This window comes from Cryptomeria japonica, chromosome 3 (genome assembly GCF_030272615.1).
Source record: "Cryptomeria japonica chromosome 3, Sugi_1.0, whole genome shotgun sequence".
Lineage (NCBI taxonomy): Eukaryota > Viridiplantae > Streptophyta > Pinopsida > Cupressales > Cupressaceae > Cryptomeria > Cryptomeria japonica.
This window is the reverse complement of record NC_081407.1, coordinates 573,876,296-573,948,384: the sequence shown is the minus strand read 5'-3', so window position 1 is coordinate 573,948,384 and position 72,089 is coordinate 573,876,296. Positions and strand designations below refer to the sequence as shown.

Sequence of the window (72,089 nt, the reverse complement as noted above, 5' to 3'; positions counted from 1 at the left end):
TCGTGCTAAGGTGTCGGGATAGGGACCCCATAGCCAATCAAGGGGTGCCACATGGCAGAGGTGTGTAGGTTCCATCCAATGCAGATATGAAGTGAAAAGTTGGTGAGATGTATCTAAGGAGATTTACAGAGAACATAATGGTACGCCGTTGTGTGTTTTCTTAGGTGGAACTCATCAATGCTCCAACACAAGATAATACACCGGCATTATGAAGTGGCCAGTGGTTGTAACCAATTTTGGGTAATAGGAATTTACCCTTTCAGCCATGCCCAGTGAATTAATGAAGCACGCATCCCAGAAAGAATGTTAGGTTTCTCCCTCAATTGCAACGACACAGTAATGTAACTTTTGGAGTAAATGACAGTTAGATTAAGAGTTTTCTTTAGGTAGTCTGAAGCTTGTTGCATCCTAAATTTCTACAAAAGGATACCAAGGCTACCTAGAAAAGGGGGACACAAATTTTGTACCTAAACTCTGGCAAAATCAATGTAGGCCTTTTTCTTACCAATTTTTCAGTCAGATATGAAGTACTTGTAACATTTTGACAGAGGAATGAAATATACAGTCAAGAGAATTTAGATTTAGATTTGTATTGTCTCTATGTCATTGTACTGGTGTTCATTCCATTTAAGTAATCAAGGATCTCTTATTTGAATGATCTGCTAGGCATCTAATGAAGTTGTTTTTAGTCTTTTTCTCAAGGAGGAAAATATAAATATACTTTAAACAAAGTCATTGATATCAGTACTTTTGGTGTGGATTTGATGATGAAGTCTGGTATAGATTAGGACTCTGTATATGTCAGGCATATTCAAAGTTGATAGATCAGGAATTTGTGATTTGTGTACTAGTTCCTCTTGTCAGGTCGCAGTCTGTTGTAGATGACTCTATTTCCCAGATAAGGCACTGGTTTACTTGTTGGATTTTTGGGTGCATTTTGTGATCCTTTTCAAAAGACAAAATCAACTTTCCATTTATGTTTTAGTTATACCAGTCAGAAAGGAAAGTTTACAAGAATGTACACTGGTTTTTTGCAAATCTTTTGCTATTTTTGTAAGAAAATAGTCTTAAAAGGGTTCACCTGCCCAAGCTTTTAAAGGCTTAAAGTGTAGGAGGTTTCCTCATTTGGAACCTCATATTGTTGTCTTTATTTCAAACCTTTTATTGTTCTCTTCCATTGCAGCACAAAGACAATAGCTTTCATTTTTAAAGAGAAGAAACAAAGGTTTTCAAAATGGAGAAAAACAAAAGTGGTGACTCTATTGGGGAGATTCAAATAAGATAAGTCTTATACTACAGATCTATGTCTTTATTGCATAAAAGTGTTGAGATTAGGTTAGCTTGGTTTCAGTCTAAAAATTATTGAGCTTATCTTTCTGAATAAAATCCTTGATCTATCTCATAGCATCTTAGAATACTATTATGTTCTTTTCTAAAGATCAACAATTTCATTCTTAAGTGTCTTGTAAGTGATTCACTATGTTAAACTATATATTTTATTCCCAAGATATTGGGTGGTGACTCTGAAGTAAAAAAAAACCAGTGTTCTTTAAAAAAAAATAAAAAAAATCACAGTCACTTCACAAGGTTAGCAAAATGAATAGGAGAAGGAATACTAGGTCTTATATGAAGAAAAACCCTCAAGAGAAGTTGCATGAAGGATTACCGGAACTAGTCAAGAAGGGTTGGAGAGGAACTATTATTCCTAAGCAGTCAAATCAGCCATGGAAATAGAAGAGTAATCACATAGGTAAGTCTTCTGAGCGTCCTGTATACGCAAGGTCCAATGCCTCTTCTCATGACTCTGACCATGACATTATGGGTTTTCATGCTGGCTTATTTGGCACTAATGATGATATCCAAACCTTTCACCAAAGATTCTCTAATACCAACATTTCTGGAAGAGATAGGCATACTACAAGTAATGGAGCCAGTTCCATTCCCAAAACTATGGAAGGAAATATCAGCCTGGTTGATATGGACCAGTTAAATGTGTTTGATTCAGAGGAAACTTTGCCAGACCAAGATGAAGTGTCTCAGGAGATTGAGGTTCTAAATCATAGAGTACATCAATTGATTGCCATAAGAAAAAAGAAAGAAAAGGAAAAGGAGAATGAAACCAAAGCCAAACTCATTGAAAGAGATAGGTTATTAAGACAAATTGTAGAGCTTGAGTTGTTTGCTCAAGTAGAACCTGTGAGCAAAGAGAAAGGTCTTGTTATTAGGGAAATCCTTGATCCAAATTTTTTCTCTGCACCTAAAGTTGTAGCACAACCTATTAGGGAGGTTCACAGTGATCCCTAACCTACCAGACCCGTTATTGACAAAGGGAAGCAAAAAGGAGTGGAGAATAGATCTGCGGGCCTAGTGTCAGGAAGTGCAGAAGGACTCTAGGGAATGATGTTGCATGAGATTGAGGTAGAAAGGGTAAGGAAATAAAATGAAGACCTAAAAAGGGAGTTAGAAAAGGATGAAATAGAAGCACTTAATGCTGAGTTCAGAAGAAAGATATGTTGCTTAAAAGGTCCTCCTATAACTTTCCCACCTGTAGATCATAGTAATCCTACGTCCCAACATACTTCTACCTCTCCGTTGAATACTCAACCAATGATGCAAACAAATGCTACCCTAAATAATTCTACTATCCACTCAAGTATAATTCCAACAAACCAAACCAGTCACTGATTATCCCATAATCAAAGTCATCAAAATCCTAGAGTTGGTGGTTCAGGCCCAAGGGTGAATGCTCGAAATAACTTTACTGGAAATCAGTTTCAAAGGAGACCGATAAATGTTGATCTGTATAGGCAGTTGTATTTTGACAGAATTCCAGGATATCCAAACCACGTCCCTATTGAAATGAGGGATAAAACCAAAAGTTTGTTGGGAACAATGCTATCGGTGCTGAAGAACATCTGAAATATTTTGGTGACATGATTAATGACTATGAAATTGCACATGAGGATGTCATCATGAAGCTGTTTGTGCAATCTTTGATTGAGGTGCTAGAGATTGGTACAAAGGGATAGATGTGGACAACATTAGCTCTTGGGAGGAATTCAATAATTGCTTTACAAAGCAATATGGAGATAAGACAAATGTGAGCTTCATGCTCAACGAATTTAACAATATCAGGAAGTTTGATAATGAGGCTGTTACAAATTTTAATACACGGTTTCAAAAGGCAATGCATAGGCTCCTCCAATGTATGAGGTTAGACGAGAATGTATGTCTAACCACTTATTGCAATGCTTTTGATCCTAAGATGGCTTACTTTCTCAGAGATAAGATCCCACATAGCTTAAGGGATGCTTTTAGAATTGCAATCAATGTAGAGAGTAATAGAAAAGCATCGGGTAAAGTGGGAAGAAGGACTGATGGAACATAAACCACAACAAAATAAATCCTCTAAAGAAGAGGATAAGATAGAGAAATTAATGACCATTGTTAAGGATCTTACTGCTAAATTAAGTAAACCTAAGAGGCCTAAGTACAACTGGCAAGACAGACCTACTAGATTGCATGATATGCCATATAACACTGCATGGAAAGATGACAAACCTGTGCAAAATAAATCAAAAGCCACACAAAATCAGAATACCCCTGATCCTTTAAAGGGAGGAAACAAAGATAATGTGGAAAATACTCCTTGGTGTATGGCATGTGATGGGCCACATTCCCCCTATCAGTGTGTTGTGGCTCAAGCTCTAAATGAATCCATGAGAAGTGAGGATGAACCTACAGTTAATATGTTTGAGTATACTGTGGAAACTGACTAAGTCTTCAAAGGATGAAGCAAGTGAATATGATGTCTCAAAAGGCAATGCAAATTTCCAAGAGCAATTGACAATTCATTGGCAGCCCACTTTGAATGTAGTCACAATAGAAGATCAAGAGATTCATCTTAGAAGGCCTAGTGAGGAGGAAGTCAAGAATCTCACTAAGGCTGCAATAGCTAAAGCTAAGCATAATTATAATCTGAGAAGCAACAAAGATGATGGAAGTCAAGGTATGCTTGGTTCTCTTTTTTTTAAAGAAACTTCTTCTAAGAGTTCCACTGAGAACAAAACTTCTATCAAAGATAGTCAGGCTAAATGTGACCAGTCAAGTAGTTCAGTGAAATCTGATATTGCTGATACAACTGGAAATAAGGCAGAGACCACTGGTGACAAGAGAACAAGTCACCAGAAGGTAGAAAAGGTTAAAACTCATGTTGAGTCTAATGTTAACACTTCTTTTGATATGACTCAAGCTTTGACACATATGAAAGTTTCAATACCTTTGATAGAGCTGCTGAAAATAAAAGAACATAGAGAGGCTGCTTTTTCTTTGATTTCAAATATAGCAGATGTAGATGCTTCTTCTAAAAGGGGAAATGCAAAGGATGATAAGGATCAAGAACAAGGAGTCCTAGAAGTTTATGTGGGCACCACTATTAATCAAGATCCACCTCAGATAGATCCCTTTTATGTCATGTTGTTAGTAAATAACAGATTGATAAAAAATTGCATGATAGATTCTGGTGCGGTTGCTAATGTAATGCCTTATGGGGTTATGAAAGAACTAGGTTTGTTAGTACACACTTCATATGGGAGGTGTTATGCTATGGATAATAGAGAAGTACCTGTTGTGGGTACTATGAAAGATGTAGAAGTAAAAATAGTAGCATTCCTTGAAGCTACTTATAAAATGGATGTAATAGTTACAGACACCAAGCCCCATTATGGCATGCTTCTATCTAGATAGTGGGCTGCTGCTGTTGGAGGAAATTTTCAGCTAGATTTATCATATGCAACTATCCCAGTGAATGGGAATACTGTAAAATTATACAGAGAACCACGTGCCCCAGTGGTTATTGAAAAAATAGACCCAAACATGCTTAATTGCATGATTGATGTGGATCTTGATAACTTCAGGGTTGAACCCATTCAACCTCAGTTTTAGAATACCGATCCTATTGTTGATGAGCTGGAATCCCAACAAGAAGGCCTGTGGAAGATGTACTTTGATGGGGCTTGCTCCAAGGAAGGGTCTGGAGCGGGAGTGCTATTTGTCTCCCCATTAGGTATTACCTTCAAGCATTCTTTTCTGTTAGCATTCCAATGTACAAACAACACATCTAAGTATGAAGCTTTGTTATTAGGCTTACAAATTTCTAAAAGACATGGGATCAAGATGTTAAGGGTTTATGGAGACTCTGAACTTGTAGTGTCTCAGATAAGGATAAGATATGCATCTAAAAATGACAAGTTAAAAAGGTACAAGCATGCTGTTTGGGATGTAATTGAACACTTTGATGCATTTTCCATTGATTGGATTGAAAGGTCTAAGAACATTATGGCAGATTTTTTAGCTAATGTTGCATTAAAGAATGATGATGTAACATTGACTGGAGTTTCAATAATTGAGACAAAAGCCAGACCAACCATCCCAGATAATGTGTACAATTGGCAAGTTTTTGAGGATGATGAAGACATCCTTAGATTTGTACAATGCATAGATGACTAGGAAGGTCAAAAGATTGATTGTAATGTGTTGGTGGAAGTAGTAGATGGGCTGGAAACAAGTTTTGGAAGTGACATAGTGCAGCTAGAGACAAATGAAATACCCAGGGGACTAGTTGAACTAGAGGGTATGCTCAGTTACAATGATGGTCACTTACACCAAGCATCATCTACAAAGTTGGAGGCGTTGGATGAGGTGAACTTAGGGACATAAACATCCCCTAAGTTGGTGTATATTGGGAAGAACTTGTCTCCCCGTATTAGGACCAACCTCATTAACTTATTAAAAGGGTATAAACATGTTTTTGCTTGGTCCTATGAGGACCTATAGGCATATAGACAAGACTTATTTCAACATGAAATTCCTCTGCATGCTGATGCTAAGCCTTTTCGACATAAGCGAAGACCTATTAACCCCGTCTTGGAGACCAAAAATGCAACAAGAATTAACCAAGTTAAGGGAAGGGGGGATTATAAAACCTATAAGACATTCTTCATGGGTATTCAATTTGGTCCCAGTCAGAAAGAAGAATGGGGACATAAGGCTTTGTGTGGATTTTAGAAATTTGAATGTTGCCTCTTTAAAAGACAATTATTCTTCCCCATATATGGAAGCCATGTTACAAAGGGTAACTGGTTGTGATTTATTGTTAATGATGGATGGGTTCTCAGGTTATAATCAGGTACTAGTTAAAGAGTCTGAGCAATTTTAGACTACTTTTACTACCCCTTGGGTGACTTATGTGTACGTGAGAATGCCATTTAGTCTGAAGAATGTTGGAGCTACTTTTTCAGAGAGAAATGGATGTAGCTTTTAAGGAGTTTATTAATATCATAATGGTGGTTTACCAGGATGATTTGACATTTTTCTCAAAGAAGGCAGTTGATCACTGTGGTCACTTGGAAAAGGTTTTTTGCAAGGCTTTGGAGTTTAGTGTATCCTTGAACCCCAAAAATATCATTTTGCAGTGACTGAAGGAAAATTATTAGGGCATATTGTCTCTAAGGAAGGGGTTAGAATAGACCCTGAAAGGATTGAATCTATAAATAATGTACCTCGACCAAATAATGTTAAAGGGATTCAGTCTTTCTTGGGCAAGGCAAATTTTGTTAGGAGATTTATAGCTAACTTTGCTAAAATCGTTAAGCCTATCATTAAATTACTTAAAAAAGATGCAAAGTTTTCTTGGGATGAAGAAGCTGCATAGGATTTTGACAAAATTAAGAAGGCTATTCAGGAAGCACCAGTGCTAAAATCCCCTGATTACAGTAAGCCTTTCTCATTATTTTCTTTCGCCTCTTATCACACAGTATCCACAGTTCTACTACAAAATGATGATGAAGGATATGAACATCCAATTGCTTTCTATAGCAATTCTTTACAGGATGTTGAGTTAAAGTATGAAATCATGGAGAAGTAGGCATATGCTCTAGTCAAAGTAGTAAAAGCATTTATGTCTTATATGGTAAATGCTCAAATTGTAGCCTATGTACCACATGCAGCTGTGAAAGGCATTATGTCCTAGTCTGAAGTAACTGGAAAGAGATGCAGATGGATAACTAGAATACAAGAGTTTGACTTAGAGATCAAGATCACCAAACTGGTAAGAGGATTAGGCCTTGTAAAATTGATGGCTGAATCAAATCTGGTTACTGTTCATGTTAATAATATTGAAACTGAGGAAGTCTTGATCACTAGTATCGAGAGGTAACCGTTGTATTCAGATGTGGTATACTTCTTGAAGAATGCCTCATGTCCAAAAGGTATGACACACAACCAGATGAGAACATTAAAATTAAAATCACATAAATATGTTCTTATTCAGTGAGACCTATATTGGAGGAACATTGATGGAATGCTACTGGTTTGCTTGGACGAATTCCAAGCTGAGAGGGTTCTAAAAGAGATGCATAGTGGGGTGTGTGGAGACCACTATTCAGCTAAGACTACTGCTAGTAGGATAATCAGAGAAGGGTATTATTGGCCAACTTTGTTCAAGGATGCTCATAAATATGTTCAAAAATGTGATCCTTGTCAAAGGTTTTCTTCTAAACTAAAGTATGTTGGTGCTTTGCCTTTGAATTTTGTTACAGTGGAAGCTCCTTTTGTTCAATGGGGCATTGATTTTATTGGAGAGATAATAGAAAAATAAAGCAAGGGTCATAGATGGATCCTGGTGGCTACAAACTATTTCACCAAGTGGATTGAAGCCATACCTACCAAACAGGCCACTAGTAAGGTAGTCATTAATTTTTTGATGGATAATATAGTAACAAAGTTTGGTGTGCCAGCTAAAATAGTCATGGACAACGCTATATGCTTCAGGTCCGAGGAGTTTTCAGAGTTATGTGCTAATTATGGGATTATTATGTCATACTCTTCACCATACCACCCACAGAGAAATGGCTAGGCAGAATCGAGTAATAAAAGTCTCCTCAACATCATCAAGAAGATCCTAGAGGAAAATAAAAGGTCCTGGGATCAAAAGCTCAGGTTAGCTTTATGGGTTGACAGGGTGACTGTAGAAAAGGCCATTGGTACATCCCCTTTTGAGCTAGTTTATGGAGTGAAAGCCAAATTACCTGTGAATAATGTGCTTCTAGTTTACCAATTTTTGCAGATTGAAGAACTATAAATGTTTGAACCCATGGAAGAAAGAATGATTTAGTTGGTAGAGCTAGAGGAAATGAGGACTGCAGCCAATAAAAGAAATATGAAACTTCAATTACAGTCAAAGTACCTTATTGATAAAAGGACTAGTGCAAGAAAGTTCCAGAGTGGTGACATGGTGTTGCAGTGGAATATAAAAGACCAAGGCAAAGGCAAACATAGGAAATTTGAATCACTATGGATAGGCCCTTTAATTGTTTGTGATATCAATGGAAAGTATTCATACTTCTTGCAAAGAATGAATGGCGAAGTACAAGAATTTCCAGTGCATGGACAATTCCTGAAATATTACTTCTCTTGATCTATTTTAGTCCATGCATAGTAGCTGTAGGTTGTATATATTTCAGTTTTCCTTTCATTAGGATTTTTGTTAGTCTGCGTTCCAGACTTTTTTGCTAAATTCTTGTGTTGATCTTGCAACCAACCATCCCCAGTCAGAGCCACTGTTGGGACTCATAAAATTTTGATGAATTTGGGAGGTCGATTTCAATATTTTTGCATTTGCACTTCCTCCTGGCCTATTTATGGCAGTTTTTTGAATTTTTGCCTTATCGGCAAAACCTACCCTGATCAGCAGGACTTACCCTGATGGGGTCGCTGGAATGTGGAACAGACCGGAGTAGGTTATCGGGTATTGAATTGAGTAGTTTTAAGCTACCCCAATGACCTGATGAGAAAGCATGGGCGCAAAGCGGTTGTATCGGGTATCGGGTGGCAAGGTTTTCCCCTACGCCGATGACCCGATAGAAAAGTGGACGGACTGGAGTAGAGCCATCGGGTATTGGGTGGAGCAGTTTAATGTTACGCTGATTACCTGATGGAAGTGTGGAGCGCAGAAAGTCATCATCAGGCATCGAAAGTCAGGTTTTGATGTCTTCCTGATGACCCGATGGAAAGTAAAGGAAGATGGCATCGGCCATCGGGCTAGCATGTTTGGAGGGATCCCGATGACCCGATGGAAAGGCCCAAGCATGAAGAGCCTTTTATCCAACATTGGCCATGGGGAGGAGCATTTTTGTATTTAAAGGCAAAAACCCACACATATTAAGTGTCAAAGATTACGGGATTTTGGCAAGTAGCAGCTTAGCGTTGGTGGGCCCTCCCCTCCCCGCGTGCGTGTGTATCTCAGAGTGGCTAAATTTTGTAGTAAAAGGGAAAATTAATAGACAAGCAGGTTGCAGACGATCAGATGGCCATTGCTATATCGCGAGATGAAGATGCTCGATGGTTATCCCCCATGACTTGGCGACAAACCACTGGCGGTGAACTATGGCCGGTAGTTAATACAAGTAGTTACGACAGACGGTTATGAGGAGGTTCATTCCGACAGTTAGTAGAGGTCGTGCTAAGGTGTCGAGATAGGGACCCCGGAGCCAATCAAGGGGTGCCACATGGTAGAGGTGTGCAAGTTCCATCCGATGCAAATATGAAGTGAAAAGTTGGTGAGACATATCCAAGGAGATTTGCAGAGAACATAATGGTGTGTCGCTGCGTGTTTTCTTAGGTGGAACTCATCAATGCTTTGGCACAAGATAATACACTGGCATTATGAAGTGGCTGGTGGTTGTAACCAATTTTGGTTAATAGGAATTTACCCTTTCGACCATGTGAATTAATGAAGCACGCATCCCAAAAATAATGTTAGGTTTCTCCCTCAACTGCAACGACACAGTAATGTAACTTTTGGAGTAAATGATAGTTAGGATAAGGGTTTTCTTTAGGTAGTCTAGAGCTTGTTGCATCTTGAATTTCTACAAAAGGATACCAAGGCTACCTAGAAAAGGGGGACACAAATTTTGTAGCTAAACTCTGGCAAAATCAATACAGGCCTTTTTCTTACCAATTTTTCAATCAGATATGAAGTACTTGTAACCTTTTGACAGAGGAATGAAATATACAGTCCAGAGAATTTAAATTCAGATTTGTACTATCTTTGTGTCATTGTACTAGTGTTTATTCCATTTAAGTAATCAAGGATCGCTTATTTCAATAATTTGCTAGGCATCTAATGAAGTTGTTTTTAGTCTTTTTCTCAAGGAGGAAAATATAAATATACTTTAAACGAAGTCATTGATATCAGTACTTTTGGTGTGGATTTGATGATGAAGTTTGGTGAAGATTAGGACTTTGTATATGCCAGGCATATTCAGAGTTGATAGATCAATAATTTGTGTACTAGTTCCTCTTGTCAGGTCACAGTCTATTGTAGATGACTCTATTGCCCAGATAAGGCACTGGTTTACCTGTTGGGTTTTTGGGTGCATTTTGTGATCCTTTTCAAAAGAAAAAATAAAATTTCCATTTATGTTTTAGTTATACCAGTCAGAAAGGAAAGTTTACAGGAATGTACATTGGTTTTCTGTAAATCTTTTGCTATTTTTGTAAGAAAATAGTCTTAAAAGGGTTCAACTGTCCAAGATTTTAAAGGCTTAAAGTGTAGGAGGTTTACTCATTTGGAACCTCATATTGTTGTCTTTATTTTAAACCTTTTTTTGTTCTCTTCCATTGCAGCACAAAGGCAGTAGCTTTCATTTTTAAAGAGAAGAAACATAGGTTTTAAAAATGGAGAACAACAAGACAATCACACAAATGCAACCCACAACACCAGATGTTTGTGGAAACCCCAATATGGGAAAAACCTCGGTGAGAAATACTACTGGAGACTACTGCTCCAATCCAACCTCACAAGTGAAACACTGAATTACAAATATTTAGGGCACCAACCCAAGGAGCACCAACTCCTTCTGATTTAGGGCACCAGCCCAAGGAGCACCAACCCCTGCACCAAGCTCCAACTTGGCGATGTATATTGAAATACAATTTAGATACAATTATAGCTTCTTGTTGCGAATGAGTTCTTCAACTATTGATCAAATAGGTTACTTCCGGTTGACAATCTTCTCTTCTTTACTAAATCTCACACTACCAGTTATGAAATCACTCTCTGATTCTTGGCCTCTTTTCTGTCTCTCTCTCTCTCACAAACTCATCACTCACTGTGTCACACTTGGTATCTTTCTTGATCAATCACACTTCACCAATTTTCTCAACTGTTATACCTACTATAGTTATATTAGTACTCTATCACTCTCGGTTAAACCCTCTCACCCGTTTTCTTGCTAACTCACTCTGCAACTTTCTTAGAATAAATTTTAAGGGAGATGATTCTTCTCCTCTAGCATACATCCTTTCTATTTCGAGCTCATCTATTTATATTCATGGATTCCCACCAAGAGCACATTCAAACACCGTCATGTTAGGTTTTTCCTTCTCCAACTCGATCTGAATCCGAATCCAATTTGATTTGATCTACTTTTCCAGGGATAAGATCTTCATGACAATGATCAATACCTGCAAATCTTCGCATTCCAATGTGCATTTTCTATGTCTAGATGTCTCCACCATGATTTTCTTCTTTTCTTTGTCATTCGCCATTAATGGCTTTGCTGTTTCCTTCACCAAACAAGTACGAAGATCAAATCTTCTTGCAAGATCTGTTCAGTCGGATTGCCAGCTTGCCTTCCTTGAGCCGCAATCCCCTAGCATCCTCTATGACTTGTGGGTTCCTCATAAAAGCCAACCTGCTTACAGATTTGTTACGTCGATGCACACTCCACTGACCTATGAAATATCTCCACCTAGAATCCAGTTGTCATTCTTGTCAACATCCACCTTTTCTTGGATTCCTATGTCGGTTTGACATTCTTTATCGACTAAGGTTGACTACCGGTTTAGTTAACCTTACTGGTATGACCAACAACTACCTCTGTACCAGTAGCACATTCTTTCTATCTACTCACTCATGTGAAATGCCATCATATGTCTTGCTCTTCTTATGCCGGTCACTACTTCTTACTTACCAGTGACCTTGCCAAACCAGTTTGATAACAATGACAACTTAATGCCAATAATTCCAACAATGTCCCCCTTTGGCATTGATGTCATCTTATTGCAAGATACTTTATACTTATATGTTTCTCCCCCTTTGACATAATAAAAAATGGTACTATACACTCCCCCTTTGATCCATACCTAACTCCCCCTTAGGCTGCTACCAAAGATTGCAGCCGATACTGAGATGTGGTTCAAGAGTTAGAGATGCTGCTATGAACTCCCCCTGAACCATATAAATCCTTCCTTTCTCAAGTGCATAAGGCAGATGACACAACTCCCAACTTGTGTCTTAAGTACTAAAAAGTGCTTACTGACAATGGTTTGGTGAAAATGTCTATTACTTGTTCATTGGTAGGGACATAATCCATCCTTACTTTCTATCCTTCAACCTTCTCTCTAAGAAAATGATACTTGATAGCAATGTTCTTTGTCCTGGAACGCATCACCGAATTCTTTGCTATTTTGATGGCACTCGAATTATCACACCGGATGAGAAAAGGATCAATGATGTCCACTTGGATGTGTTTGAGTGTCTGCTTCATCCAAAGCACCTGAGAGAAGCATGTAGCAGTAGAAATATATTCTGCTTCAGCAGTTGATAGAGAGACTGAGTCATTCTTCTTGCTATGCCATGAGACCAACCGGTCACCTAGGAAGAATGCACCACCACTTGTGCTCTTCTGGTCATCAATGCAACCTACCCAATCAGCATCAGTGTATGCTTCCAAGATAAATTCCCCTTTTTTAGGGTACCACAATCCATAATTGAGTGTTCCTTTGAGGTACCTAAATAATCTGCTTGCAACATTCATATGTGACTGCTTATATGCAACTCAAAATCTGGCCACCATGCACGCTTCCTATAATATGTCTAGTCTGGAAGTAGTTAGATACAATAGACTACCTATCATGGATCTATACAATGTCTGATCCACCACCGGTGATTCATCATTCTTGCTTAATTTGCTTCTGGTCACCATGGGGCTACTTACCGGTTTACAATCCTCCAATTGAAATTTCTTCAACATATCCTTTACATACTTGGTTTGTGAGATAAATATTCCCTTATCTTTCTATAATATCTGCAAACCAAGGAAGTATGTCAATTCACCAAGCATTGACATCTCAAATTTTGTCTGCATCTGATCAACAAATTCTTTGCAAAGGGTTTCCTTATTGCCTCCAAAAATAATGTCATCTACATACACAACCACAATGATCATGTGGTTGTTAGGTCCCGGAGACAAGGGGTGAATCCGTTGTCAAATAAATTCAAACCAAAAACTAATTAACCAACTTAATGCTTAATACCGGTAAACCAGTTAAGTATGCCGGTAGACAATTCTAATAGTAAATTGCTATACCGATAAGGATTAATGCATGAAACATAAACATAAAGTCATCCACAACACATGACACCAATATTTGTACGTGGAAACCCTATAAGGGGAAAAACCACGGTGGGAAACCTTACCCACAATCAGATGATACTACTGCAGATAGTAAGTGTACATAAATGGGGTCTACACATGCAGAAAGGCCAACAACCTAGAGCTCACTGCTCAATCACAAAATGGGAGTCACACTGACTACAGTTGGATGGTTAAATCCAATAAGAATGTACTACACAAAATAACATCTTCATATGCTGGATTCAGTACCGGTGTAATGCTGATATGCTTCTACAAAAAACTAACTTCACCTTCAAATGATGTCTTCATGTATATCCCTGCTTGATCTTGCATATACCTTCACTTAATTCTTTTTCACATTCCACACTTGATCTTACAAATAAGATCTTACATTTATACCATACCCTAAGACCAATTTTAGTAGGTCGGCTCTACAAGATATTACAATAAAAAAAATTTACAAACAATATAATATCCGATGCAATAACTGATTGAACATGTCGGCTTAATGCATTTACAACAATAATAAATCATCTCCATAGCGTGCCATGCTGATCTGGAAAAGATAAACCTACCGGTGTAACCCTAGATAACCTGGACCTATTTGCCGGTAAAAGAAAATATGCAAATATGAATATACCAATGATTAATTCTTCAAAACAAAGTGTCCACACGATGTCTTTGACATTACCAAGTGTCTTCCATATCATTCCAGGTACCAGTGAACAATATATCCTACCGGTGTACCATATACCAGTAATTGTTGCACAGTTTACTTGCTTGCCGGTGAATGTTGCTAGATCTCCAAAGTAGGTGTATTCAGTAGGTGTTGACATCAATGACAAAACCATACCAAAATACCAACAGTGGTTTCCATCTTTCTTTATGTATAAATTGATGTCAGTACTCCCCCTTTTAAATCCTTGCTCCTTTAGGTATTGATCCAATCTTGAATGCCATGCTCTAGGAGCTTGCTTTAAGCCATATAGGACCCTCTTCAACCGACACATAAAGGTTTCATCATCATGTAGCAGAAACCCTTCTGGTTACTCCATGTACACTTCTTCTTCCAAATTTCCATTTAGGAAGGCAGATTTTACATCCATTTGATATACTTTATAACCCTTGTAGGAAGAAAAGGCTAAAAACATTCTAATTGCTTCTAATCTAGCTACCGGTGCAAATGTTTCTTCAAAGTAGATTCCCTCTACCTAAGAGTATCCTTTGCACACCAGTCTAGCTTTATGCCTAACAAATTACCTTCTTCATTCATCTTATTCCGGTAGACCCATTTGGTGCCAATGATGTTCTTATCTTCTAGTCTAGGGACTAATTCCCAAGTCTTGTTCTTCTCAATCTATTGCAGTTCTTCTTCCATGGAATCCATCCATTCTTGTCTTTTGTTGGCCTCATTGAATGTTTTAGGTTCTACTTCAGTCATGAGGCAGAAGTTGACTTGTTCATCATTCTGGGCAAGTCTTCTTCTAGTCTGCACACCATCACTCTTATTTCGCATAATTTTCTCTTTTGGGTGATTCAACTACACATACTAGTTTGGAGCCTTCTTGGATGCTTCTTCTAATTCATTGTCTGACTGAGCTTCCTCACCTTCATCACCAGAATCATCATACCGATTTACCTATGGTTCACTTCCTTTGTGCATATCCTCATTCACTTTTACATGCACACTCTCAATGACTCTTCTTAGTCTTTTGTTGTAGCATTTGTAGGCCTTGCTATTAGATGAGTAGCCAAGGAAGATTCCTTCATCACTCCTGGAGTCAAAACTACCTAGACCATTCATATCTCTTTTGATAAAACACGTACTTCCAAATACTTTGAAGTATTTGACCGATGGCTTCCGGTCATACCATAATTCATAAGGTGTCATTTTGTTGTTTGTTCTTAATTGAACCCAGTTCAAGGTATATGCAGCAGTATGGACATCTTCCTTCCAATATGTGTTTGGCAGACTAGCCTCATTTAACATGGTTCTGGCCATCTCCTTGACTATTTTTTTCTTCCTTTCTACTACACCATTTTGTTGTGGTATCCTAGGGGCTGAATATTACCTTCTAATTCCACGTCTTTCACAATAATCTTCAAATTCATTTGATGTTAACTCTCCACCCCGGTCTGATCTTAGACATTTTATCTTGCACCCACTTTCCTTCCCACCATCTTCCTAAAGATCTTGAATCTATCAAATTCTAGTGACTTATCTTGCAGGAAAGTGACCCAAGTCATTCATGAATAATCATCAATAAAAAGCATAAAATATCTTTCACCTGCAAGTGCTCTTGTCCTAGTTGGACCACACAGATCTATATGCACAATTTCAAGTGGTCTTGAGGTGCTGCTCTCTTTTCTTTTGAATCTCACTTTAGTATGCTTTCCTTAACACATTCATCACAAAATGTGCTTACCGGTTTGATGATGGGTGGAATATTCCTCACACGCCCCTTTCTGCTTAATGCAACTAAGTTATGAAAGTTTATCTGGCCTAATCTTTGGTGCCACAACCATCTTTCATCAACTTGTCCTATCATGCATTGGGACTCATAGAATTCCTTCAAGTTGTAAACATTTCCATATGTTCTTTTTCCTTCTACCACAACCTGACCGGTACTGTCTTTCTTTATCTGGCAATCGGTTGAGTTAAAAGTCAATTTATAGCCTTTGTCACACATCTGAATCACACTCAACATATTGTGCTTTATGCCTTCCACATAATATAAATCACGTGTCTTCAATTTTCCATCAATATTTAGAGTACCTTTTCCCTTTATTTTTATGGATGAGTTGTCTCTGAATCTTACTAAACCACCATTCTAGTCTTCAAGATTGATAATTTTATTTTTATCACTAGTCAAGTGGTTGGAACAACCAACATCTACAACCCATAGATTTTTCCTTTCAACATGTAAGGCATTCTACACTATTAGACTTGATTATGCCTGTGTATGGTGAAAATGGATAACAATAATAACAATATTGAAAGGCTAAATGAATCCAACCACAAAACCCTAGCCTAACAATCAACAAAGATCCACCATAACATATGAAGATTACCTAAGACAATGCAAATCACATGAAATCACAAAGATTATACCATCACATGTCCAATAGGGTTTTGATCTCCATTCTTCCTATCTCCATTGATCTTGCTTGATATATATTTGCTCTCAGATTTTATATGCACAAGAGCTCAACAAAGAACGGAATGTGGTTGCAAGTAGGATCGTAGTGTAGTCAAAATGATCATTAGGTCATTAGAATGCTTGATTAGGGTTGATAATGAAGGAAGCATCTCCTTAAATAGAAGACACAATATGAAATGGAGGGATAAGATTGAGAGGTGTAAAAGGAGGTCGGCTATGATTAGAGGGTAGGTAAAAGAAATACCAAAATAATGAAAGGGGTAGGTAGTGTATGAATTAAGAGATGAGTGACATGTGTCATGGGTAGAAAAGGCTAATGAATTAATTAAATAAATAAAGATTTATTTAATTAATAGAAGAAATGAGATCAATTAAATAAATAAATATTTATTTAATTTAGGAAAATGATAATTTAAATAAATAAATGTATTTATTTAAATGAGAAATAAGGCTAGAAGAGGATAAATGAATTAATTAAATAAATAAATATTTATTTAATTAATAGAAGAATTAGGCTTAGATAATTAAATAAATAAAATATTTATTTAATTAGACATGACAATTTTAGGTGTCTACATTTTGCCCCTCTTTGAGACAATGCGGCTTGTCGCGTTGTTTCAAAAAAGATAAGATGAACTGATACAGAGTTGCCCTAGAATGGGAATGATATGCCCCCTCGAGAGATTGGATGAAAATGTCTAAAAAGATCGCAGACAATCTCTCGATAAGAAAGACGAGATAGAATGGACTGACCGGATAAAGTGACAGAGTCACGGGATAAAGAAGACTGACTCGGGAAACGAGGGCTAAGGTGAGGGTAGGCTATAAGATAGACCACGAGGGGAAAACATCCTCATTGTCATCCACCCATCCAAGAGATCAGCTCATTTGAACTTTCATCTTCCGGATCTTCCTCAGAGGATTTAAAGTTAGACTCAAATTTAGCTTTGTCCTTTCTAAACTTCCTTATCTCAAATGCTAATAGAGTACCATAAAGCTTTTCCCTAGTAAACTTCTTCGGATTATAGGTTTCTTCAATAGAAAAGATCTTGTCATTGTAGCTTTTCGATAGGGACATCAAAATCATCTCAATTATGTCTTCATTTTTCAAGGTGTCGCTAAGTTCACTTATTTCATTTACTGCACTGTCAACCTTATGAAAATAGCTTGTTATATCTTCTTCTTCTTCCATTTTCAAGTTCTCATATCTGCACTTGGCTATTAGCTTCTTTGATAATTTAATTCTGTCATTTCCTTCATAGATATCTCTCAACTTTTCTCAAAACTTATAAGCAGTATTCAATAAAATAACCTTTGTCAATTCAATTTTTGATAAAGCACTAAAGATAGCATACCTTGTCTTTTCATTCTCTTCATAAGATTGAATCTCATCTAGAGTGGTAGGACGGTTTTCCAGTTGAACATACTTAGTTTTCATTGCTTTCCAAGTGTTGTATCCCAAAGATATCAAGTAACCTCTCATCTCACTTTCCAAAAGCTATAGTCAGTTTATGTGCCATCGGATTAGGATCTACCTCAAGTGGTTAACCTCTGATACCAATTGCTAAATATACGTGCAACTAAGAGGGGGGGGGGTGAATCAGTTGACAACTTAAACAATTTATTCAATACTTTTACACACCCAGAATAACCAACAAAATTAATTAGAACAAATATAACATGGAAACATAAACATACAACATATCACATAATGAACACCAGATATGACATGAAAAACTCAAGAAGGGAAAAACCACAAAGAATGTTATTTTTTAATATAAAACACTGGTTAAGGTGACATCGGTTAAGGTTTTACAAAGGGTGGCTCACTACCAGAATGCTCATTGTGGGAGGGCTCACTACCCAAAAAAGGCTCTCTTCCAAAGAAAGAAAGAAAGAAAAGAAGAAATCCACAACCGGAACTACTTCCGGTGCCTCAAGAACAAGACACTTCACACATTATCAACAATCAAATATTTCCTTTTCAATCTCGCATATCTTCCATAACAATGTCACACAATTGCCACGCTAACTCATTTAGATCATCCTCATATATATACTATCTCTGGGAAACATAATCTTCTAAGTTGGCCAAGATAGAGATCTAAAATAGTTCAACACCAAACATTCTGGTGGTGGGAAGGAATGAAAAATAGACTATACCACAACACACATCATCGATCAGATCAACACGTTACATCCATTACAAATTTTGGACCCAAATCATGACTCACACGCTACATCTATATCGTTAATATTCCTCGAATTGAAGACTTAATTTGGACCCAAAATAGTACTACCCAAAGCAAAAAAAATAAGAATGGAACCAAGATAATTATGAATACAATTGATCAACACCATATCCAATAGACAGAGAAATCTGAATAACCATCAACTCAACCAATCCGCATTGAATATCAACTAAAACACATCTTTCAGAGCACCAAGGATTCTAGGAACACATCTTCCGGATCACCAATACCAAAACCATGTGTTGACATCAATGATAACCATTATGTTGACATCAATGACAACCAATCATAACCATCAACATCACATTTACAACACACATTGACAGAGTCTTTGGTGCAGGAGCACCTAGTTTTTAATGCGTTTTCTAGATTTTGGTGTGATAGTCTTTATCTTGGATTAGGTTTGTGAATAATTGAATACTAATAGGTCCACATGTGTGTTGGATATGCATTTGAAGGATGAATGTCAACTAGATCATGTATTTACTCAAATTTGGCTTATGAGCCCTTGTAAGCCTAAAATGGCACAAACTTGCATTTTGGTGTAAAATGTCTTATAACACCTAATTTGACATTTAGACATGTCATTTTAGTGTTTGTAAGTCATTATAGGAGGTTTAGGATGAGTGAAATTGAATGAAATGTAAAAATGCACATTTTGGCAAAAGCTATCATTGTTGCTTGACAATATTTTGCAACTTTTGAGCAACTTTTTGCATCTTTGAGCAAATCGGTGGTTAGGAAACTGAAGAAGAGTTGGTTAGGATTCATATGGAATATAAAATGCTCTGAGAATGAATGTAAATGGGTTGGAAAAGGCCTTGAGCAGGTTTGAATACATTATGAAGACTTTTTCCAGATTTTACCTTGCATTTTCTCAATTTTTGAGTAGCAGTCCGTACTTAATGGATTGATTCTACTACTGTTATTTCATGATTGATTTGTACATAGTATTTCAGTGCTCAAGAGGTGTTTCTTATTGTTTTTAGTGCAAGTTTGAAGTGTGTATTTGATTTTACATTGCTCTCGATCTGAGCAAGGGTTTAAGAGCCCAATTATGGTTCCAGCTTGAAATCCCTTGAGTTTTTCTAAGTAACCCTTGGTAATCGAGCCATGGAACCCTTGTAAAGTGTAAATAAGTTTTTTTTTGGCCTGGAAGTCATTGAAAGGCTATTTGGCATCATTTCCTAGGCGAGATCAATCATAGCCCAGTTAGGAAAATGAGTGAAATGTTGCATGTGCTTGCAGGGATGATCAGTTATGAAGATGCCAAGTGTTTGGCATGAGTAAGTAATGTGTGTTAGAGCCTATGTGGAAGGTTGGAGGTGTGATAGAGCAGGGAAGACAATAAACCCTTTAAAGAAGTCAACAAAGTCTCAAAACCCTTCATAAATGCCATTTTTGGGTTCCGTACCTGTATGGACAGATCTGACTATCTCACCTAATGGATTCAAAAGTTCATCCAAAAGGGTATTGAGATCACAACAGAGTTTTCTAGGTTATTTGAGTAGTTTTTGAACAATTCCCCAAAACCGGTTAGGTAGGGCTAATTGGGGCTCTAAGGCTACTAGGCCTAGAAAATAGGAGAAAAAGGGAGTGATGAAGAAATGAAGGAAAGCAAATTGTAAAACCAATTGATTGGAATGGAAACACCTTTAGAATACCTAATACAACCCCTGCAAGTATATGTTAGAGGATTGCATAGCTTTGATTTTGGATTTACCCTTGTGAATCTCAACCATGCCTGAGCAACTATTGAGCACAATTTGATAGGGAGCACTCCTAGAGAGTTTGAGTGTTTTGGTTTGTTGAAAGACTAGTGTAGAGTGAAAGGAGCCCACTAACACATCGATCAACTTCCTATTGAGCAAGGTGAGACTTTCTTTGAGAACCCCTCCCCATCAAAGTGGTATCAGAGCATTGAAGATTTGGGAAGAAGCCAATTCATGTCAGAGATTGAGTCAGTAGGAGAAAATAGTTTAAGGATGGTGACCAATGCAGAGTTAGCCAGGAAGGTAGAAGATCAAGAGGAAGAGAATAGGATCCTCAGGGTAAGATTACAACAATTGGAGATCAAACTAGTGGTAGTTGAAGACAAGACTAAGAAAGTGACAATCAAAGTCAATGAAGGGAAGTGTAAGGAAGTAGTATTAGAGGATAACACACCTGAACCCAATCTTGGTCTACCCGAAGAACCTTTCCTTAGAGCCACTAAAGCCTTAGGGGGAAAATCCTTAGAAGGAGTGCCACTTTTTTGTTGAAAAGTGGAACCAAAAGTAGTCATGGAATGTATTGAAGGATTCGAGAATCACTTTGAATGTGATGGGATTAGTGAGGTACAAAAGATGAAGGTAGCCAAATCCAGATTGAGAGGAGAAACCTTGACTTGGTGGAAGATCATCCAAGAGGAGAGGCAAAAGGGAGGGTAAGAACCCAATAGCCACTTGGAAAGGAATGCTAGCCAAGGTGAAATAAGCATATATCCTTGAAGACTATGAAATCCAATTGCACAAGAGGAGACAAAACTTGAGACAAAGAGAACTAGATGTGAGAAACTACACTGAGGAATTTCAGAAGTTGTGTTTGAGATCAAAGGCGGTGGAAGATGAAAGCATCAAGGTAGACAAATACTTGAATGGCTTGAGATGGAATATTCAAGAAGAGTTGAGTTTGTTATGTCCTAGTACCATTTATAAGTGATATCAATTGGCACTCAAGGTGGAAGAGAAGAGCAAAAATAGACAAGAGCAAAGCAACAAAGGTAGAGGTAGGGGAAGAGATGGCAGAGGTCAAAGAGGTAGCTTTGGTGGAAGAAGTGTAGACCAAATATCCCAAGGGGAATCCAAGTTGGTAGAGAAAAGTGGGGATTCTAATAGCAAGAGCAACTATAGAGGAAGGGGGTCTAGCAACTCTAGTAGAGGAAGGTCTACTGGATCAGGAAGAGGGTCCTATTTCACCACAATGAAGTGCTACAATTGCCATCAAATTGGACACCCAGCCTATAGATGTCCTAAAAAGTATTCTTCATACCAAGGAGGTGAGAGGAGAGTAAATTATGCTCAAGAAGATGCAACAAACATGAAGGCATCAGAAATGATTTTAGATTCAGAGGTTGCAGAGAATCTTATGATAAGGAGAGTCTTGATTAAAGAACTGGTTAAGGAGGAACCTAGCCAAAGGAGATCCTTGTTTAGGATAAAATGCAAGATTATGGGAAAGGTATGTAGAGTGGTGGTGGATTCAGGGTCCATAGATAACATAGTGTCAGAGGAAGTAGTGAGTAAGCTCAACCTACAAAGAATACCACATAGTGATCCTTATAGAGTTACTTAGCTCAACAAGGGGCAACATGTTCTTGTGAATGAGAAAACTTGGGTGGAGTTCACTATAGGAGGATACAAGGACAAAATCTTGCGTGACATCTTGCCAATGGATGCTTGCCACCTACTCCTAGGTAGGCCATGACAGTTTGACAGAAAAGCAATACACCATGGAGAGAAGAATGCCTATACTTTTCAAAAGGATGGAATCACCTATAAAATTCAGTCCATAGGAGACCAAGAAGAGGGCAGATCAAAGGGTCCTAATGTGCTTCTAGTTAGTGAGAAGGATTTCATTAACACACTCAAGGAAGGAGAAGGAGTGGGGTTTGCAATTGTTGTAAAACCAAAAGAAGAAAGCAAAGAGAAGAAAGTATGCATTCCCAATGAAGTGTAGAAGGTCCTAAATCAGTTTAAGGACATTATCACTGATGGAACACCAACAACCTTTCCTCCTCAATGTGCCATAAGTTGACAAATTGACTTCATACCCGAAGCTTTATTGCCCAATAAGGCAACCTATAAAATAACACCGGATCAGAACAAGGAGGTAGCCAAGGAAATACAAGAACTCTTAGACAATGGACTAATAAGGAAGAGCATTAGGCCATGTGCAGTACCCATCATTTTGGCCCCAAAGAAGGGAGGTACTTGGAGACTTTGCACTGATTCTAGAACCATAAACCAAATTACAATCAGGTATAGATTTCCCATTCCAATGATTGAAGATTTAATGGATTGTTTAGGAGGTGCTGAATACTTCACCAAGATAGACCTCAAGAGTGGTTACCACCAAATCAAAATATAGGAGGGAGATGAATGGAAGACAACCTTCAAAACCACAAAAGGACTTTATGAATGACTTGTTATGCCATTTGGACTCACAAATGCTCCTAACACATTCATGAGACTCATGAATGAAGTACTCAAAGACTATATTGGTAAATTTGTTGTTGTTTATTTAGATGGAATCTTTATTTTTAACAAGTCTAAAGATGAACATCTTAAGCATATAGAGATTGTATTGAGGAAACTATGTGATGAGCAACTAACCATCAATTTGGAGAAATGTGAGTTTATGAAACAGGAATTGCTATATCTTGGGTTTTTAATCTCAAGAGGTGATTTGAAGATGGATACCTCTAAAGTGGAAGCCATAATCAGTTGGCCTACACCTAAGTCAGCAAGTGAAGTAAGGAGTTTTCATGGCTTAACACAATTCTATAGGAAGCTCATCAGAGGATTCAGTGAGATATGTGCACCCTTGCTTGACACAATCAAAGGAGGTGTGAAAACCAAGTTCCAATGGACAAAAGAAGCACAAAGAGGACTTTATCTCTTGAAGACAAAGGTAGCTACTAAATCGGTACTAATTCTTCCAAGATTTGACAAGCTCTTCACCATTGAATTTGATGCAAGCAACATAGCGGTTGGAGCAGTTTTAAGCCAAGACAATAGACCGGTTGCATTTTTCAGTAAGAAGCTCAATGATGCCAAGAAAATGTATTCCTCTTATGATTTGGAGTTGTATGCACTTGTTCAATATCTTAGGAAATGGAGGCATTATTTTCTACCTAAAGAATTTGTTGTTTATACTGATAATCAAGCTCTTAGATTTCTCAATTCACAAGAAAAGTTGAATCACAGGCATATTAAATGGGTAGAGTATTTGCAGTCATATACCTTTACCATTAAACACAAGAAGGGACAATGTAATAAAGTAGTTGATGCATTAATTAGAAGGTTTCTAATAGTGCAAGAAGTGCATCTCAAGAGCATTGGAGTGGATAGTTTCAAGGGTTTATATCAAGGTGATGAAGACTTTGCTACTGCCTACAAGGTTTGTTAAGAGTTTAGAAACCATTTTCATAGTGAATATTTAGATTACAACTTACAAGATGGTCTTTTGTTTAAGGGAGGACAAATTTGTGTACCTAAAGGGTTTATGAGAGAAAATTTGATGCAAGAGAAGCACAATGGATGCCTAAGTGGACATTTTGGCATGAACAAGACTTTGGAACTTGTCCAAAGATTCTACAATTGGCCTAAGATACAAAGAGATATGAGGAAATACATGGAGCAATGTGTGGTTTTCCAAAGAGCTAAGGGTACCTCTTCTAATGTTGGTCTTTATCAGCCTTTACCTATTCCAAACTGGCAATGGGAGTGTGTAAGTATGGATTTTGTTGTTGGTTTTCCTAAAACCAAATCAGGTTTTGATAGCATTTATGTTGTGGTAGATAGGTTTAGCAAGATGACCCATTTTATTCCTTGTAAGGTCACTCATGATTCTAGTCATATTGCTCATTTGTTTTTCAAGGAAGTCATTATAATTCATGGTTTACCTATCAACATTGTATCAGATAGAGATGCAAAGTTTATTGGTTATTTTTGGAAGACTTTATGGCAGAGATTGGGTACTAACTTGTCTTTCAGTTCAACCTATCATCCCCAAATGGATGGCCAGACAAACATGGTAAATAGAACACTTGGAAACCTTATTAGATGTTTGATAAAGGAGTATGGACAAGCTTGGGATCAGATCATCCATCAAGTTGAGTTTTCCTACAATGACAGTGTGAATAGATCAACTCGTAAGAGCCCATTTGAGATTGTGTATGGCCTTCATCCAAGAGGTGTTTTGGAGCTCAGAGGTGTTGGAAAGATGGGAATGTTAGGATTGATTATAGTCCTAAAGATACTGAGAGGGGGGGGGTGAATCAGTATCTAACCGGTTAACAAAATTTCTGACCTTATTAAGTATTTTGCATTCCAAAATAATGTACCAGTAAACAAGAATTAATGCAGTAAATATGAACAGTAAAGACAACATAGAAAGCACACCATAACACAAGATGTTTAACTAGGAAACCTAGTGTGTGAAAAACCTCAGTGGGATTTGTGACCCACAATATTCACTCACTGGCAAATGAATGGATATTACTTACAAGAGGTGCCTGCACATGCAGGAAGGCCAACTGCCTAGAGCTCATTGCTCAATTACAAAAGGAAGTCTCACTGACTTACAAAATGGATTATGAGAATCCAATATAATGTACTGCTATAAAAAGCATTTGCTATGCCAAGTTCAGTACTAGTTTAAGCTCATATAATAACCATAAACCCTTCTACAAAAATCTGCCTTAATATTCGCTCTACATATCCATTATATCTATCCTCTATGTTGTGTCGCACAAAATGATCTACAAGATCTCATACTTATATATGAGTCTTATTACAACATGCCTTGTCGTCTTTACATAAAGATATTACAATTAAATACAAAATATAATAATCAAAATCCTATTGGCTGGGATGCCGGTAAACCTTATTGTCGCTGTCGGTGAACTATTTGCCGGTGCCGGTACCTGTCGATGCCATAAGATTGCAAGGTTGCCATCAATGACAACACCTTCAATCACCTTTCACTACCATAGAGTGTGCAATGCCAACAAGGAAAGAAAAGTGGACATGCTATGGACATGGCTCAATCCATGCAAGAGATTCATGAGCAGGTTAGGACAACCCTACTAGACACCTCTCAAAGAATCAAAGAAAAAGTAGATGAGAAAAGAAAGGATATACAATTTTCTGTTGGGGTCTTGGTCATGGTCCATTTGAACAAAGAAAGGCTTCAGAAAGGTGTCCCTAGTAAACTTCAAATGAGGAGGATTGGACCTTGTAAGATCTTGGCAAAATATGGCAACAATGCTTACAAACTAGACCTACTCGGAGATATGGCTTTATCTCCCATCTTCAATGTTGCAGATTTGGTGCAGTATAAGGGCACACTTCCAAAGGAATGTAGTAGAGTATCAGAGGTCTCTCAAGCACTTTTAGACCTGCCCTTACCACCTCCAGCCATGCCACAAGCCGAGAAAGTGTTACATTCTAGAGTTGTCAAGAAAACTAGGCATACCACCTATATGGAGCACTTGATCAAATGGAAGAACCTTCCATAGTCAGTATGTTGCCGGTGATGTATTTAGATAATGTGTCTAACTAGCTCAAAGAATCCTTATTGTCTACATTACACTTGGGTGCAATCAATTTAAGAATGGGTAATGTGCCATCTATAGCCTTATAAGACAATGCATTACAATCTGTAATTTTCTTAATAGAATCCAAAAGCACTTCAGTCACATTTGTGGGTCTGAATTCAGTCATGGAAGTACCAAATGACTGTCCAACTGCCTTAACAATCTCCATGCTACCGGTGGTAGTAACAACTTTGCTTGTCTCAACCTCTGGTAGGTCAATTTGTGTTTGCATTTCAACTAGCAAAGGTTTAGGCTTCTTAGCATTTGCCGGTGGCACTGTCTCTGTATGAACCTGTTTCTCAACCTGTTTCTCAGCTTGTGTCTCGGTCTGTTTCACTGTGCTCTCTTCTGTCGGTTTTTCTAATTGTTCTTTAGTGTTATCAACCAGTTTCTCTGTCCGTACCTTTGTATTGTCCACTACTGATATCTAAATTGGTTTCTCCGTATTCTCTTCAGCTGGTTTCTCTATCTCTGTCAGTTTTTCAATGTTTGTATCAATAGTACTATCAGTAACCATTTCACTAAGCCCACTCTCAATGTTATCAGTTGGTGTTTCAACATCATTTTCAACTTGTGTTCCAACATTGTTAGCCGGTTGCTCAGTAGCAACATCTTTCTTCCTTTCCTCAATACTTTCTTTATCAACTACAATATTGACCTCCTGAGTGTCTTTGTTCATAGTATACAAGATTTCAGACTCATGATTTGTATCCTCATGTGAAGTCTCCACATTCTCACTAGCCGATGTACAGTTAGTTAGTATTGGTGGAGTATCAGAAGGTGGTGGAAGGTTATCTGTCACTTTTATATTAGGTAGTCCACCTACCTTGCCTTTTCCTTTGTCCTTATCCTTTTGGTATACCTTGAATGTTTTTGGTCTATTTAGTTCTTCTTGTTTTTCTTTATCCACAAAGAAGATGTACCATTTATTTGCTGTCTCTTCTGAGATCTCATTTACTCTGCTGACCATTAGACTTATATGCCGGTGTCCACTAGAAAAGACTTTTTTGTTAGCTTCACTGATCAATTCATCAATTTCTTCAACTGATTTCACAGGGTAAACAACTAGCAGTTTCTCAATCTTGATTTTCTTGTCTAGCTCCATAATGGCTAACCTTTTAGCATCTAGTCGCCTATACAAATCACTAGGCAAATCATCTACAACCTCTATCAAAAATTTCTTATAAATATCAAGGTGTAAGATGATACCGTTCTCTATGCTTTCTTTCTCCTTATTTGTAAAAGTATCATATAGTTTACTTACATTTGACAAGTTACCATCATCTGTTATCTCATTTAATAAGTTGTCAAGTGGAGGAATGACTTATTTTTCTTTTCTCTTTCTAGGTGTCATCTTCTTAGCTGGCTGCCTCACTGCTTATTGTCCTGGTTTTCTTGGGAGGAGGAGAGGGTACCGGTGAAGGTTTTCTCTTCCTATCTACTCTTTTAAATTTTGTAGGGATTTCACTGTCAGAGGATGTACCAACCAGTGAGAGATGAGCCTTCAGTTGTAATCCTTCCAGATCACTTTCCTTGATACCAGTGATATTCATTATGTTTTCCTTTATCTCTTTCACTTGTTTAGATGCACTCCTTATATATTTTTCTCTTTTCTTCCTTTGTTTAAGTGTCTGTACACCACTCTCTATTGTTTCTGCACTACCAAAAACCTTTTCTTTCGGTTCTCTAGGGACTTCAAATAGGGCTTTGGCATATGTTTCAAATATGTTTACATCAACCTCATATCCCATCTCTGTCACCCAAATAGTTCTAGGAAGAAATGCCTCCATCCAAATTTCATCCTTCTTAATTACAAAACAAATTTCTTTTTGATACTTGTCGACAATACTTTGTGGTAACCTTTCCCTAGTCTTCATTTTTGCTTTAAATTCTTGGAAATACTCTGTTATTTTGTTTTCCTTGTCTGTCCCCATGCCAGTGAAGATATCTAATAGTTGCTTCCCTACCGGTATATCATAACCAAAGTCTTTCTTGCCTATAACAGGAACCTCTTTTGTAAGATATAGCATTAAGCATACAAGAAGATTGCCAAATCTGAAAGTACCTTTCTTATCTCCTTTTATCTTCTTCAAATTGTCAACCAACTCATCTTTCAACCATTCACATATATCTATCTTAGCATCACTGTTGACCATATCATATGCACTTTTGATACATAGACTAGAAACTAAGTTCAGTCGGTTAGCATGTGTGGTTTTGTATCCTAATATCATGCTAATGAATCTAACATTATGATCCTTTACATCATTAACTCTCAAGGATCTGCTATCATGGGTTGCACCAGTTAAAGTCATCACTATGTTATTAGGAACCTTCTTGGTTTTATCTGGCCTGCTACCGGTAGATGGTAAGCCACTCATTGCCCCAACTACTTCTCTGGTGATTTTATGAATAGAGTCAAGCCAAAAGAATTCACCATAACTCTACTAAGCACAATCCTTACAACTTCCTTAAGAAATTCCGAAATGTCAAGGATTTCCACAAAACTTAGGGTCTTTATAACCTTATGTTCAAGTTTCATAGTTCCATTCTCATCACAGATAACATTCTTATACATTTTCATGATTTCTTTAGAACCTAATTCCTCAATATGGCAATGTATGTAAATTCTAGGGTCTTCTACATATGCAACTCCTTTAGGGATTTTTGAAAATGCATCTAGGGTATCATCCTGCTTCGCTACTTTGGGTATAATCTTGAAAATAGACCTAGGGCGTTTAATTACTTCTATAACAGTAGGGTTTGCAATGAATTCTGGAGCAGAGGAGGAAGCCATTGATAAATACCTTAATCTGCCTGATAGGTTTGGATGCTTGAAAGAACTTGCTTCACTTCTTGCTTTGGATGCCTTCGCTTGGGTTTTTTGGCGCTCTTTGAAAGTTTGAATGCTTGGTGAATGAAAAAGAGGAAAAAACACTAATTTATAATGTCTTTTCCTTCAACAACCACAATAAATGCTTGCCGGTTAAGTGAAACTTAACACATCTGCCGGTAAAGAAGAAGTTCATCTTCTCACCATAAACCGAGGGTAAACTTGCATGATTTTCAATTTGCTGCAATACCCCCAAGGGTTACTTTTCAGTTGGATGAATAATCTCCTACCGGTGGAGTAATACTCTGTTCTACCGGTGAAGGAATAGTCTCATCAACATTATGATCTCTCTTTCTAATCCATTGTTTTCAAAATTCTTGCTTTACCTCATCTACCTTCTCTTTGCCTTTCAAACTGGGTCCTTTATTATTTGCCGGTGAAGTTTTGCTTCTACAAAATTTTGCAATATGTCCAATCTTGTTACAAGCATAACAAGTCACATTATTTTTCCGAATAGCCTTTCCATATCATATGCCGGTTTGTGTTCTGCATTGATTAGATAAGTGTCCAAATCTTCCACAAACATAACATCTTACATTCGTTCTGCAATTTTCTGAATTGTGACCAATTTTGTTGCATTTGGAACATTGACCGATGGGTGCATTAGTGTTCTGATAGTTTCTAGATCTACACTGATTTGTTCTATGACCATACTTGTTACAGTTAAAGCATTTCCCATTATTTATAGGCATTAGGTTGTCTTACTAGTTTGCTGTGATCATGATTGTTTGCAGTACCGGAGCTTTCACCAACTTCAAATCCAAGTCCATTAGTGTCTCCATTAGGTTTCTGACTTTTCAGCATATCATCAAGTTCTTCTGAACTTTTCTTGAATTTCTCTTTATGTTGATTTGTAGTAGCCAACTCATTTTCCAAAAATTCCTTCTGTCTCATAAGTTCAGTTTTATCATGTTCCATGTGAATCAGATCTGTCTTTAACATATCATTTTCATGATTGAGTCTTAGATTTTCAGTTCAAGCATCATTGAGTCTCCTAGTCAAGTCATCTTCATTCTTCTTTCTATCTTCGATGTCTTTACAAAATCTCATAGTCATATCTTGCATCTCATTCCTCAAGGTCATGTTTTCTTGCCTCATCTTGCTTGCAGGATCATTAAGAGTTTCCTTTTCATCATCATCATTCTGTATCTTCTCATGAAGTTCTTTTCTTTTATTTCTAGCAATACTTGAGATTCTCTTGAAGTCCTTGAATGAGTTCCTATGCAGTCCTTAGATCATCTTCAAGTTTGATATTCTTCAACTTTTCTGCATGAATTCCTGTGCAATCCTTAGATCATCTTCAAGTTTGATACCAATTGTTAGGATTGATGATAGTCCTAAAGATACTGAGAGGGGGGGGGGGGGGGGGGTGAATCAATATCTAACTGCTTAACAAAATTTCTGACTTTATTAAGTATTTTGCATTCCAAAACAATGTACCGGTAATGCAATAAATATGAACAGTAAAGACAACATAGAAAGCACACCATAACACAAGATGTTTAACGAGGAAACCCGGTGTGGGAAAAACCTCGGTGGGATTTGTGACCCACAATATTCACTCACTGGCCAATGAATGGATATTACTTACAAGAGGTGCCTGCACATGCAGGAAGGCCAACTGCCTAGAGCTCACTGCTTAATTAAAAAAGGAAGTCTCACTGACTTACAAAATGGATTATGAGAATCCAATATAATGTACTGCTACAAAAAGAATCTTCTATGCCTGGTTCAGTACTGGTTTAAGCTCATACAATAACCATAAACCCTTCTACAAAAATCCGCCTTAATATTCGCTCTACATATCCATCATATCTATCCTCTATGTTGTGTCACACAAAATGATCTACAAGATCTCATACTTATATATGAGTCTTATTACAACATGCCATGTTGTCTTTACAAAAAGATATTACAATTAAATACAAAATATAGTAATGAAAATCCTGTCGGCTGGGATGCCAGTAAACCTTATTGTCGCTGCCGGTGAACTATCTGCCAGTACCGGTGCCTGTCGATGCCATAAGATTGCAAGGTTTCCATCAATGACAACACCTTCAATCACCTTTCACTACCATAGAGTGTGCAATGCCAACAAGGAAAGCATAGTGGACATGCTATGGACATGGCTCAATCCATGCAAGAGATTCATTAGCAGGTTAGGACAACCCTACTAGACACCTCTCAAAGAATCAAAGAAAAAGTAGATGAGAAAAGAAAGGGTATACAATTTTCTATTGGGGACTTGGTCATGGTCCATTTGAACAAAGAAAGGCTTTAGAAAGGTGTCCCTAGTAAACTGCAAATGAGGAGGATTGGACATTATAAGGTCTTGGCAAAATATGGCAACAATGCTTACAAACTAGACCTACCCGGAGATATGGCTTTATCTCCCATCTTCAATGTTGCAGATTTGGTGCAGTATAAGGGCACACTTCTAGAGGAATGTAGTAGAGTCTCAGAGGTCTCTCAAGCACTTTTAGACCTACCCTTACCACCTCCAGCCATGCCACAAGTCGAGAAAGTGTTAGATTCTAGAGTTCTCAAGAAAACTAGGCATACCGCCTATATGGAGCACTTGATCAAATGGAAGAACCTTCCAGCATATGAGGCTACTTGGGTACCTAAGGAAGACTTTTCTAAGCTTGGAGTTCCCCTTTCTTTGCTGCCTCAAGGAGTCACTTGACTTCTTCCTCATTGGGGGAGTATGGTGCAGGTGCACTTAGTTTTTAATGCATTTTCTAGATTTTGATGTGATAGTCTTTATCTTGTATTAGGTTTGTGAATAATGGACTACTCATAGGTCCACATGTGTGTTTGATATGCATTTTAAGGATGAATGTCAACTAGATCATGTATTTACTCAAATTTGGCTTATGAGCCCTTGTAAGCCTAAAATGGCACAAACTTGCATTTTGTTGTAAAATGTTTTGTAACACCTCATTTGGCATTTAGACATGTCATTTTAGTGTTTTTAAGTTATTCTAGGAGGTTTAGGATGAGTGGCAAAGAATGAAATGTAAAAATGCACATTTTGGCAAAAGTTGTCATTGTTGCTCGACAATATTTTGCAACTTTTGAGCAACTTTTTGCATCTTTGAGCACATCGGTGGTTAGGAAATCGATGAAGAGTTGGTTAGGATTAATATGACATATAAAATTATATGAGAATGAATGTAAATGTGTTGGCAAAGGCCTTGAGAAAGTTTGAATACATTATGAAGACTTTTTCCAGATTCTACCTTGCATTTTCTCAATTTTTGAGTAGCAGTCCGTACTTAATGGATTGATTCTATTACTGTTCTTTCATTATTGATTTGTACATAGTATTGTAGTGCTCAAGAGGTGTTTGTGATTGTTTTTAGTGCAGGTTTGAAGTGTGTATTTGATTTTACATTGCTCTCGGCCTGAGCAATGGTTTAAGAGCCCAATTATGGTTCTAGCTTGAAATCCCTTGAGTTTTTCTCAATAAACCTTGGGAATCAAGCCATGGAACCATTGTATAGTGTAAATAAGTTTTTTTTGGCCTGGAATTCATTGAAAGGATATTTGGCATCATTTCCTAGGCGAGCTCAGTTATAACCCGGTTAGGAAAATGAGTGAAATGTTGCATGTGCTTGCAGGGATGATCAGTTATAAAGAGTGTTTGGAATGAGTAAGTAATGTGTGGCAGAGCCTATGTGGAAGGTTAGAGGTGTGACATAGCAAGGAAGACAATAAACCCTTTAAAGACGACAACAAAGTCCCAAAACCCTTCATAAATGCCATTTTTGGGTTCCGTACCCATATAGACAAATATGACTATCTCACTTGATGGATTCAAAAGTTAATCCAAAAGGGTATCCAGATCGCAAAAGATTTTGCCAAGTTCTTTGAGTATTTTTTGGAAAATTCCCCAAAAACCGGTTAGGTAGGGCTAATTGGGGCTCTAGGGCTACGAGGCCTAGAAAATAGGAGAAATAATTGTAAAACTAGTTGATTGGCATGGAAACACCTTTATAATACCTACTACAACCCCTACAAGTATATGTTAGAGGATTGCATAGCTTTGAGGTTGGATTTACCCTTGTGAATCTCAACCATGCCTGAGCAACTATTGAGCACAATTTGATAGGGAGCACTCCTAGAGAGTTTGAGTGTTTTGGTTTGTTGAAAGACCAGTGTATAATGAAAGGAGTCCACTAACATATCACTCAACTTCCTATTGAGAAAGGTGACACTCTCTTTGAGAACCCCTCCCCATTAGTCTTTTCTGAGAGCCTGAAGTCCAATCCAAAACATAACTTGTCTAACCCCTCATTTGTTATCCTGCAATCAACTCCTTCACATCTTCTCAAATGATAAAAAATAATGCATGATGAGATGCCTAGGCTTGGGATTAGCAAGCAAGCAACCTTCCTCAACATCTCTCTTCCTTTTTTGGGTGTCATATTTTCTAGCTCCTCCTTCACACCCTCATAAAACTTCTTGTTATATTCTTCACATTTCTAAATGGGTCTGTCAAATTGTTTACCAATTAGCTCTCTTCTCTTCTTATTATAGATAAACATCTTGAATTATTTTGAATAAATGAATTCATCATCAAACAAAAATGTCTTTGAGGCTTTCCTCCTTACATCTTCAACTAGATAGTTAGCTATGTCTATGATATCATCATTATGATCATTGGGAGGCACATATGGCTACATCCTTACTTCCTATATACCACCTCCTCTCCCTCTTCTTGTTCTTTTCCCTCATCAATTCCCTATGACACTGCAATACTCGTGGATGGGGTTGGGGACATTTGAGTTAAAGGTGGAGCCACTATTGGCCCTCTGACTTCAAATATAGATGGAATTGGGGAAGGAGGAAGGGCAATAGACAAATTGGCCAAAATAACACCAATATTTTGTATAAACAACTCCATCCTTTTGACCCTGTTATGTTCATGTAGAAATAAACCTAGGTAAGATGGGTCTTCAAGCCTTTTCCTACACTAAATCTATTTCATCTTGAAATAGGAAGACCTTCTCACTTTTACTTCTTCATAAGATTGGCAATTTCTCATTAGTTCTTCGCTCAACAAAAATTCATGAGCATAAGTTCCCAATGTAGCAACTTTCTTGGCAGAAGTATAATATCCTCCAGGATCAAACTATCTCGTTGTTAACCCAATTGGTAAATGAAAAGAGTTTAACAACTCTATAGCTTGCTCATAACCCTTGGAGGTGTTAATCATGTAATCACCAATCTCTAAGTATACTGGAAGAAATGACCCCTTAGATTGTCCTCTAAAAAGGGTAGATGCCTCAAACATTTTCGAGACAATTCATAAAGTAGCCAATCTATTTGACACTATGAATGGTAAAACATGGGGTTGACCATTGAATCCATATACCCTGATGTATGTGTACTACTTGGCCATGTACCAATCTTCCCAATTGTGATCAATATTGGCCTTAAGTTCCAGCTCCTTTCCTTTTGGCCTTAAGAAATTCATCACTTGCTTTGTCAGTCTTGGGAGTTCAATACCACAAGCAATGTATATTCTTTTGAAAAAGTGAACTGCTTAAACACAAGAGCCTGGGAATTCTCATAGCTGCAATCCCAAATTGATGTCCACAATTGGACTAGCTTCTTGATGCCATTATGGAAACACTTACATGAAGCTTAGATCCCCAAACATTGAATTGGTGTCTTAACATGTGCATTGACAAAGAATACCATTTAAAATTTATTGTCATGTCATTTTGCTGAATTACAAGCAATGCATTGTGAATTGCATTTGCAACAAATTGTGGATAATCATACGTTTTATAGTTAGTTGCACTTTGAGCATCACAAATTAATGCCACTATTTCCTCAGGCATAAGTGGGCCTCCTTCATACCCTAGCACTTGACTTACTGCATGGTATGCCATTTCAAAGTATTTATAAAACAAATCCACCTTGCATGGGGGCCTTTCCGTCATCCCAAACTGTTGCAGTTGTTTCCTATACCTAGGTCTATGCATAGGTAATCACTTTCTTCTGTACAACATGCAAGTCAAAATGAAGGCCAAATATAAGGACACCACAAACATTTTGAAATTTTCCCTAATGCAATGATTATTGCACAAGTGTCATGTTTTTACATAGAAGTTGGCAACTAACTTGAATGTAACCTAGTCTTATGTGCACACATTCCCAAGGATTGAATGTAATTTATTTTATCTATTCCTTATGCCAAGTCTGTGGACATAGAAATGAACAACTTTCATTTCTAGGAATGGAAATGGCCTTCTATTTTTAAGTTCAAATTTATTTGGATCTAAGCTAACTCCCTTCCTACTAGCCATAACTTGCCAACTTGAGTGTAAATTGTGTCAATGTGTGTGCTATGGTATATGTATAAAAAAGACAAACTCTAATAAAACTTTAAAATCCATCCATTGAATATCCATCATCCAAAGTCGTAGAGAATATTATATTAACATTGTACATTAATTAATACCAACATCTACATCTAGTGACATACTAGGGCAAATTGTATAGTTCCTTGTGTCTTCATTCTTTGTTGCTAAATTGTTAATTTAGATCCAAGGGCTTGGCATAAAAATTGATCCTCAAAAAAATTCCAAAGATGTTCACATGCCTATTTACAAGCATAATGCTAGAAAGTGAGGCACATAAATTCCAAACATCTAGAAGTACGAAAATATTTTTCATGGGCTAGGTTCATTTATGTGACCATAAATATCAATTTTATATAGTATTTAATTCACAATAGAAAACAAATTATTCATCTATGAATATCAATCACAAATCACATACTTAATTATAATTTATAATTTTAAATGATAGTCTACCATAAAATACCTTTCTGCAACTTCCCAATTAAAAAAATACTTTATTGATCCCTCTTATCATCTAATAAAACACACAATTAATATTGATACTATATACACTTTACAATTAAAAAAAAAATGATTTATTACATAATTACTTGAAACTTATACTTTATTTCCTTTCATCTATATTTTTTTAAAAGTGAAAATAATAATTTATAATTTATAAATCAACTGTAAATGAAATATGGAGAAAAAGAACAAAAGAATTCAAATCATTATCAGGAGTCTTATAAAGGTCGGTTTTTAATTAGATAAATGGATGACAAGTCTCACAACTGTATGGTACTGGTTATTCAGAAGAAACAAGCATACACTGACTATTGAAAAACTGGACATTGTGTATTGTAAGCGACCTTTACACCAGGAGCAGTTGGGCAATTCGCAAGAGGGCAGAGATCGTCTAAGGCTCCTCCCCACCAATCTAAATTTTGATTTCAATTAAGCTGCAGTGCAAAATAAACTAGAACAGCCAAGAATGCAACCCCTGCATCAAGTGCCCCTGACAAAATGTAGTTATTCCTACTCCACCACTGTTTATGTCTCCTGAAGATGATGAAGTTGAAAATGAAACCTACTGTGCCCCACGAGATGTAATTGGCTGCATTTGCTGGTGGCATACTTGCAGTGGCTCCAATTAGAACTGGCATGTTGATTAGTTGAATCCATTTGACGTTGGGGAACTTTCTGGAAAGATACCAAACAGGTACTGGTGCAAGTGCACCTATAAGGAAGAACCAATTGCACTTTTCATACACACCCAAGTTACCAAACATTCTTCTTGGTCCAATTACACCCCATATTATGGAGGCAGTGTAGAAAACATTGTCTATTGGGCACGTCCAAAGATTGCCTGTTTTGTTCGTATCATACAAGCCATCCACAGATTCTATCATCCACCATGCTGTTCCAAAGTATACAGTGGCTGCAACTACAGTTCCTACAACCTTCCAAAACATAAGCTAAAAGTTATTTTTTAAGGTCATTGTCAATTTATATATCCTTAAACTAGTAAACAACTTGTGAACTGTTTAAGCTATCTATTTTGTACATGGAAATTCTAATGTGGAAACCTGAACAATGAACATTGACCATGGCGGAATTTTCATGTAATGCCTCAATTTGAAATCCTGAAGAAATGTAAGAGCTTGAGTCATGCTGATATATCCATACGTCTTGAATGCTACATTCGCAAACGGTTTGCCTGGATAGAGGTATCCGATTATGTACTCTGTTATTATATTCAGCCCAGGTTGCTGCAAACAAAATGTAAATAATTAATGACTGTAAACACAATCTAGAATCATTTCACACAAGTTAGCATACAAGGTTTTTAGATTCTTTTTAGGGTTCAAAAATATAATCCTCAAAGAAAAAATAAACAATCAGCTAAAAATCCCAAAGTTCACCCATCAAAAAACAATTTGTTGTAGAAACAACCAAATAGCTAACAACCTGCTGGCTGTTTAAGCTCTTCATACACTGTGTGCTAATTTATTTTTTACTTACTGAATTAGTAGTGGCCTGAATGATTCCCACGGGGAGGGTAAATGAAAAAGCAAGGCCACAAGCAAGGAGGACTCCCCACCATGGGAGTTGCAGCTGTCCTCCAAATCCCTCGCAAGTGAAAATTGCTAGCCCTATAACAATTAGCAATATAATGAGGAACCAGTATTGGGGAACAGCACAGTAGTTTTTCTTCATTAACCTCGTATGGATGTCCACTTTTTCATTGCTCAAGGAGGCCTTTGTTTGCCTCAATGTATTCCTGGAGTACATCCATAATTGTGAATATTGAGTAATCACCTAAAAGAACAAAATTACTTCCAAGGCAGTATAGTTCAAGTACATAAAAGCCATAATTACTAGATCTAAACAAGAAAAGAAATAAAATTTATTTTCAATCATTTTCTACTACTTACTTGCCATGGAAAAGTAAGACATGGGAGAGTGTTGCTGCCAGTGTTACAAAGCCCACACCATAGGTAATGGCAAAGAAAGTGCTCAAATGCAGTTTGCTATAATCTTTATAACCATCACTGTCAAATTTAAAATCTTTTAGTACCTTTGTTATGTCGTATCTGTTCCCAGTTTTGTCATAGGGCTTTGATGAGTATATGGGAAATTTCTTGGCGCTGTAAACATTTCCCCAGTACGTAATTGGAGTGATGACATATACAATGATGAAGAAACCCACCATGGTGTTGGCTATGGCAAACCAGGGAGTGGCTAGAGGATTTGTCAAATATGTTGAGGAAATCACCGTCCAATCAAAGCCAAAGGATCCAATGCCAAGCCCAGACAACCCTGATCCAATCTGGTGAGCTACCACTGACTTTTCCAAATGAGGCAAGCAATTGACAGAGTGGACAGTAAACCAAACAAATAATTTGGTATTATATAATATGCAAAACTGCATGTTAAAGCTAGCAGGAAAAATTGGAGTCTTGTCAAGCCACCCTTTTGTCCCTTCTCTTTTTCATGCAGTGCCCTGAGTGTAAACATTACAATCAATATGCAACTCACAAGCTAGAAATAACATTAAAAAGGAGAGTTGCTTTAATCAATATCATCTGTGAAAAAATTGTATTTTAGGAATAATAATCCACAAAAAATTATCTTTTATAATTATAAATAATCTACTTCACAATCATTATATATGAATGATAATCATTCAAAACCATGAATAATTATCAAATATTAAAATGAACTCAGACCATACAATTAAATCCCTATTCTGTTGCATATAACGAATCTATTATTTTGGAACTATGCTGTAAAATTGCCATAATTGTAAATGATATTTAGCATAACAAACAACAAGTATATTTGTAACTTGCCTGAAAATGGAGACTTGCACGAGGTTTTGTGGCCACCACATGTAAGCTGATTCTACCAATAATCTTCTGAAAAGCCCAGCCCATCCAAAGCCAAGCATCTGCATAAACAATAACATGTTTATCAGGTGTATGACGCATAAGACTTTCTTCCTATAATGAAATGAATGTCAATGAGTTTGTGTCATGTGTGAAATACTGAACAACCCAATTATGTTTTTACTTGTTCAAAGAACCTTCTTATATAAGAAAGGACAACTCAAAATGCTGTCACATTAAGCATAACATGAAAGTGCATTCTATTTTTTCATAGATAAACATGCAACGTTATGATTTTCCTTGTTCAAAGGCTTCTTTGTATCTTGTTTTGTATCAAAGTACAGTCTCTGCGTTTTGTTTTTCTTATTTCCGACAAATTGATATCAGAACTATTATCTCTTTATTTATTTTTTGTTTGGATTCTAGTCCAACAGATCCTACACGATCCTTAATGAATTTAATTAGGATATTCATTTATTTAAAAAAAAATAAGAATATAAATTAACCTATCCTAACATTTTAAATCTAAAAAAATTACCCAAAATTTCAGCATCAATCTCTCACTCAAACTCACACAATGTAATGTACTGAGATGAATACATAAATTAACGAAAAGTTTTCCAGATTCCAGAATTCCATGCTTTCCAATCATTTAATCTATTTACATAATTTTCAAAATCAAACACCACAAGAAGCTCTAAACAGATATAATTTGTCTTTGAATTCTTCTTAACTAGCGAACATGTCTTGTATCAAATGGAAAGCAGGTGAAATCTTACCTGTGTAGTCACTGACAGCAGCCAACCTGCTAAAGGATGCATTTTTATGTTGTAGAAATGCTGGGATTTCATGATAGTCACAATATGGACTGCGTACACCCCTCCACTTCCTGCTGAGGCCAGTATTGTTATAAGTGCATGCTCTTTCATGTTAAACTTTCCTGGATTAAGGGTGAAATGCCATTTCGTTCCTGGGAACCGAATTTTTTTCGTAGGCAGGGTGGCAGCCATAAATTGACCCATGGGTAGGACTGCAATCTGAGCAGTGATCGCTGTTACCGTTAGAGGATGTTCTCTGTAGAAGAAGAACTGATTCAGAAATGCTAACAACACACAGGAAGCAATCCCCAGTCCCCAGTACCCACATGCGAAATGTTAGGACTGGTAGATCTGGATCATCAGTTGTGGGCACAGTGAGGGCCACTTCTTCTATTGGAGATTGGTCCTCAACTTCATCTCGTAACTCATCTGTCTTCAAAGATCGATCCTTTCCTGAAACTGAAAATAGAAGTTTTCAAGTATCTGTTGCTATTATTCTGCAAACAGTTATCTAGTCATCAAAATGTTATATAATTGAAATTTTGACTTTTCATTGATAATTGATAAAAAGATAGATAATGATGAAATCTAAAATTCAATTATGCAACATCCCCATGATACATTTTAATAACTGCATAGCCTTTTCCATCTTCCTACATATAGCCTTTTCCATCTTCCTACATTATGTGTCAGTATGTTCTTATGGAGACAGTGATCCTGACATCACTAGCAGCATGATTTAACAAAGATTTGAGGAAACAATCTTAAAATATCCATATATTTGTGCAGCATATAGTTTTGTTGAAGTTTAATCAATAAATACAAAAACACTTTTTTTGGCTCTCTAAAAAAATGGCCTTTAGCTGAGACAGTAAATATTAGATACAGTGAACTTCCAGAAAGATTTATATATGTTTGTGAGATATTTGATTTTTTTTAATATGATAACCGTTTTTTATTAGAATTCTGAATTGAAAGGATCAAGTCTATACAAAGAGCGAGAACAATACACTTAGCACAAACTAGAACAGAAAACACCAAGAAACAAGAGAAATTACCTGTTTCGATTATCTCTAAATCAGGCAAATCGATTTCCATCGAAGAGGACCAAAAACCAACTAACCCCCCCCAAAAATGTTCTGATTCTTTTTCCCTCAGGAAAATTCCCAAGTCACTACCATAAAGTGAAGTGTGGAAAAAAACTTCTGAATCTTCAGCCTACAGCAAGTTCTGTCATATAAACAGGATGTTCAGTAACCATGTGCAGCAGCAATCTTAACATAAAAATACCTTGATAACATAAAGTGAAGAATGAAGTTCCAACCATATTGGGTTTGAAGATGGGATCAGTCAAATACATAAATGGACATAATCTATTCCATTACAAGTGTCTAAGGGACACCAACAAGCCAATTAGATTGGTACCTCTTACGGAAATGGCTATTCAGTCGTTAGAATGCATCAATACATCATGATGTATTAGTATATTCTAGAAACTGGATAGTCATTCCTAACTTTTTTTTCTATAAATAAGTGAAGGAATATAAACCTAATAGATTTCTGAAATAGTTCAGGAAAAGTAAACAATAAGCATAATTACAAGAAAGGTCATTCCTTCAACAGACTGTAAACAGCGATGATTAATAACTGCTGAACCTGTGAAGTTGATAATACAACCTATAGTAAACTTAATTATTTCTGACCAAAATATACACTTACAAGTTGGAGAACAATGGTTATGACATAGAAATGGAAACTACTTCATGCCCCTTCTAAAGGGAGATATCCTTATTTAATATTGATGGTTTACGTGCCTTACAAAGAGTTGGCGATATTTGCAATTGTCCCAAAGAATTACGGGCATTCCCATTCTGCGTGTGCACAGTATAAATTCATGGTTGTGGATCAAAACAAGATTCTACAAACAAAACAATGATCATTTTTGAAATATAATATTACAAATGGTATATTCATAGATTTCATGGAATATTAAAGAAAACAATGGAACGGGACAGCCATTAGAGGTTGTATTCTATTTAATACCATATTATATATGGTATATTTATAGACTTTATGGTATATTAAAGACAAGAGAATGGGACAACTATTAGAGGTTGTATCCTATTTTGGTCAATTTGGTTTTCTATAATAGAGGTTTAAATATTAGAGTGGAAGATTTTGTTGTCTTATGATTGCATTAAGTAAGAAATTGTCGAAGCAACCAAATTTTCAATTAGACATTTATTTAATTAATGAGTGATAATTATTTTAATATTTTGATGATTATATTTAAACAAAAGAAATTAATGGAATGGAATATAATCTTTTTATAATCATGATGCTTCACAACTTTACTTATCCCGCTACTTGTAGCATATGAGATAGCCTCATGCTTTCATTGGTGTTGGACGAGGCACCTACTTGTATTGCAATATGAAACATAAATATCCTAACCTCTTGTAAGATTGGAACTTGTGACCTTGCTTTCAAGGGGATGAGCCTTTTAAATAAAAAAACTAAAGATTTTACCACAATAAGAATAAAAATGAGAATGCAAGAGAAAAATAGCAAGAACAATGACACCTTAAATTCGTAGAGTAGCCACGAGAGACAAGATTGTTGTAGAATGGTTCAATAACCTTCAAAGGAGTGCTTTATAATGCTAAATTGTTCTTATGAGGAGTTGCAATGCCAAAGAGTAATGAAATATTGTTAAAACATTATTGGTAAGAGATTGAGAGTATATGAAAGATTGATATATTGAATGCCAGAATGAGAGAATATGAGGGAAATATGGGAAAAATCTAGGTCTAGAGAGTTAATTTGATTTGTTGTTGAGTGACTTCTAATGAATTGGGTAGGTACTACATGTAGCATTAAAAGATAAACTATAATGAGATTCTAGCATGTTATGTGGGCATTGGCATATCATACTAGTGTTTAGATAGTTTCATTACTTGAAAAGTTCAAACTTTAGGAAATGATAAGATTAACATGGCTATATCATTATTTTACACAAAGGAGACCATGAGAGGTTTGACCTTGGCACCATGGGTAGAAAAATGCTAAGGCAATGGCCAAATGAGTCTAAAAACATGCTAAGGAGGATAGACACCAAAATGGGTCTAAAATGTAATACACAATTATAAGGGTACTTAATTTTTCACATTGTAGGGAGTAACATAGAAATCACAATAATTTAAAAATAGGTGATATAATGATATAGTGTGAAACTAGAGTTTCCATGTTTGCTTTTAAAAGGGGATCTACAAGTAGAATGTGTTGATGTAGTGTCATGTTATGGAATGAACAAACACAATTCTAAGAGTAAATCAATTGGATAAAGATATATTGGCAAGCTTGGGTAAGAGATGGATAATGAATTCTAGATGATCAAATAAGTTATGGCTTACAACATTTAATCCTTAAAGTCGTGTCACAACTCAACAATTTTGACATGGGATTTGGCATAAAAGGCTAATTGAAAAGGATCATGTTAGGTACCTAGGGTGATGAGAAAATGTGTCAAATATCTCTCAAGTTAGTTATATTGGACAATGTTAGAATCAAAGCATTCGTCCTGCATGTACAAGAAATGTTAGGACTAGGGGACGAGTTATTGTTGTACACCTTACAAGTCCTAGGTCTAGTTGTAATTTTTTATGTTTATAATATTGTAAACAATGTGCCCAAATGAAAAAGGGTGCTCCCCCTTGGATGTAATCTAGGGATTCTATGATTTTAATAGTTGGCATTCTCTATATCATGGTTCAAACTCACATCTTTGACTAACTATTTATAGTTTGTCTAAGATATGAGAAAGTGATAATTCCTACACCTACATGAACACTTTTGAGATAATTTGATCCCACTCGGTCTTAGGAGTCAAACTAGTTACTTGAGAGTTACACTCTATTTATGAAGGAGTTACACCTAGAAGTAGGGAAAATGAGTTGAGAGTAGACCATCTTAACTAGCCTTTGAGTATTACTCTTAAGTTATTCTCTTGTTAAATATATGTTACAAATGGGTTGAGTGCTTCTTGTTGAAATTTGAATGTTGATGGCTATGTGTATGGAATATCCACTCTAGTTTAGAGATCATTAAAAGTATGGTGAAGCACATTTCAATATCTAATTGTCCACTAGATTAGATCCATGAGGTATAGTTTACATCTATGCAAAGTTTCAACTCTCCACTCACAAAGATCAAAACCATACTCATGTAGCTAAACACGAGTGAAAAAATATCCATTTACATGCTCTAAAATCTTCATCTTAACAAGTATTAAAAATCTAACACCTTAATAAATCAATTTTTGATATCTATCATAATATCTTTCCATCATCAAATTTCAAACTAAATTTCAAACTAAATATTAAACTTAATTTATTCTTATATTTAAATTTAAGAAACAATATTAGTTTGGATCGTTAAATCATTAATTTCTTTTATTTAATTATTTATTATAAATAAATTATAATGAACATAACATATTTTACATTAAATTTATGATAATTATTCATCCTAGACCTCACACAAATCATATTTAAAGACAATATGAGATTATTGGTATTCAACATTAGAATAATGTATTTTCATATTCTTAATCATATTGACATCATTATGGTTGTGTGGCTCCCATGCTCAACCATCACATTGGGCAAATTCTCATGTATATAAATGTAGTAATAAGCACAATAATTCAAAGCATTTTCCATTTATATTTAAAAATGATGTTACAATCAAATGAAATGATTTCCATGAATAAATTAATATATATATTGAAGTGGTGAGCTAGGAATATACCTCCTTAACTTTTCTTAAGGAGATGGAGCTAATTGCTATGTGATTAGTCACTTCAATAAAGACCTGCATTCATAATAACAACAACAACAACAACAACAACAACAACAACAACAACAACAACAACAACAACAACAACAACAACAACAACAACAACAACAACAACAACAACAACAACAACAACAACAACAACAACAACAACAACAACAACAACAACAACAACAACAACAACAACAACAACAACAACAACAACAACAATAATAATAATAATAATAATACATTTAAAAAGTCAAAAAGTTCATTATTAGAGGTTATCAACAATACCCATGTGATGTGATTAATTCTAAATGTCGCTCTTTTGAGATATACATCATAAAAATCATCTTCATTTACATTTTAAATTAGAGTTCACATCACATAGGTTCACATACGGTGTCTTTATAAATTGATGAATAACATATATCAAAGAAATAAAATAATATTTCTTCATTAATTAAATGAATCTAAAAAGTGATGGATTGTTACTTTATTTCTTTGTATTGTTGATAACCTATGGCTTCACATCACATAGGTTCACATATGGTGTCTTTATAAATTGATGAATAACATATATCAAAGAAATAAAATAATATTTCTTCATTAATTAAATGAATCTAAAAAGTGATGGATTGTTACTTTATTTCTTTGTATTGTTGATAACCTATAATAATGACCTTTTTGGCTTTTTAAATGAATTATTATTATTTTTTAAATATTAGAATAATAAATAGTTAAAGATTATGTAAAACAAAAATTAAGAGGACGTAAAAGATAATTAATTTTGATGGTTGATCAGTAGATTATTATTATTTTGATTATAATTTTTGAATTTTTGTAATAACCGTCTTTTGGTTGCTACAAATTTTTTTATTTTAATTTCACAAGTACCAACTTAATCAACAAGGCTTCTTGTTGTATCTTAGAATTATCATGTTCATAAATTCTTCGATCACCATATTGGTGACAAACCTACATCAAGCTTGCACTCAAAGGTGGTAAGCTCTTGAGGTTAGGATTCATAAGCCTCGAGGGTTCATTCCCAATGACCCTACCTATGTATCCCTTTGAGGGAAGTTAGAGGCTTCATAGTGATGGAAATATCATTGATGCCAATTGATGAAATAGGGCATACAACTGGGAGGGGAGTGAATCAGTTGTCACAAAAACCTACACAACTTGAACTTGTTGTCAAATTTGATAATTAAACATGAAAGCATAAATCAGAAACACATCATAAACACACATAACACCAAGATTTTTTTTGTGGAAACCTTGTTAGGGAAAAGACCACGGCGGGAGTGAGCCCACAAAAGATATACTATATTAGAAGTATTACTATGGGGAATGCACTTGCATTCAGGCACATTGCCTAGAGCTCACTGCTCAAAATAAGAAGGGCTACAACCTAGGAAAGGCTCACTGCCTTATAAACAATCACATATTAATTCCAAAAATCAAGAACTGAGAAATAACATCCTTAATGCCTGGTTACAGTTCCGGTTAAGCACATAACAACTTTCATTTTCTTTTTCACACTTCTTCTCTACTTCTGAAAGATCAATACATTATTCTCTCACATAATCACACTCATCCACTCTTCCTACCTCACACAAGATTATTACATTTATTTATACATGACATCAGCCTTAGAAAGACCAACAAGGTCGACTCAACACACATAAAATAATTATAATGACATAGATGTTTCTCAAATACAAATTATCACATGCAGATCAAAGAAATGCCAACGAAGACATAACATGGCCCCAAATCATCACCTCGAACATGAAACACCTCCAATAATTATGCCTTGAACATTTGCAACACGCTACAAGCATTCGGTCAATCAAGAACATGAACAACACCAATATACCAAAGAAAATCATCAATTACCAGCTCAACGATCAATGCAGACCACTAACATAAAAGGCACATGATCTGGAAACATCCACAAGCATCATGAATTACCATAGCAACATCTGCACCAACATGAATTACTAGAATCACCATTATCTTCATGCAAGACCTCAAGAACACTAACTGCAATGATTGTCAACCTTGAAAAATCACTTGCGGACCTCCAAACCATGAACCACTTGAATTGAGGACACACACCAACGTCCCAAGCATACCTCAAAATCCACAGAACAAGATATTACAATGCGGAGTAATGCAGATCAAAATACTGTCACTTTGACACCACTGAACAATAGAAAAACCAACATAACACAAATACCCATAACTCAATCAAATCTTCATGCGGACCTCTAAAACTTGAACAAAATATCTATAGACATCCCTTTAAAAACCATGTAATATGTAAACTCTTATCTTCATCATGCTGGACAAACTAACTCATTGAACTTCACTGCATCACTATCTCAAATAGAGAAATATATTAACATCAATGAAAACACATCTCTCAAATATCTCTCAAGCACATATTTGCAACATTCTTCCAACAATCTCCCCCTTTGGCATTGATGGCAATATATGATGTGAAAAACAATCAATGACAAAGAAAAAGAATCAATATCTCACATGACTCTCTCCCCCAAATCTCTTCATAGTTTTTGACATGACTCTCTCGCCCCATGTGACATCAATGCTAAAGGCACATATTTTCAATCAAACCATAAAAAATACTTTCAAAACTGAATTTGAACATCTAACTCACAAAATTGACTACTCCCCTTGAGTAGCAGCCACCAACCATCAATTCGGATCACAAGATATGACTATGAAATGCACCGAACTGGTGCATACCAAATGCATCTTAGTGCTGATCAGGAGGGGAAAACACCCCTAACTTCCCTCTGAGATACTCAAAATTATCCTTAGGCAAAGGATTCATGAAGATGTCTGCAATATGTTCCTTAGTAGACACATACTCCAATCTAACCTCATTCTCATTTACCTTTTCTCTCAAAAAGTGAAACTTGATGGATACATGTTTAGTCTTTGAATGCAACACCGGATTCTCAGAAATGTTAATTGCACTTGAATTGTCACAGTAGATAGAAATAGGCTCATCATTCACAACTCTAATATCTTTCAACATTTACTTCATCCATAACACTTGAGTATAATTATTTGTAGCAACAATATACTCTTCCTCTGCAGTAGATAGAGAAATAGAATTCTATTTTTTGCTCATCCATGAAACCAATCTTTTTCCCAAGAAAAATGCACCACCACTAGTACTCTTTCTGTCATCCACATCTCCTTCCCAATCAACATCAGTAAAAGTACTCAAAGTAAAATCATCATCTTTAGGATATCATTGAACATAATCAACTATTCTTTTCAAATATCGGAAAATTCTTTTGACAACTACAACATGGGATTATTTAGGATCAACTTGAAATATAGCAACAAGACAAACGACATTCATAATATCAAGTCTGGTCTGAGTCAAATAGAGCAATCCACCAATCATAGATTTGTATCTAGTCTAATTTGCTTTGGAAATCATTATCTTTAGTCAACTTACATCCGGTCACCATAGGAGTACCAACCGGTTTTGAATCTTCCAAACCAAACTTCTTCAACAACTCTTTTACATACTCGGACTGAGATACAAAAGTGCCTTTATCTAACAGAGTAATTTGCAAACCCAAAAAGAATTTCATCTATCCAATCATAGACATCTCAAACTTATTCTGCATCTCATCAACAAACTTTTTACATAGGCTCTCATTTCCACCAAAAATAATATCATCAACAAAACTTCAACAATCAGAATGTTATCATTATCAATCTTAAATTACAAAGTGTGTCGACTTTAATTTCATCATCAAAATACTACCTGCAACATGTTAGTTTCACAAAATACAAAGGAAATTGCTACAGGAAATCCAAACTCAACCAATGAAACTACATGAAATACATATAAAATAAAAATATTATTATTACTTTCATGATTTATGTCTCATTGTGTCCTAACTCCATTGTTCCTGGTTGCTGATGGTGTGCTCTCAGACAAGCACTGATAGCTTCCAAGATGGCATATGAAGAATGGACTGATAACTGATACTATGATATGCAATACTAAACGATTTAAAGCTAAATGATTATGGTATTTGCTTCAAGATTAAAACTCACGGATACATAAGTTTTCACAAATGATTAGCTTAAAAACTCACTTGAAGACTAACTTGAAGACTAACTCTTTCTCAACTCAAACTCTTGATTTTATAGACTTTGAGAGGATAAGATGATGTGGCCCAGATCAACGGTCATGATCGGATCTACAGATTTGGATGACTGTGAGCAAAGGTGAAGGTTGAGAGAAAGGGGGAAGAAGAAGACAAGTGTCACTCATCTCACCTTGATTGGGTTGCTGACTGAGGGAATCTAGGAATAGTTGGAGAAGATTTAGGCATGAGAGGACAAGTGGACTCAAGTCCTTCCTAAGATGTAGGGATGTTGGAGGGAATGTAGAAGAAGGTTATGAAATATTTGTACATACATAATATTTCATTGAATTTGGAGGTTGGAGATAAATGATGAATTAATATTTAAGAAATATTAATATCTTTAGCCACATGAAATTGATGAGTTGGCAAAAGGAAGATGAAGTGGAGATGGAAGGTGAGTTGGAAAAAGGGATTTAAATAATTTAGAATTATTTAATATTTGAGACTATAGGATAGAAGAATAATCATTAAATATTAGATATTCGAATGATTGGAGGAAATAATTAAATATTTAGATATTTAATTAATTAGAGGAATAGGATAAATGAATGAATTAATAAAATATTTCAATTAAATTAATTAATAGAAAGACATGAAATGAATTAAATAAATTAATCTTTTCAAATTAACTATTTAATAGAAGAATAAATATTAAATAAATATAAATATATATTTAATTGCTCATAGCCAATTTTTGTGTGCATACATTTTGCCCCTCTTTGAAATGATGTCTTGACAACATTGTTTCAAAGATTAAATTCAAGTCTCGATAGTGTGCCCGATGGAGATTGAAAATCCTGATTGTGTGCCCCCTCAGGAGATTGATCGTGAATTTGTTGAAAAATTTAGATAAGCAATTGATCTCACAATAATTGAAAAGATCCGTCAATTAAATTTATTAATGAAAAATAAATAAAATTTCCCCATTGAAAAACATTAATTACCCTTCTGAATAGTAAATATAAAATTAACCAAAGTTAATTTTCATTTCATTTGCATCCTTGTCAGCTTTGTGAAGAAATTGTCTTGGTGAGGTGGCAAAATGGTGATCCTATTGGAGAACCATCGATTTAAGCGCGTTCGACAATATCAATGACCTCTTGAGTATGGGTATCAGGTATGTATCTTATCCCAAAATTTTCACAACTTGTCGTATGATTTTTCATATTTGTTTAGCGCGTTTTTGGTTATTTTGATTTTTTTCGATTTTTGACAATTATGTTTAGCATTTTTGTTTTCTTTGTTAGCGCTTTTGCATGTAAAGTTAGCACAGTTGATAATTTTAGTGCATGTGCTCATTTTGTTAGCGCTTTTGCATGTAAAGTTAGTGCTTTTGCTTGGTCAGCGCATTTGCTTTTAGCGTTTGCACGTTTGATGCTTAAGACAATGCTTTTGATTGTTTCACGCATATGCTCGAAGGTTTAGCGATTTTGTTAAAAAGGTTCACACATATGTGTGGTTTAGCGCTTGTGTTCAATAAAATAGTGCTTTTGTTAAAAATATTAGCGCTTGTGTTTCTGATGAATGTGTTTGATGTATTTCATAGTAAAAATTCACCTTGATGATTAGATTTAGGCATTTTGATGCGCAATTGTGATGAATAGGTACTTGATTGGTTGATTTGATAATGTCGATTGATAGGATAAATGATTGATTGATTTGATTTGATTGGATAGATTATCTCTAAGAAATCGATTTAGTTTCTGATGAAGAGCATATTAGAGTTTGATTGAGCTCAGTGATTGATAGAAAACCATGATTGATAGGTTTAGATTGATTTGATAACCTGATTTGTTTCATGTGAAAAGATTTACCAATTGTTGATGTGAGAGATTAGTGATCTCTTTGATATGATAGATAGATGATTGATGATCGAATTCTCTTGGTAAATAGGAGAAACTTGATGTTCTCCAGTGTCGGGAGAAATTCCCGGTGATGCGGCACTTAGTGCTAGAGCTTACACAGGCAGAGGTGAGACATATAGATGCCTGTGGATTACGTCATTTTTTATACATGCCTAATATTACCCCTAATAGGGGATTGTTGACAACGTTAGCTGAGAGATGGCATAGCAAGCATAACACTTTCCACTTGCCCATGGGTGAGATTAGTGTGATGCTTGAGGATGTCTATAGGATTCTCCACATCCCAGTGACTGGTGAGTTAGTTCAGTATGATTTTCAGGATCATGGAGGGATAGAGGCGTGCAGAGCCATTTTTGGTGATGAGAGCATGTCGAGAGGAGAGATCCGATGGGAGGATATGATTATGTATTACGACTCTCCCTGTGATTCTTGTAGGTTTGATTGGGGGATTCATCTGTCTAGATAGGAGATCTCAAGATTTTGCTGTTGGGTGGGGCGAGATTCTTCAGAGCATGATGTAATGTCAGACTCGATATGTGTGGGGTGTTTGTATGCTTACTCATTTGTATCATGATCTTCATTAGGTTGTTTTCGATGAGAGTGCTAGTTTTTCGACAGGATGCACACTTCTACAGATCTGGTGTTGGGAGCACATTGCTATTACTTGGCCTATTCATCATAGAGTTCGTGGTGAGAGGCAGCCATATTTTTATTTGTATGCAAGTATCCTTACTCAACATAAGTTGGGTAAGATGGAGTATTGGTGTTGGGTTCTTGATTCACTAGATAGTGTTATTTGGAGACCTTATATCGATTGTGAGCCATGGATGGATGATGCACAAACATTACCATTTTTTATGCATAGTAGATATCTCATTGGTTAGACTCCATACATTGTTGAGAGATAGTTGATTAGTCGCATTCTGAGACAGTTTGGTATCATTCAACTGATGCCTACTGGTGTCATGATATATGCATGACGGTATAGAGATAGGCAAGATTGGGGACCTTCTTTGTCATTTGAGATAGCATGTACAGAGTTTCTGGCTACTCCTAGGGTAGCTTATGATATGAGATTGCACATTATAAATCTTGGGGTTACTACAGATTATGCTCAGTACATACTAGCACATTCGTTTCCTCGTATTACCGATCCAACAAATCCTCCTCCCATCTCAGGAGATGAGGATGAGAATTTAGATGATCCATTTATTAGGAGACAGAGACAACAATGAGAGCTTAGAGCTGCTCAGGTGGCTGGAGGGGATGGAGATGAGGGTGGAGATGGAGGTGGTGGCGGTAGGAGACTCGGACAGAGAGGAGGTCGATTGAGAGTTCGTGGAGGACCGTTTAGACTAGTTGGTAGGATTGGGAGACTGTTTCCTATGGGTGGGAGAAAGGTTGGATGGATTGGGAGGGATTCCAACAAGGTAGGGATGAGATCACGGAGAGGGTTTCCCTTTATAGGAGGAGGTAGGATGATTGGACTGGATGGAGGTTGCGAGAGGCATTGATTTTGGTTAGATTCAGCCAGACCCTAGGGGTTATTGTAGCTCATGGTGGAGAGGATGAGGCTCCAAAGGATCATGTTCCACTCATTAGACGACGGGTTCTGAGAGCTACTCGGACTGATTCCAGCAGGTGGAGATGATGGTATTGGGGTTCATGTGCCACATTAGGATGTGCCAGAGTAGGAGACCATGGATAGTCTCAGAGAACAGGTAGATCTACTTAGAGCCCAAGTATAGACAGTCATGACAGAGAGAGACAAAGCTGTTAGGAGACAAAAGGATACTCAAGGCCTCCTTGATCACATTTAGCAAGTTGGATCGGGCACTCTCTTAGTTGATACTATTAGAGCACTAGTTCAGGCTGGGAAGGAGACTTCCCATTGGTGACGACTATATGAGGATTTAGTCATAGAGAGCCAGAGAGCAGATAGTTATCATACCATTGTGAGGATGGATACTAGCAGTGGTGGAGTCATGGGACCTCCTCAGAGGAGTGGTGATCGTGGGAGATAGGCATCTGGAGGATCTTCTGGCCTACATCCACAGAGATGGACAGAGTCAGGTGGTAGTGGTATTGGACAATCGTGACTTGACTTTGTACTGATGAGGCACTTGTACTTTTGATCTGATATCATTGAATACTTGGACAATATCAATACATAGTACATAATGTATGGGCTGCACACAACCATTTATAAAAACATATCAAATATAAAATGAAGAATCTGGGGAAGACAAACAGTCATATGATCGTTTGGCTTCATATACCCAACAATATGTAGACATGGACTCTATATGATGATGATCTTTATTATGCATTGATTATATGGATGATGTTATGATCTTTTCTCTTCATTATGATGATGCTTTATATGATGATGCAATGATAAATGTTTTTTTGATTTTTGATTTTGATGACCTTGGATGCAACTGAAAATGATTACTAACTTAAATAATGCAAATGCAATGATCTATATGGGAATGCAAAATGAATGATTATATAATATGTTATTCAAATGTTTTTGATTTTTTATATTTAATACATAATGATTATGAATCTAAGTGCAAAGATGTAACTAAAAGATCTTTTAATGAACCTTTAATGATAATGCAAATAATAATGATGATACACTACATGATTAATGAAATGCACTTAATTGAATGCAAACTTATGAAATGATTAAAATGCAACTAAATGAAATGGAGGATGATTAAAATGATTCTAAAAATGAATGCACCTACAATGATCAAATGCAAATTGTTTTTGTTTGTCCATGTATACTCAATCTTTATTCATGACCATTGATTTGTGAGTGAAATGAAATGCTTATAATGCAACTGACATTGAATGCTTATAATGCAAATGAATAATGAGGTAATTTAAAATGATCTAACTAAAATGATACTACCATTCTTCATATGCTTGTCTTGTAACAGTGCTTGATTTCATCATTGAGCTTTAAAATGTTGTAAGAAAATACAAGCAACTTGACATAATGATCCAAAATGACCTGAGTATTTCTTACATGGATTTTGATATATCAAGTTAATACAAGCAACTTGCTATAATGAATCAAGTTGACCTGAGTATTGCTTGCAGAACAAACAAGGACTATCTCCTTTCATGCATGACTCAGAACATCCTCCTTGATCTTTTGTCGATCATATCCTTAGGCAAGTACATACCTTAATAAGAGATAAACCACAAACAACAATCAAAGAATATAATCATTCCCCATCATAGCTTCTCTAGTCATGGACATCCTTGAGTCGCATAGAGTACATGATTAGCAATAAAATCAAAATATAAACACTGAATCTCACATGTCATTCACATGTTCTAATGGTCATTTACTGATATAATCATCTTGATGAATTATCTTTAATAATCCTTTATTACTTACTTGTCAATTCTTCATTTTCTGAGTTTCACGATTCAGTTGTCATAAGATGCCTTGATTTTCGCTGTTTTGTTGCTCGGTATCTACTTTAAAATCCTAGATGTTTTTGGTTTTTCTAAATTTTCTGAATGTTTTGGATTTTCAAAGATTCAAAAGATCACCTTAGCAAAAGGAATTGGGATTTTACCCCCAGCGTAAACAAAACTTTATTATGGATCTATGAATTGATCAAGATCCAAACCATAGTGGGATACAAATGCAGATTGATTGATTATGATAAAATCTAAGGTGAGTACGACAAGCATGTCAAAGATTGATAACTGTTGGTAAGCTACATATTTTTTGCTAATGGTTTAGAGCAATGGATGCGAAAGATGGAATGGATAAGCTATGAAGCGATAGATTGGATATGATGCAGTGGATAGGTGCGCAAAGCGATCTCATAGATGGAAGAACTCACCTTTTTTAGATAGCGTCTGTCTACCAGGTTTTCACCATCTAAATTTATTGCATTTTTTTTTCACCGTTTTATACTTTTTAGGGATTTTCTGCTTTTCTGATTTTTATTGATTTCTTTAGGATTTTATATGCTTTTTATTGATTTTTTCCAAGACTTTATATCTCAAGCATAGAACTTATTGAGATGAACAGGATTGATAGGTTCATCAAACCAATCACCTTCAGGGGTAGATAACTTGTATGCTCCTAAGCAATATGCTGCTACTATGACAAAAGGTCCTAGCCAATTTGGTTCAAATTTACCCTTCTTTTCTCGGTCTTGCTGATTTATTGGATTCTCCCTTAGAACTATATCTCCAATCTAAAAAATGTGTGGCTTTACTCTGTGATTATAACATCTTTCCATTCTCTATTGATATACTTTCAAATGATCTGTTGCATTTTGGCGATGTTCCTGGATCCAAGTTCTTGGAGTCTAGAGACTCTTTGTTCTTCCTCTGGTATAAGACCTTTCAAGGAAGCCCGTAGAGAAGGTATCTCCACTTCTATGGGTAATACGACTTCTGATCCATTGACTAAGAAATACGGAGTTTCCCCCATTGGTGTGTGGATGTTGGTTCGATATGCCCAAAGACAAGGATTTAGCTGAATGTGCTAGTCTTTTCCAGCTTCATTGACTGTTTTCTTCAAGATTTTCAAGATAGTCTTGTTTGATGCCTCAGCTTGACCATTTCCCTGTAGATAATACAAAGTAGAAAACCTATGTTGGATATGAAACTTCTCACATAGTTCCTTCACATCTTGATTCTTAAATGGTCGTCCATTGTCAGTGATAATGGTCATAGGAACTCCATAGCGACAAATTATATAATTCAAGATGAATGATGATATTTGTTTTCCTATCACTTTTGTCAGAGGTACTGCTTCAATCCATTAAGTGAAATATTCAGTAGTAGTAATAATGAATATATGTCCATTAGAGGATGAAGGATTTATCTTTCCTACCAAATCAAGGCCCCATTGAGAAAATGGCCATGATCCGGCCATAGGATACAATTCTTGTGTTGGTGCGTGAATGAGATTCCCATGGATCTGACATTGTTTTCATTTCTTGGCATATGTGAATGAATCTCTCTCCATAATAGGCCAATAGTAACCCATACGAAGAAGTTTCTTAGCCAGTGTTAATCCACTTGAGTGTGTGCCACAACTGCGTGAGCTTCGTTAAGAACTTTCTCAAATTCTTCTTGTTCATGACATATCAATAAAGTACTATCTAGACCTCGCCTATATAAGGTATCGACAATAATAGTATAGCGGGATGACTGACGGATAAAATTTCTTGTTTGATTGCGGGATAGGTCAGGAGGAAGGATATTATCTTTTAAGTACTGATAGGCTTGGTCGTATAAGGATTAGCTGATTCTCGATATATGAAAAATCATGTAGATATGCTGGGATTTAATGGTAGGGGTTAAGATATCTTTCACGAGGAATTTGTAATGTTGTTGATTCTCCTGATTCTGCAAGAGAGATGCTATTGTAGCCATTGCATCTGCTTCTTTATTCTCATTTCTTGGGATCTGAGTAAATGATATTTCTTCAAAGTGTTCTTTAAACTGTTCTACCAGCTATTTGTAGGGCATGAGCTTGTCATCCTTAGTTTGATAATCGTCATTTAAATTGGTTGATGATAAGCTATGAATCACCATAGACATGTAATTCCTTGATATTCCATTCCATAGCCATTTTGAGCCCAATCGTCAATGCTTCATATTCTGTAGTATTGTTTGTGCATGGAAACCACAGTCTATATGATTTTGGAATTGTGTGTCCCTGAGGTGTGGTGAATAAAATTATTGCGCTTGATCCATATTGTGTATAAGAACCATCAAAGTACAATTCCCAAAATTTTGTACTTACTGTCAGAATGTCTGCATCAGGAAATTCAATGTGCAATGGTATGTCATTTGTAAAGGTGCTTCAGCTAATTGATCAACAATGACCTGTCCTTTGATATCTTTTCGATCGACATACTCTATATCAAATTCACTCAGTATCATAACCCATTTGGCTAATCTGCCTATCAAAATTGACTTGTTCAACAAATACTTTAGTGGATCTATCTTTGCTATTATTTTCACAGAATAAGTCAGCATATAATGTCATCTATTGATGTATAATTCAGTTCATAGCCAACAAGTGTTCTACTGATGTAATACACTGCTCTTTATTTTCCTTCTTCATCATGTTGAGCTAGGAGAGTGCCTAATGATATGTTTGTCGCCGAGATATAGAGCAACAATGGTTTCCCTTTTATTGGTGATACCTGTACTGGAGGATTCATGAGATATTATTTGATTTGCATAAAAGCCTCTTCACATTTTTGATCCCATTTGAATGGAACATTCTTATGTAAAAGATGAGTGAATGGATGACATCTATCTGCCAATAGAGAGACAAATCTTCTGATTGATTGCAATCTTCCTTGTAAAGATCGCAGTTGACTTATGTTCCTAGGTGACTCCATCTCCATGATGGCTTTGACCTTTTTCAGGATCTACTTCAATTCCATGGGCTGATATAATGTACCCAAGAAGTTTTCTAGAGGTTACTCCAAATGCACATTTCTTTGGATTTAATCTCAACTAATATCTTTCTAGCCTATCAAAGATCTTTCTTAAGATGTTCAAATGTTCTTGTCTTGTATGAGATTTTGCAAGTATATCTACATAATCTTCCATAAATGTATGCATCATATCATGGAAAATTGTTGTCATAGCCCTTTGATAAGTCGCTCCTGCATTCTTAAGCCCAAATGACATAACATTCCAGCAATAAGTACCCCATGCATAGGTGAATACTGTCTTTTCTTTATCTTGAGGGGCAATTCTTATTTGATTGTATCCTGAGAAGCCATCCATTAATGAAAACATCTCATGCCCTACTGATAAGTCAACAATTATATCAATGTTGGGTAGTGGGAAATCATCTTTGGGACATGCTTTTTTCAAATATCTGAAAACGATGCAGACTCTTATGCTTTTATCCGACTTTGACACTGGTACAATTCTTGAAACCCATCCTGGATAGGCAATAGGTCTTATGAAACCCACATCTAATAGTTTCTTTAGCTCAGATTTTACAAGAAGAGCGATGTGTGGATGCATCTTCCTTAGCTTTTTCTTAACTGGTTTTGCTTTTAAATCCACATTGAGATGATGCATAATAAGATCTGGATTAAGTCCTGGCATGTTTGCATAGGACCAAGAAAAAATTATTTGTCTTTGTCTGAAGAATTCTATGTATTCTTTCCTCTCTTTATTTGATAATGAGGCAACAAAATGAAGTATCTTGGGATCCTTTGATGTGCCAATGTTTATTGCTTCTATTGGTTTTATTAGAATAGCAGATCTCTCCTAAAAATACGCAGGGAGGATGTCAAACTTTCCATTTTTTGGCGCCTCAAAGAGGTTTTCACCGTTAGATATGTCCTTTATTTTTCCTTTTGATTGATCTAGTGTTGCCATGAAATAGTTTTCAATAGTAGGTCTCTTTCCTTGTTTTATTTCAATTTTGCGACTGGAAAGTTTGACATTCTCTTGACTGTAAGAAATTTTACTTGATTCCACAATGGAAGATATCTTAGGTGTTATGGGTTCGACAACATTAAGATACACAACTAAGTCATGATCATTGGAAAAGACATCTAATTCAGGGTTTTCTAGATTATCCCAATCAATTAGTTCAAGATGAAGAAGGGGTAAGTCATAATCATTATCAACGTTAGGTGCTTCAAAGTTCATGACATAATGGTCATAATTTAGCGTAGTGTAGGTAATGTCATAGATAGAATGACCTTGAGGATTATCTCTCCCAAGTGTTCTCCAATTAGTTCTAACAAAATCGGTATTAGTATTTTGTAGTTCACACTCAAATGGTTCTTCATCTGACATTTGTCTTTTAAACGAATGGATTATATCAACACACACGTCTTTAGTACTGCAAGCTCCTTCTTGATTATCTTCAATAAATTCATTTGCATTTTGAAGTTGACATACTTGTGCAGATGATATAGAGGATTCTTTTGCTAGATTTTGTCTTCTTTCAAACTCAGCTTCTTCTGAACTAATAGTCAATCTTACTTGACTATCTCTTAGTTCTTCTATGGTTCTGCCATATCTTGGTACATCTTGCTCTTTATTTGATAGAAATATGATATTTCCAGATGCTTGATCCATATCTATTTGTACTTCTTGTGGCGTTACTTCATTGTCTTTGTCATCCTCTTTCTTTTGTTGTCTTGTATATGCCTCTTTTCTCTGGATTCTGAGTTCTTCTTGTCTTCTTTCTAACTCCATCTTTTGTTTTGTAATAGACAAGTCTTCTTTTATGATAGCTACTTTCTCTTCATTTTTTTCTTCACTTGATATACTAGATGAGACTTCTGGACCCCATTCATATTCATTTGAATCTGTCTCTGAACCATTGTCTAGGACTATACTACTATACCACATAGGAATGTGGTATGGTGCAAAAAGTTCCTTGATTTTTGCCATCTCGATTTTCACTGCTTCTAGAATATCTTGTTTAGATTTTACACTTTCTCATATTCCTTGAACTTGTTGACAAGATTCTTCTTTTCTTTTGATTGAAATCTCTTCTACTTGTTTCTCATGTTCCTCTTGTTTCTGCTTATTGGATACTATTTATGCTGCTTGATGTAGCTTTTCTTGCCCTTTTTTTTTTTCTTTAGATACTGATTTCTTTCTCCACTTTGGCTATTGATGATTATGTTGCTTTTGATTTGATTTTAGATATCCAAGTCCTGATTTATCTTCTTTAGATTGCGAGTGAGAACAAATAGGTTCTGAAATACCTTGATGTCGCTTACCAATTGGTCATTTTCCTTCATATCCCATTTTTTGCATGATATTATAACCATTGCCATATTGTTCTACGAGAATATTGATTTCTGCAGCTGTTGCTATAGTTTTATTTTCATCTTTGTACAACAAACCAAGAATGTCATTGTCTTCAGCTTGTTCTTCAAGTGTTCCAGCTCTAACAAATGCTCCATTAAACATGTCTTTTTATTTCTCTGAGGTCTTTGATTGGATATTTGTAGGCTTTCCATATGACTTAGGTGAAAGTGGAAAATTATGCAAAGAATATTTTCCCATTCCTTCATCATTTAATTTGAGCTTTTTCTCAAAGGTTTCCCATAACTTTTCTTGGATCTCTTTGGTAGGATATACCGATTCTCTGTTATGTTGAACTCTTGTATCTTGTGTTGGCTTCATATTATTGCAATATTGGCTAGAGTCTGCAATTATAGTGACCTCTTGTCCTTCATGAGAAAATTTTACACATTGATGATATGTAGAAGGAATTGCTTGCATGGTGTGAATCCATGGCCTTCCTAGAAGAATGTTGTAAGAGAGGTTCAATCTAAAACCTGATGTATACACATAAAAATGACTATGAGTGATTAAATAAATATTTTATATTTATTTAATGTTTATTCTTCTATTAAATAGTTAATTTGAAAAGATTAATTTATTTAATTCATTTCGTGTCTTTCTATTAATTAATTTAATTGAAATGTTTTATTAATTAATTCATCTATCCTATTCCTCTAATTAATTAAATATCCAACATTTAATTATTCTTTTGATCAATTAATTAAATATCTAATATTTAATTATTTCCTTCAATCATTTGAATATCTAATATCTAATGGTTATTCTTCTATCCTATAGTCTCAAATATTAAATAATTTCTAAATGATTTAATCTCTTTTCCAACTCACCTTCCATCTCCACTTCATCTTCCCTTTGCCAACTCATCAACACGTGGCTAAAGATATTAATATTTCTTAAATATTAATTCATTATTTATCTCCAACCTCCAAATTTAATGAAATATTGTGTACGTACACATATTTCATAACCTTCTTCTATATTCTCTCCAACATCCCTACATCTTAGGAAGGACTTGAGTCCACTTGTCCTCTCATGCCTAAATTTTCTCCAACCATCCCTAGATTTCCTCAGTCAGCAACCCAATCAAGGTGAGATGAGTGACACTTGTCTTCTCCTTCCCCCTTTCTCTCAACCTTCACCTTTGTTCACAGCCAGCCAAATCTGTAGATCTGATCATGATCGTTGATTGGGGCCACATTGTCTTATCCTCTCAAGGTCTATAAAATTAGGAGTTTGAGTTGAGAGAGAGTTAGTCTTCAAGTTAGTCTTCAAGTTAGTTTTCAAAGCTAATAATTTGTGAAAACTTATGCATCCGTGAGTTTTAATCTTGAAGCAAATAGCATAATCATTTAGCATAGTCATTTAGCATTGCATATCATAGTATCAGTTAACTATCAGTTATCAGTCCATTCTTCATATGCCATCTTGGAAGTTATCAGTTCTTATATGAGAGCACACCATCTGCAACCAGGAATAGTGGAGTTAGGACACAATGAGACGTAAGTCATGAAGGTAATAACAATGTTTTTATTTTACATCAATTTCATGTAGTTTCACTGGTTGAGTTTGGATTTCCTTTGTATTTTGTGAAACTAATATTTTGCAGGTAGTATTCTGATGATGAAATTCAAGTTGACACATTTTGGCGCCCACCGTGGGCTTAGGCCTTGAGCTTATCTTTCTAATATCCTATCTTATTCTCGTAGAACTAGTTTAACACTTTTGTAAATCAATTTCACGCATTTGTGAAATTTGATAGCGCTTTTGTTAGATAGGTTAGCGCTTTCTTTCAATAGAATAGCGCTTTTAATAATGAATTAACACATTCAAACAGTAGGTTAGCACTTCTGTAACATAGGTTAGCGCTTCTGAACATAGGTTAGCGCTTTTGTAATGTAGGTTAGTGCATTTGACAGATTGTTTAGTGCATTTGACAATTGTTTTAGCGCATATGTTCTCTAAGATAGTGCATTTGAAATAGAGTGCAATTTTTTTAATCAAATCTTGACTTGTAGTTCATAACTTCTTACTTCTGGTAAAACAATCAATTTGTTTGCAAGAAGCTTTTTTAAAGTTGATTCCAATGGTTCTCTAATGTTTGTAAATTTCTTGCGAGGATTGGAGAAGAAAGACTTGGTTTTATTGCTTTCTTGATTGTTATTGTTTGGGATTTGACTTGATAGATTAAAAATTGGTTGTTGTTTTGTAGCACTATTGTCATCATTTCCTCCGTTGATGACATTCCTATTCTTTGACCAGAACTTGGGTTTGTCATTGTTGCCATTGTTGTTATTGTTGTTGTAAGAATTATTGTAAATTTTTAGCTCTCCTTTCTTTACCATCGCATTTTCTATTTTCAGACCATTCTCAATCATCTTGGCGAAGGAGGGAGGACATTGCATTTTTAGTCGATAACTCATTTCACTGATAAGATTATCAATGAATATATCCATCTTTTCTTGATCAGGTACATCTCTTGGATACCTATTAAACATCCATTTCCATTGTTGTAAGAAGATCATAAAAGATTTACCATTATTTTGTTTAATATTACATAAATCCAACATTGTTATCTCATTCCTTACATTGTAGGAGCATTGTAAAATAAATCTATTCACGAGTTCTTCAAAAGATTTGATTCTGGATGGTAATCTTGAAAACCATTCCATTTATTGTCCATTTAAACTCCTAGGGAAAAGACGCATCAGGTAAGTTTCGTCGTGTGCAAATTCCATACTCATAGTACAAAACTCCCTAATGTAATCCTGAGGATCAGATTTTCCATCGTATTTGTCATATTTAGGGATCTTGCAATGCTGTGGAAATGGTACCATATTTAAAATTTTTATCGAAAGGATATGGGCATATATCTTCCAATGAATACTTCTTGGAGCTTGTTCCATTTTTCATATCTTGTATCTGTTGTTGTAGAGTTTGCATTTGTTGAGTAAGGTTTAACAACAAATTATCTATATAGTTTCTCCTCATTTCTTCGTAAGTTCTTTTATCACTACGCTCTTTTCTTGTGTCATTAAGTTCTTTTCTCATCTCTTCATGACTTTCTTTGTTTACATCTTCGTTGTTTGGATCATCTGCATTTTGGTGTTACTTGCCTCCACATCTTGTTTCAAGCTTTCTATGTTAAAGTCTTGTGGCAATTTAGCTCCTGATTTTGCCAACATCAAAAGATATTTCTCTTTTTGTTTTGCCAATAATTTTTCCAATAGTCTATCAAATTTGAAATCTTTCTCAAGGTCTCTAATGGTGTTATTGACCGCTTCTTCATCAACAATGGTATACCCAAAAGTTTGTAACATCGGATTATCTTCTTCCTCCATTTGTTTTTGTTATTTTCTAAGTTGTTCGCATTGAGCTCTAGTCCAAATTGGCATGTGATTGTTTCAATTTCTTTTAAGTTTCCAAAGGACAACTCAATAAGTGATGATTGGTTTAGGAAGATATGCTTTGTTTATTTTACCAGTATTGTTTGTTCATTGTGATAAAGCGTCTCTTTGTTGAAAAGCACGTCCTTGCAAAATTACTCTGTCAAACTCTGTCCCACAACCATGTAAATAGTGACGAAAATGGTGTAGGAATGTCCTATGTTTTAATAAGATCTCGCAATTGATATACCAAAATCTTATTCTTTTCTGAGTAGCTTTATAACTGGGTTTTCTTTTCTTAAGGCGATACTTAAAAGTCATATAAGCATCTGATAGTTTACAAGTTTGTTTGATTCCAAGGTTAGTGCAATTCTGATTTTGATATGACCTATGTTAAAAATAGGAAAGATATATCCAAGATAATGAACACAGATGAATTGATCAAGCTTCGTGATAGAGGATTTGATATATCCTAATGAGAAACTTGACAATGATGTTGATTTTTGCACTTAACATGTTTTGAATCAATAGCTTGTGGAATATTTATGCTTATGGAAACCCTTCAGAAATAGTCTGTTGGATTAGTGACCCAGTTATTGAACTAGTTTGAAAAGGTGCGATAGTTTAGAGACAAATCTATTCAAGAAGTATTTTGATAATAATGTTAAAATTTTGGTTTGATATGCTTCATTTTAGATGTGGAAAAGCCTTTGTGCTAACTCTTTTGGCAAAGAGTGTTAACTTATGAAATAAAAGCACTATTATGCTGCTTAAAAGTGCTATTCTGATTATGTTTCAAGGATTTCTTTCAAATTTTTCAGCAAGTTAGATTTTCGCTCATTTTTAGATGATGATTTTCTTCAATTTTTGACCATTTTGAACATGTCATATACATAGAATACACAATATTTTTGAAAAACAAAATGCATGAGCAAGTACAAATCCTATGGTAGGCTGAGACAATTTTGGTTAAATCTTGTTGGGTGAATATTTTGTCACTAGCGTACCAATGACAAAATATATGATTCACACACAACTATGTTGAGAAGTTAATCTCTCCTCTCATCAAGGGGAGGTTCTATTTAAAATTTCTTCTCTATTTAATAAGAAATTAAAATCTGTGGGTTAGTTTTGGGCATATAACTATTTTTTTAGAGTTAATGTATTCTCCCTCCACTTTGTTACAATTTCCCTATCACTTTGATACTTAAGGAAATGAACGAATTAATCCAACAAACTATACCAAGATTTTATAAGCAAGAAGCACAAATTCTTTCTTGAATATAACACTAACTTAACTAATTATCACAATGGTAAGAAATTCAACTTGCAGCTCAAAGTCTTCAAGCATAATTCCTTAATCCTCAAAACTAAAAGCAGTAGTAGCAATACAAAGCCTCCTACCAATCACTTAACAATAGAAAATTTCCCAAATATTCAAGGAGCACAAAGTCTACTTTCACAATTCAAGAGCTCTTTTACCCACTTAACAATACCTCCCATATAAAGAAATTCAAGAAAATATATGTCATGAATGTAAGAACATCAACTCATATAAACAAATTTTGACACAACTCAAAGTTTGGGATCAAATAAAATTGCTTTCTTTATTTGCTTGACCAAATCTTCACAACAAAAGCTCAAAGTCTTAGTTGAGGAGAAAATTTGGCAGAGTTTTGCTTAGCATAATCAAAGATAAAATATACAAATGAGGATCCTCCTTATATATAAGAAGAGTGGAGAAAAATGTGGGCACAGTTGACTAATTCAACTACACAATCCCACTTGACTACAACTACAACATAAAGAAATTATACAGTTGCGAGAAAACTTGCAGCATCTAACAATGCAACTATATGAAAAGAAAATGTCAAAAAGGGACACTTTATTCATCTTTCTCCTCCTCGTTTGATTTATGGAATTCTTCAAAATTAGTCAAGATGGCCTCCATCTCTACTTGGTTTGACATTGGGGTAGAATCTGTGATTACACGAACATGGGAAATTGCATCTTCTGCCTTCACATATTTCTTTTTTCCATCTTTCAACATGAATGCAAGGACTTCAAAACTGACTTGGATCTCTAGTAACTTGTCGAATGCACTTAGTGAGAAATATTTCCCCGTGCAGTGATCTATTAAGGAAAGAAAATCCTGCATGATGGCATCACTGGTAACAAGATTCTGATTGTCATCATATAGATAACAAGGAAAGTCAGCAATTCTGGCAGAAATGAGATCAATCTCATCATCGCCTTCCTTCCTTTCTCGATCTAGCTCTGTAATCATCAATCTTATTGTGTCTTTTTTGTGAGACAATAGTGACAAGATTTGGATATATTTATCTTGTGGGAATCATTTTATTTTCAACGAGGATGTCTATTCTGAAGTCCTCCATTTCGCTCCAAAGGGTTGTACTCTTCTGAATATTTTCAATTTCTTGAGATAATGAGGTCTTGATACTTTTCATGTGACTTTGGATAACTTAAAAATCAGTCAATAAGTCGATTGTTGAACTTAGAAGATGAGACCCTTCTGATTTCAATTGTGCGATCCATTCATCCACCACTTGACCTTTAGTTCCCACATGTTCAACTTTCTTAAGAGCTTCAATGTCCATTGAGGAACCTATGGGCTCAATATCCTGGGAAAATTGTGTAACTTTAAGAAGAACATTGGTCAATTGCTCGCACTTCTGTTTTAGTTCATTCTTCTCATCCTTCTCTTGATCAAACCTTTGTAACAAAGAGTTAAAAGCCGTTTGAGAATCCAGCTTAACACTCTCATGCGTCTCTACTCCTAGGTCTACAGTTTGCATGGTATAGTCTTCAGGTTGTATATTATCTTTACTCTTATCTGATGACGACACCATGACCTCAACATATTTTCTTTTAGTAGCTAGATCGACTAACACTTGAGAGATAGTCTTTGACTTCTTTGTTCCTTTGGGCTTTGGAGGAACCAACTGCTCAAAATAAAACTCATCAGGTGAAATTACCTGTTTCTTCCTCTTGGGTGCTACTACCTCCATCCAAGGTGGTAGTTCTAGATTGGCGGGTGGAGTAGTAGCTGCTTGTTGATCATCACTTGGTATTTTAGGAGCAAACTGGCTTGAACTTGTAGCAGTTGTAGATGTTTTTATTGATATCAATGCTGAAGTATCCAGTGATATACCTGCTGATGTAGTAACAGTTGCTGTTGTTGACCCTTATTTAGTTACAGCCACAGAGGGGAGAGTGGAAGGTGTGGTGGAAATAATTTCAGTACTAACTAGAGGTGGAATTTCTATTATGACCGCTGTAGTGGAAATATCTTCAGTGCTTACCAGAGATGGAATTTCTCTTATGACCACCGTAGAAGGTAAAGTCATCATCTTCTATTCTACAAATGCTTGTTGCATAACTTCAGGAAAATCCAACATTGAAGATTCAATGGTGGCTGAAGGAATATCATCCAAACTGGAAAAATTCGATAATGCAAAAAATTGTTGGGCAGTTTCCGACTATGACATGTCCAAATTTAACCCTTCATCCTCAAATCCCTCATCCTCTTGATTCGAGTCAGTTTCAATGGAATGAATAATAACCTCTGGATGTGTAGGTGCCTATGAGGTGGCAGGGATATTGATTTCTCCATGATGTGCTGGCTCTTCATCCCGTGCTTCTTCTTGATGAGGAATTTCACCTTCTTCCGACTCATTCTCTTTATCAGTTTTTATAGCAGGCTGCTGTTTTGATTCCTTTTTGTCTGTCTCAGATGCTGCTGAGGACCACTCACCTTTCTTAGACCCTTTAATTGTGAACTTGATTTTGGGTCCTTTCCCCTTAGATTGCACTACAGGAGCTGAGGATGATACTTGTGGATCTTCTTTGCCCTTGGTTCTTGTTTCAGCCGTAGCTGTCTTACCAATCAGGCCATCACTATTATCATCATCTCCATAACTAGTAGGAAGTTGTTTCTTTCTAAGATTATTTTTCAATAACCATGAATTAGTATTTGCCAGGATGGGAGAGATTGTCTGAGTGATAGATTTACTCTCCTTTTTCTACCATTGCACTGGAGGAAGTGGAGAGTTGACAATCTTCTTTTCATAATAGACTGGGTCTATTATGTCATCAGTGTCTTCCATGGTCATTGGGATTTTTGCCAAATCTAGATTTTCAATCTGCTCTAGGGTAAGGCGACTGAAATCCATTCTTCTTATGTCTTCCTCATCTTGGCAATCTGCCCACACATCCTCGAATCTAAAAACATGGGTGTAGTTTCTCTTGAGCTTATTCTTCATGCCACGAAAATCAAAATTATTTTGTGCCTTGAATCTTCTCATAGTATTCCATTGTATCTCTTCCTCCATGTTCTTTGCTTTGGGGTTAGTTAAAACTGAGTACCTGCCAATAGATTCTAGGAACTTCAATCCGGTCTTATGTTCTTGCGATTGCTTTTCATGCACATAGATTAGTTACTGACACAACTCCATGATGATGATCTTATCAGAAGGATACCTTGGTAAAATGAAGGGTTCACCTGAGACATTCGATCCGAATGTAAGTGAATGTTGAAAATTGAAGAAAAACACATCCAAAATGAGACACCCTGTTATATGTAGCCTCTGATAATCTTTTCTTCTGCAGGATTTTATCAAACATTCACTTCCACACAACAAAGAAGGCATCATTGACTCTTCTAAAATGACTACCTTGATTCTTGATTGTGAGTTGATCAGAGTATTCCCAGATAGGTACTAACCTCCTGTCACCTTTGGTAGATAAACCTGGATATTATTTTATAGAAGCAACTACATATACTAGGTAAGAAGTCATATAGAATTTCAATATCACTTTGACTTCCTTCAACTATGCATAGAGTGCATCACTGATATATTCACCCCAATCAATCCTTGCAGCCCCTTTCCTGATTATATTCATGTAATAGCAGATCCAGGTTTGGAAATAATGAGTCTTTTAAACCCTTCACCTGTGACAACATCGTGACCATATCATTGTACTCCTCATTGAAGTCACTTGCATGGAAGTGTTTAGGCCATCGGGAGGTGGTAGAATTCCTAGCTGCAGAGAGGTACACTATATTAATTACTTTCTTGCACTTGACCTCATTTTTCTCATAGTACTCCTGAGCACTTTGTTGAGAAATATCAACCATTTCCTCGACTGAAGAACCTTTGAAAACACTGTCCAAAATCATGAACACAGTTTGATCAACATCCTTAACTTATGTTGTATTTGGATCAAAGTGATCCACCACTGCAAGCACAAAATCTAGATCTTGAGCTGCAACTGGAAGGAAGCATATTTGTGCAACTCATATTTGATCAAGTTTTTTAGGCAAGAGGGAGCTTTCTCAACTCGGTCAACAAATTACTGCATGCTAACATGACCAATTTTTGTATCTTTGATCTCCTTGATGTTTGAATCTACTGAGCTCTCCGGGTACAAATTCAAGTTTTTATCATACTTGTACTTCATCTTCTTTGTTGATGTTTTACCCAATGAAGATTCCAACTGACTCGAAGAAGGCTCTGATTTGTCATGAGAGGGTCTTGACATTTGCAAATTACTACATTTAACACCGAGGATTAGCTTCTTTGATAGTCATCGTCATCAATAAAACCAATTTTTATCAATTGGATCAAAAAATCAGACTATGAACATGCTTGGGAGCAAAACAGTCAAAAATGGCGGGTCGGGGAAAAAAGTCCGATCTGCACCTTAGGAGTCAAAATTTGCACATCGGACTTTAAAGTCCAATGTGCAAGGATAAAACATCTTTACTTGCATATTAGACTTTTAAGTCTGATGTGCAAATTGGGGGAAGTCATCAGCACATCAAACTTTAAAGTCCGATGTGCAAGTTAGGAAAAATAATTAGCACATCAGACTTTAAAGTCCGATGTGCAAATATAAATCATTCAAAAGACCAGCACATCAGAATTTAAAGTCCAATGTGCTAGGGAGAGGCAACCAATTGTCATGTCAGGTTTATGTCAATTGGACAATCTCCTCTTGCATATCGGACTTTAAAGTCTGATATGTGAGGTTTAACCCTCCAGCATATCGAACTTTATATGCAGAGAGATCTGCACTCATTAGTCTGCATGTCAGGTTTTATAACCCGATATGCAGGTGAGGGAAGAGGGGGAAAAACAAAAAGGGTTTGAGGGCCATCGGACATTAAAGTCCGATGTGCCCTCAGACCTTGAGAGGAAGATTTTAGAAGCAATCAGATTTTTAATGTCCGATGTGCTCCTAATTGACAGAAAACCCAAAATGATGGAGAAGAAAAGATGGAAGGGAAAAAACAAACGAAAAACAATAAAAACCCTACCTCAATCCATGCAGCCAAAGAAAAATCAGGTAACCGGGGAGGTGATCAAGGTCGAAAACGTGATGAGAGGAGCAGGAGGGCACGTGCAAAGGAGAAATCACTGAACAACATGAAGAAATAAGCCCCCAAAATTAATAAATAACCCCAAAAATTAGCAAAAAATGCGCTCATTAATGTTAATTGCGCAGTGCATGTTGGACTTTAAAGTCCGACATGCAGGACTAAAACCCTTGCAAGTCGGACTTTAAAGTCCGACATGCAAGAAATTGCCAACTCAACCTGCACATCGGACTTTAAAGTCTGATGTGTAGATGCAAAGACCCTGTAGGTTGGACTTTAAAGTCTGATTTGCAGGAGAAGGACTACCTACAGGTTAGACTTTAAAGTCCGATATGCAAGGGTAGAACCAAAATTTTGCACATTAGACTTTAAAGTCGGATGTGCAAATTTCTTCAAAAAGAAAGGATCCCGCTGGTTGGACTTGCAGGTAAAACTGCAAATCTAAAAGAACCTAGAAACAATGAAAACAAAAATCAAAAAGCTAAATGAGCTAACCGAAGGAGTCGATCAAGCTCTCTCAGAGGTCGTAGGGTATGAAACAAACTAGTTTCGTAGGGCTGCCTCAAGATTTTGGCCATGCTGAAATCAAGGACAATAACTGGCTTTGACTGGGGAACAAGCTGCACCACTTGAAGCTTCTAGAATCCAGAACTCTGAGTGCTTGTATCCATTGGGCTATAGAGTCAGGCGATGAAAAGACTTAAAAGAAAAAAACTATACAAATTTTACAATAAGAACAACTTCCTTTACATTTCTCTTCATTGAGTAAAGAGCTTCAAATGTTCTCCACTGTGAGGTAGTGAGAATGGGGTACCATCCGCATATGCAAGTAAGTAGCTGTGCTTGCCACATATTTCATGAATAGTGAAGGGACCCCTCCATAAGGAGTCAAACTTTCCATGCAAACCTTTTGGTTCCCTCCTCTTATCCCATAACAAGACTTAATCACCAACTAAGAACTCAAGAGAAGTTGTTTTCTTATCAAATAAAATCTTCACTTGGCTTTGGTGTGCAACAATTCTATCAACCACTTCTACTCTGGTTTCTTCCAACTGAGAAAAAAATAAATCTTCTTATCAAGTGAATCTTGATAGGTTTCATCTTCAACGACCTTGGCAAGATTTAATGTTGGAAGTTCCACAGTGATAGGAATTTCGGTATTCAACCCATACAAAAGTTGAAAATGTGACATACTGATCACTCTTTTTTTAGTTATACAATCCGCCCATAGCACATCATAAAGAACTTTATGCCAAGTCTGTTGTCTCTCATCAACAAGCTTGCCCATAACGGTAACCAGATTTTTGTTGCTTGACTCGGCCTGACCATTTCCTTGTGGATAATAGTTAGATGAATGTGAAAGGGTAATACCATGATCGAAGCAAAAATCAATGATCTCATAAGATGAAAAACATGAAGCATTATCATTTACTATCTTATGAAGAACACCAAACCTTGAAACGATGTTTTCCTTCAAAAATTGACAAACCACCACCAAGGTAGCTTGCTTAGTTGGAATTGCCTCAACCCACTTGGTGAAGTAATCTGTCACTGTGAGAATGTATGTGTGACCTGCACTAGATGTCAGATTGACAGGTCCAATGAAGTCCAATCCCCACTATTGAAAGGGCTCTTCGATTACAACTGGTTTAAGAGGGATTGCAGCTAGTTTAGGCTTACCCACAAATTACTGACATTGCTCACATTTGCGAACCCAACTGTATGTGTCCTTAAACAATTTTGGCCAATAGTATCTAGAATGCAATATTTTGTGTGCAGTAACAAGGGTAGAAAAATGTCCACCACTAGAAAGATCATGAAAAGATTGAAGTAATCTTACTTGTTGTTGTTTGTCTACACAACTCAAGAAATTGCCATCTAGACCTTTCTTATACAAACCATTATCCCATAGGACAAAACTCACCACTTTAAGCTTTAGGGTTCACCTTTCATTACATGATAGGTGCGCAGAACAATCTCCATATGTTAAGAGATATGCCAAGTTAGAATACCACTCGTCAGTGGTGCTGACAAATAGAACCTTGGGAAGATCTTGATTCATAGCTTCATTTTCCTGCACCACTTCATCAATTGATTTGTTGTCAGCTATCAACTGGCATAGACCTTTTGCATGAACTAACTTAGTGGGCTTGATTTTCATGTCATATTCCTGAATCTTGGCAACCTAGTTTCCCCTTTTAGTTCCAAATGCTTGTTGCATCAAAATTGACTTGACAACAACATCAGGAACAAGAGCGATGACATGTGAATTCAAAATATTAAACTTGAAATGTTTCACCACTTTAACCATGACAAAAGCATGCTTCTCCATTTCTGAGTACTTCAATTCATGAGCTTTTAGCGGATAACTCATGAATGCAATGGGTGATTCCACACCTTCATTATTTTTCTACATCAGTATGGCCGAATAGGTATGATCTGATGCATAGCTATACATGATAAAATATTTGGTATAATCAGGGCATACCAAGACTGGGGCGTTCGCCATGGCCTCCTTGATCTGATGGAAAGCTTTCTTTCCTTCGGGAGTCCACTTGAAAAGAGAATTTCCTTTCATCATGTTAACTACGTGACGAGTCTGTTCAACAAAGTCTAGAATAAATCTTCGTAAGAAATTTACTTTGCTGAAGAAAGAATGGACATCACTCTTACTTGTTGGCATGGAAAGATCACGAATAGCTTTTACTCTTTCAACATCAATTTTTATACCTTCTTTTGAAACAATATGCCCAAGTAACTTACCTTCGGTAACCCCAAAAATAGATTTCTTGGGATTGAGGGAAATTCCATGCTGACGACACTTTCCCAAT

The 72,089-nt window shown here is 36.1% G+C and overlaps 1 pseudogene; it reads right to left on the bottom strand.

The window, feature by feature from the left end:
* Positions 1–36,336: 36,336 nt before the first annotated feature.
* Positions 36,337–68,339, bottom strand: LOC131075706 (oligopeptide transporter 7-like; annotated as a pseudogene).
* Positions 68,340–72,089: the final 3,750 nt, after the last annotated feature.